This window comes from Macaca mulatta, chromosome 2, assembly GCF_049350105.2.
Source record: "Macaca mulatta isolate MMU2019108-1 chromosome 2, T2T-MMU8v2.0, whole genome shotgun sequence".
NCBI classification, from domain to species: Eukaryota; Metazoa; Chordata; class Mammalia; order Primates; family Cercopithecidae; genus Macaca; species Macaca mulatta.
In genome coordinates, this window is record NC_133407.1 from 152,318,057 (window position 1) to 152,388,013 (window position 69,957).

Here is a 69,957-nt window from a genome sequence, read left to right on the forward strand (position 1 = left end):
TAATAGCAAATTTTTAAAAACCCACAGTGATACGTCACTTCTATTAGGAAGTGAAATGTCACACCTATTAGGATAGCCACTATTAAAAAAAAAAAAAGAAAATAACAGCTTTTGGCAAGGATGTGAAGAAATCAGAACCCTTGTTCTGATGTGGGAGTGTAAAATGGTATAATCACTGTGGAAAACAGTATGATGGTTCCTCAAAAAATTAAACATAGAATTGCCATATGATCCAGCAATCCCACTTCTGGGTACATGTCCAAAAGAAGTGAAAGCAGAGACCCAAATGGATATTTGCACACACATGTTCATAACAGCATTATTCACAATAGCCAAGAGGTGGAAAGAACTTAAATGTCTATTGACAGATGAATGAATAAAGAAAATGTACTCTGTTCATATGATGGAATATTACTTAACCTTAAAAAGGAAAGGAATTCTGAGCCATGCTACGACATGGATGAACCTTGAGGACATTATACTAAGTGAATAAACCAGTCACAAAAGGAAAAATACTGCGTGATTCTACTTACATGAGGTACCCAGGGCAGTCAATTTCATAGACAGAAAGGGGAATAGGGGGTTCCAGGGGCAAAGGGGAGGGGAAAAAGAGAGTTAGTGTATAAGGAGAACAGAGTTTCAGTTTTGCAAGATGAAAAAGTTCCAGAGGGCCGGGTGTGCTGGCTCAAGCCTGTAATCTTAACACTTTGGGAGGCTGAGGCAGGTGGATCACCTGAGGTCAGAAGTTCAAGACCATCCTGACCAACATGGTGAAACCCTTCTCTACTAAAAATACAAAAATTAGCCGGGTATGGTGGTGGGTGCCTGTAATCCCAGCTACTCAGGAGGCTGAGCCTGGAGAATCGCTTGAATTTGGGAGGTGGAGGTTGCAGTAAGACAAGTTTATGCCATTAAACTCCAACCTGGGCAACAGAGTGAGACTCTGTCTCAAAAAAAAAAAAGTTCTAGAGACCTATTGCACAATGATATTTAACACTACTGAACTGTATACTTACCTATGGTTAATATGGTAAAGTTCATTTTTGTTGTTGTTGTTGTTGATAGAGTCTCGCTCTGTCACCCAGGCTGGAGTGCAGTGGCACAATATCGGCTCACTGCAAGCTCCGCCTCCCAGATTCACGCCATTCTCCTGCCTCAGCCTCCCAAGTAGCTGGGACTACAGGTGCCCGCCACCACGCCTGGCTAATTTTTTGTATTTTTAGTAGAGACAGGGTTTCACTGTGTTAGCCAGGATAATCTCGATCTCCTGACCTCGTGATCCACCCGCCTCGGCCCCCCAAAGTGCTGGGATTACAGGCGTGAGCCACCGCGCCTGGCGAGTTTCCTTCTTTTTTTGCCCAGGCTGGAGTGCACTGGTGCGATCTCGGCTCACTGTCTCCTGGTTCAAGCAATTCTCCTGCCTCAGCCTCCCCAGCAGCTGGGATTACAGGTGCCCACCACCACGCCGTGCTAATTTTGTATTTTTAGTAGAGATGAGGTTTCACCGTGTTGGCCAGGCTGGTGTTGAACTCCTGACCTCAGGTGATTGGCCAACCTCGGCCTCCCAAAGTGCTGGGATTACACGCATGAGTCATTGTGCCTGGGTTTTTTTTTTTTTTTTTTTTTTTTTTTTTTTTTTTTTGAGAGGAGTCTCACTCTTGTCCCCCACACTTGAGTGCAATGGCTCAATCTCGCCTCACTGCAACCTCTGCAACCTCCGCCTCCCAGGTTCAAACGATTCTCCTGCTTCTGCCGTGCAAGTAGCTGGGATGAAGGCTCCTGCCACCACGCCTGGCTAATTTTTGTATTTTTTAGCAGAGACAGAGTTTCACCATATTGGCCAGGCTGGTCTCGGACTCTTGACCTCAGGTGATCCACCAGCCTCGGCCTCCCAAAGTGCTGGGATTATAGACGTGAACCACCGCGCCCAGCCTGGCTGGTTTTTACTACAGTTAAAACTCAGACACTGGTGGCCAAATCTTGTTAAATTTTTGAATGCTTCCCTTACCCTCCTATGTTGCCAAATTCATTCCTACTTGTCACTGAAGCTGCAATGTCCAGTCCATGGATGGCTTATTTCACACAGCTTTTGGTGTAGGTTCCATCAGCTGGGAAAGAGTAACATGAAGGACATTTCTTTCTTTTTTTTTTTTTTTTTTGAGATGGAGTCTCGCTCTGTCACCCAGGCTGGAGCGCAGTGGCACAGTCTCAGTTCACTGCAACCTCCACTTCTTGGGTTTAAATGATTTTCCTTCCTCAGCCTCCCTAGTAGCTGGGATTACAGGTGTCTGCCACCACGCCTGACTAATTTTTGTATTTTTAGTAAAGATGGGGTTTCAGCATGTTGCTCAGGCTGGTCACAAACTCCTGACCTCAAGTGGTCCACCTGCCTTGGGCTCCCAAAGTGCTGGGATTACAGGTGTGCGCCACTGCACCTGGCCGAAGCCCATTTCTTGAGGTTTCAGCACAGGGGTTTGTTTTCTTCATGCAACTGCAGGTGGGCAGCTGTGGGTCAGCTTTTCCTGTCTTAGAATGTTGCTTTCCTTAGTGTCTGCAGACTTCTGCTTAGGCCTTTTTGGGCAAAATTGTGTGCAGTTGAGGCTGGGAACACGGGGGTGTCCCCTAGGCAAGTCTCAGTGCTGGCCTGAACAAAGCTGGGGTGCCATCAGCAAGGGGCAGGGAGAAGGGATGTCGGGCAGACCACTGCCGGGTCTGCCTCTGGGGACCAGAGGCATCTCAGAGAAATAAGAGAAGAAGAAAGTCACCACGTTTCGGTCCCTTACTAGTGGGAAACAACTATTTTTGATTATAGAAATGGATTTGCAAGGTTCAGCCACATTTGCCCAAGACAACTTGCTACTCTTTTTAGACCAGGCTGGAGGATGGGAGTTCATTCACTTATAAACATTTATTGAGGATTAACTATTCTCAAACCCAAAGTCTTTTTTTTTTTCTTTCTCTTTTTTTTTTTTTTTGAGACAGAGTCTCACTTTGTCGCCCAGGCTGGAGTGCAGTGGCACGATCTCAGCTCGCTGCAACCTCCACCTCCCGGGTTCAAGCGATTCTCCTGCCTTAGCCTCCTGAGTAGCTGGGATTATAAACATGTGCCATCACGCCTGTCTAATTTTTTAATTTTTAGTAGAGATGGGGTTTCATCACGTTGGCCAGGCTGGTCTCGAATTCCCAACCTCAAGTGATCCACCCTCCTCAGCCTCCCAAAGTGCTGGGATTATAGGCGTGAGCCACCGCACCCGGCCATCTTTAAGGTCTTGAGCTAGGTCTGGATCCATAGGCAGGTTGGATCTGGATCCTGGGCTCTGAAAGGTCACACTTAGTGGTGGAGACAGACATAAGAACAAATAATGAAGATGAAGCCCATGCAGGCTGTGTTCAACAGGCACGAGTGTTTAGTGGATGCAGATTGGTGCCAGGCACTGTGCTGGGTACATGCAGTGAACAGAGGTGTCACCTCTGCCCCCTTCGAGCTTTCAACCTAGTGGAGGAAGTGAGCTAACAGGTGAGTAAACAAATATGCCTGTGTATGGGTGGGTAATGGTACAAAGTTTGGTGAATGTTCTGAAGGGCATGAACAGGATGCAGCAATGGAGAACACCAGGCATGGAGGGGTCCTGCTTACATTTGGTGGCCAGGGAAGACCTCTCCAGTCACGTAGCACAGTTATTGGCATGCAGTCCCCACCCTTCAGCATTCACTGTTGGTGGCTTCTGACTGCATGTCCCTGTGACTCAGCCTGTGGGCTTCCTCTGGCTTCAGAGGCATGCTTGGCCAGTGTGAGGCAAATCAGAATTGTGGGGGTTTAACACCCCTGGCAGTAGCCCTCAGCCAATGATGGACAGGAGTTAAGAGGATGAATATTCCAGCCACTGGAGCCCTGCGTGCCCACAGTTGTCCTCTGCTTATTGACATCCCTTGTACTGGCTCCCTTCTGTCCCTTTCTCACCCCCTCACACTTGCTCACCAGTACTTCTGGAATCACCTTCCAAATCAACTCTTTGCATCAAATCTGTGTCTCAGGGCCTCATTGTTGGGGAGCTCACAGTAAGACAGAGGTGGCATTTACCCCAAGGCCTGAAGGATAAGAAGGAGCCGGTTAGCTACGGTGTTGCAGGGACAGCTGTGGTGGCTGGAAGAGCATATGTGAAGACCCCATTTGAATCTACCATTTCCCAGAAACTGAGAAAGCTATTAAAACCTCCCTCAAAAAGTTCCAGGGCCACATAGTTTTGTGGAGAATTCTTTCTAACTTCAAAGAGCAAAAAATGCAGATGTTATTTAAGCTTTTCCAGAACATTAAATGATTTAATTTATTTTTATAAATCCAATATTAACACTGATACCAAAATTCTACCAATATAGGATACAAATTAAAGGTAGAGACCTATCTCATACATATTGCCAAAATCCAAAATAAAATACTGGCAAATGGAATTCAGTAGTTCTTTAAGTGGCCTCATGGAGTTCACCCTGAGAATACGAGGAGAGCTCACTAGATGACATCTATTACTATAATATGTCATATTAAATAATCAAAGGGAGAAAACTATTATCTCAACAGATTAAAAAAAATTTATTTGACAAAATCCAACATCCTTTCCTTGATTAAATCAAGTCCTTAGTAGAATCAGAATAGACACATATTTCCTTAACATGAAGAAATATATGTGTATCAATATACACTTATAAACATATGCATATATCTTTTTGTCTTTTTTTTGTGGAGTGCAGGAGCTCGCTGTGTTGCCTGGCCAGGTCTTGAACTTCTGGGCTTAAGCGACCTTCACACCTCTGCCTCCATAAGCGCTGGGATTACAAGTGTGAACCACTGCGGCTGGCAAACATATTCACATTTATCTCAACCTGTGGGACTAGAAAGGTCTGTATGTGAATGAATTCCCACTCTGAGGAGTGTGTGTCCACAGGTCATAAACTGCGGGCTCTAGAGTGCTCATTATCTTAAATAGCTACATGTCATCTTTTCACAAATGTCCTCTGGTATGGAAAGAGTAGTGATTAAAGATGAATTTCAGGATAGGTTATCTGAGATATGCTCCAGAATAGGGGCCAGAGGTGGTAGTGGAAGAAGATACAGATCAAACAGGTCTGCTGCGAGTTCATCATTACTATTATTTTTTTAGATTTTTTTTTGTTTGTTTTATTGACACGGAGTCTCACTCTGTCACCAGGCTGGAGTGTAGTGGCGTGATCTCAGCTCACTGCAAGCTCCCCCTCCCAGGTTCAAGTGATTCTCCTGCCTCAGCCTCCCAAGTAGCTGGGATTACAGGTGCGTACCACCACGCCCAGCTATTTTTAATAGAGATTTTGTGTTTTTAATAGAGATGGGGCCTCACCATGTTGGCCAAGCTGGTCGCGAACTCTTGACCTCAAATGATCCACCTGCCTTGGCCTCCCAAAATGCTGGGATTACAGATGTGAGCTGAGAGCCCCACCAAGAATTAAAAATGCACATATCCTTTGACCTGGCACCTCTGCTCGTGCCTGGCCCTGTGGAAATATGTGCAGTATATTTAGGTACCTCGGGGATCTGCTGGCTCATTGTAAGAACAAAGAAACTGGAAATACGGTAAATACACACCCACGGAAGACACAATCATACAACAGAGTACAGCACAGCCGTTAGAAAGAAGGAGGCGGATTAACAGTGTGGATGTGGAAAGATCTGCCAAGATGTGTTTGAGGTGAAAAAATGGCAAGGTCCAAAATAGTGGGCAGAGTGATTTTCTTTTTATAGGTAAAAAATGCTGGCATGCCAATGTCTTCAGCAAGGAAACAAAGCAGCATCGTTTCTGGGGAGAGCGACTGTGATGGAAAAGGTTTTAGTTTTCATTTTATAATCCTTTGGTATGGTTTGAATTTTGCAAACATGGGCATTCATTAACTTTATTTTAAAAATACCACTGGGATTATCTGTGTGGCAGCATTACAGGCCATTTTCGTCTTTATGCTTTTCTGTATTAAAAAAGAAAACCTTTTAAAATATCCTGCGGTCCAGAAAAATGTGTGTTGGTTCTCGGTGTGCATGTGATGAGGTACGGCTGTCGTCCCAGAGGACTCGAATTAGAGCTCATGCCCTCCTCTCTGGGCCTCAGTTTCCCCTCCTCAGGAGAAGGCAGCAGGATGAGGTGCGGGTGTGAGTGCAGCGGGTGTTGCTGGCTCTGAGGTCCAGAGGCTGACTCCTCAATGAGTGTTGGGCAGCTGCCCCTCCTCCTGCTCATCTTGTCCTGGGGCTGGAGGTGAAGGGTGAGAAAGCTGGAGTGGGGAGCAGGGTTGGTTCCTCTGAAACAGCAAAATGCAGGGTCTCAGAGGACGCCTGTGGGTGTAGAAGCAGCTGGGGGAATCTAAGGTCTAAGCCAGGGCTGCAGGGGCCTCTCTGAAGGTTGGTGCACAGAGGCCTCCCTAGGCTGCCCTGAGAACGCCTGAGGCACGGAGAGCGTGTGCGTGTGCATGCCTGTGTCTGTGCGTGTTAGCGTGTGTGGTTTGAGGAGCCTGGGGTGCCTGTGTCTGTGCTCCCACATGTAATTGTGGGATCATCTCTCTGTTTCCTGCATGCGACAGAAGCTGATTTCTTGTTAAGCTCTGGGGCTCCTCACTTAGTTGGGCTCCTTCCAAGGTCTCTAGTTTTGTATTTGTAGTTTTTTTTTTTTTTTTTGAGACGGAGTCTCCCTCTGTCGCCCAGGCTGGAGTGCAGTGGCGCGATCTCAGCTCACTGCAACCTCTGCCTCCCAGGTTCAAGTGATTCTCCTGCTTCAGCCTCTTGAGTAGCTGGGATTACAGGCAGCTGCCACCACGCCCAGCTAAATGTTTTTTGTATTTTTAGTAGAGACAGGGTTTCACCATGTTGTCCAGGCTGGTCTTGAACTCCTGACCTCAGGTGATCCACCACCTTGGCCTCCCAAAGTGCTGGGATTATAAGCGTGAGCCACCATACCTGGCCTTTGTTTAAAAAGAACTGTCCCTCCCTCATTGTATGAACAATAGGCCTGACAAGCCCTGACTCTGTCCTTGGCATATGTATATCTAGATTCACATCTATATCTGTGCCTTCCTTTCATATCTGTGCTCCAGGAACTTCCCTTTCTGGGGAAGGGACACAGCAGTGAAGACACTCAGTGTTTTGGCGTGTCCCAGCTTTATCCTGGGACAATCAGGGAGATGGAGACTAGGAGATTGACAGGGATGGCTAGGCATGGGGCTGGGGCGTGGCAGCACTCACTGTAGGGGTGCGTCTCTATGCCTGTGTGTGTGCATCTGAATCTGGCACCATGGGTGTGTGCCTGTAGCTGTGGGCTGTGTCACCCTCCATCTGTGCAGCTGACGGAACACCCCAGAGTGTGTGTGCTGGGTTTGTCATTGGCAATGGTGTGGACTAATGAGTTCCCTTGGGGCCAGTCCCTGTAGTTGGAGCAAACCACTTGTTGCCAGGAGCCTAGAGCGGGGAGTGATGATTTCACCCACCCAGGGTGTCCAGATATCCCAGTTGGCCTTCAGAGGCCCTGCTCGACTCATCTGGTTGAGACCAAGACTGAGGCCTCTCACAGGGGCTCTAGTAGTGCAGTGATTTCTGATCCCCTTGGCCACCACCTGGTCAACAGTTTGGTATAGATGGTAGGCAGAGATAGCCAAGAGTGAGTATCAGGTTTCCATGGTGACAGGATATGTGCGTGTCCCAGGTCAACAAGACCTTTGCAGGCAGTACTGGGGACAGGAGGCAGGGTTATTTTTCAAGCCCGCTCACTCCTGTTACAGAGCTGGCTCACGAGGCTGGAGGAATCTCCAAGGTCGCTCAGAACATCAGTGGTCATTCTCTGCTTACCCCCAACATGCAGACCCACTCACCAGGGTTTTCCACCCTGCTCGGTGCTCCCCCACGAAGCGGACCCCCATGGATACCATCACAGAGGATTCCTTGATCTTGGGGTTCCAGTTCAATCCAGCCAATGGGAAGTGCCAGCAGGGCATCAGAGGCTGGGAGAAGAGTAAATTTGGGATATTTCCCCCATGTACCCCCAGTTTTGGCAGTGACTTTGTGGCCTCAAATCTCCTCTCAGGTTTCCCCATGGCCCATAGCTAGCTATTCTCACTAGTTCCAGGAAACCACTCCCTCTCCTCCCTTCAGGTTTAGGGGTGAGAGCTCCCTCCCCTCTGTTGCCAGCCCAGGTGCTGCACCATCTCCTGTTGGTCCCCTCAACCTCGCCCACAGGGACTTTTTTCAGAAATCCCTGTGGAGTGAGACCTCTTCCTTGCTGGGGCCCTCCTGGTGCATAGAGTTACATAGAAATACAACTTATATTTCCTTGAGAAAATATGTTTTCTTATATTTCCTTTTCTGTTTCTTGAATACAAGCTCCTTCTGGCCTCCAGGACTTTGAACATGCAGTATCTTCTGGTCATTTAAGAAATCATCTCTTCACCAATAAAACAAAACATGTTTTACATATTTAGCCAAGCTTGGCACTCATTAAGGGCATAACAAATAGTAGCTAGCATTACTGTTATTGTTGCTGTTGTGTTAAATGTGTATAAAATCACAGGGTCTTGGAATGGAAATAGAAATGCTCACTTGAATTGAAAGGGGCATGGTTTTAATATTGTAATAGGATGTCTCGAGCTAATATTAACTAATGTTTTGAAATATTATATCTGTGCCAATAATTCATGTTTGGTGCATTTCTGTAATATCCTTTGTGTGCCTGTATTTTTCTTTGTGTGTGTGTGACAGAGTCTTGCTCTTGCCCAGGCTGGAGTGCAGTGGCGCGATCTCAGCTTATCACAACTTCTGCCGCCTGGATTCAAGCTCCTCCTGCCTCAACCTCCTGAGTAGCTGGGATTACAGGCACCTGCCACCACACCCGGCTAATTTTTGTACTTTTTAGCAGAGATGGGGTTTTGCCATGTTGGCCAGGCTGGTCTTGACCTCCTGACCTCAGGTGATCCGCCCATCTTGGCTTCCCAAAGTGCTGGGATTACAGGCGTGAGCCACCGCGCCCAGCCGTGCCTGTATTTTTCAAAAGAAGTGTTATATTTGGGATTTTTTTATTTGTTTTAAGTTGAAATATATTTCAATATTGCACGAAAGAGGAAAAACAGTAAGTATATAATATTCAGTAAGTCAGTGTCTTGCTTCATTAAATGCCATTTAAAAATAAAATACATATGGTTAAAAAGTGAAAAAATGTATTTCTTCAAAGGGGCCTTCCCTGACCACTGTCCAAATCAGGGACCCCATTATTCTCTCTCTCACAGTCTCAGCCTATGCCTTTCACAGCAGTTACCATATTTTGTAATCACAATTTTCTTTCCTAGGTTAAGGCTTCTCTCTCCCATTAAACTATGAGCTTGACAAAGGCTTTCTGACCTCATGCAGCTGTGTCCCCAGTGCTGTGTCTTAGTGAGCAGACATGCTATGATACTGTAACAAAGAGGACCCCAAAGACAGCATCATGCATAACACTTATTTCTCCCACAGGTGATAATGCGGGCCGGTTGGCCCAGGCTGTCATGGTGGTTTGAAGGTGTTCCCAAGCTCCAAGACCTCCCCAGACCACTTAACTCCTCAGCTACCAGGACACAACTTAAAAAATCCTTGGCCAGGCATTGTGACTCATGTCTGTAATCCCAACACTTTGGGAGGCCAAGGTGGGAGGACTGCTTGAGCCCAGGACTTAGACACCAGCCTTAGCAATATAGTGAGGCTGTGTCTCTGAAAAAGTAATTTAAAAACTAAAAAAAAAAAAAAAAACCCTCTTATCCAGACCAATCCCACTCTCTTTGGCCTCAGCTTCAGGTCCAGGCTGCCCCAGATCCTTATTCTCCCAACCAGAGGATCATCTGTGAGGCTTCCCAAACTACAGAGCAAGTTCCCTGAGAGGAAGTTGGTCTCTCACGAATGCCACAGGGCCACTGAATGCACTCTGTCACTTTATAAAATAGTACTTATTCCTTCTGTGGCTATGGTTTACATCTGCCCACATCCCTGACTTTTGAGTGAGTTACCTCACCATTCTGTGCCTCAATTTCTTTATCTATAAAATGCGGATGACAATAGTTTGCCTCCTAGGACTGTTAGAAGAGTTCAATGAGCAAAAAGCATTTGCACTTGAACTTAGCACATGGCAGATGGTCTCTGAATAATAATCAACATTATTTTCTCTTAATTCTCTGGACTTGCCCATGAAATCCAGAGAATGAATTGCAATTTTCTTCCTTTTTTTTGAGACAGCGTCTCACTCTTGTGGCCTGGGCTGGATTGCAATGGCACGGCCCCACGGCAACCTCCCCTCCCGGGTTCAAGCGATTCACCTGCCCCAGCCTCCCGAGTAGCTGCGATTGTAGGCGCACTTCATCACGCCCAGCTAATTTTTTGTATTTTTAGTAGAGACAGGGTTTCGCCATGTTGGTCAGGCTGGTCTCGAACTCCTGACCTCAGGTGATCCACTGGTCTCGGCCTCCCAAAGTGCTGGGAATACAGGCGTGAGCTACCACACCCGGCCCAGTACTTCATTTTCAGATGCAGACATGAAGGACCAGAAGGCTGAAGCAAACTGCCCAAAGCCACTATGCTGACGGGTGGCCGAGTCTGGGTTTAACCCAGGCCCGAACCTCAGTTCCCTCATGATAAAGTTGGAGTGATGATGTCACCTCTATCAGGATTAGGTTGTGAGGCTCAAATGCCATCATGCAACCACGGCAGGCACACGGGGGCCACTCTTCAAACGTCTGTGCGCTTCCCTTGTGCCCCGCCCTGGCACACAGCCGCCCCTGCGGAGCCGAGGGATCCCAGCCCGGCAGTCCTTCGTCAGCTGCTTCTGTTTGGTTGGCGGGGACAGCTGGGCCGACAGAGAAGCCCATTGTCTCTGTCCTCTGGGGCTCCATTGTTGGGGCCTCCTCCTGGGTTGCAGCCCCGCGGACACCCCCAGCTGTTCCTCTGGCCTGGCTCAGCTTCTCCCGGCGGTGGGGGTGCGGGTCGGGGACGAAGACGCATGCACCCTGAAGACGGTAATTAGGCCTGCTCTACAGAGGGAAACACAGGCTCTGGGAGCCTACATGCCTTCGCCGGAAGTGCTTGTCCCGGAGCTCCTGCAGACTGGGCCGGGGGTGGGCTCGGGTCGGAGAGGTCACGGGGCTCCTTAGGTCACAGGCGGCAGGGCCAGAGAAACTCCCTCGCCCCTACGTTTAACCCGCGGAAACAAGGGCCCAGAGAGCGCGGACGCCAGCCCAAGGTCACACAGCGAAGCCCCGGCACAGCCCGCCGGGAACCTAGCGTTTCTAACCCTCAGCCTCTCGCTGTTTCTGCCCAGCTTGGGGAGCGCTGGAACAGGACCTAGGGTGATCGCGCCCCTTCCGCGACGCCGGTGTGAAACCCGCTTGGCCCTCCCGCCAGGGGGCGGAGCTTCCAAGCCAGGCGGGATTCCACCGGGTATTTGCCTGCGGAGGCGGGACTTCGGGCTTGATGGGCGTTGGGGGTGGCCTCCCGGCGGGCGGGCCCTCTGTGACGCCGATACTGGCGGGGCGGGCCAAGTCGGCCAGAGCTCCGCCCCCAGAGGACGCGACTAAGCCCGGGGGCGTGTCCTGGGCTGGTCCCACCCGCGCCCCGCCCCGCCCCGCCCGGTCGCGGAGCCGCGGCCAGCGCTGGGAGGGCCGGCCCCGGGATGTGAGTGCCGCGGGGTGAGGGCGGGGGTGGGACGCCCAGGCCAACCCCAGGGGCTCCCAGGGGTCCCGGTGGGCGGGCGCGCTAGGGCGAGGGCGGGGACGGCCGGGCGGGCGCGCCAGGTGAAGGCCTAGGTTTGCGGGTGAGGGACGCTCGGGACGGGTACTTCCAGGCCCTCTCGGCGCGCCAGACCAGCCCCGCGCCCCTGTTCGGTGGTCCAAGGGACGCGCGCCGGCCCCGGGCCCGGGCCCAGACCCGAAGCGGTCGGGCGACGTGCGCGGGTCTGACGTCTGCGCTGCCCAGCCCCCTGGCTGCGCGGACGCCCCCACGGAGGCAGCCACGGGGGCGGATTTCTGTCTCTGAGTGACGACTGCCAGGGTGTGATGGGAAGGGTCAGCCGCGCAGCGGGGCCAGGGGACCCCTGACCCCCGCCCTGGCTCCGGTTGGGTCCCGATTTGCGTTTCTGAGCGCTTGCTGTGCTCGGCTCCTCAGCTGCATTCTCTGAGTCCTCACAACAGCCACACATTTTGCAGCCGAAGCCTTGTGCCACACAGCTGTGGGGGCAGTTATTACAGTGCAGAGGTGATGCGCGGAGGCCTTGCAGCCAGGCACACCTGAGTGCACGCCCGCTTCTCCACAGACCTGCACTGTGACCTTGGGCACACCTGGTCTGCTCTCTAAGCCTCTGGTGCGATTGTGGTGCCTACCCCCAGGGCTGCTGTGAGGACCGGATTGGAATTGGGTTCAGGAAAAGACAACCAGTGTAAGCAGCTGTTGTTGAGCGGCCCTTGTCTGTGGCTGAGGGGCTAGTGGTGCTGGACAAAGGCTGGTGGGTCAGTACAGGCGGGCTCGGGAGGGAGCTGCTTTCTGCTGAGGCTGTCCCAGCTGTGCGTCTGTCCTTTTCCACACGGTAGGCTACACACAACCCAGCTGTACCAGCATGTGCCAGAGACACGCTGGCCAATCGTGTACTCGCCGCGCTACAACATCACCTTCATGGGCCTGGAGAAGCTGCATCCCTTTGATGCCGGAAAATGGGGCAAAGTGATCAATTTCCTAAAAGGTATGGAAGGCCCCCCTTGGACTATCATCTGCTTCCTCTAACCCACCTGTCCTCTCCGTCCTCATCCCCAACATAAGCCTCAGGCTCTCCCATCTTCAGTTTCAGCCCTCGGACTGCCTTCCAACCATGCTTCCGCCCAAAAGGATTTTTTTAACAGATTCCTAAGCATGATATGATGTCCCTGGCTCAGACTCTCCTTGGCTCCCCATGCTGTGGACCTAAGTCCCGCTTCTGCCCAAGAGGCCTAGTGGAAAGGCAGCTGATTACTGATGGGCACAGGGAAGGTGAAGCTTGGAGGAGTCCATTCCCTAAGATTCAGAGAGTCAGGAGGTAGAGCACCTCCACTGCACCTCCCTTGATTACAGATGGGGGAAATTGGGGCCCAGAAAGATTAGGAAACGTGCACACAGTCACACAGTGACTAAGAGGCGGAGTTGGATTTGGAATTCAGGGCTCCAGGCTCCCCACCTTTAGGGCTCATCCCCCTAAGCAAAATGATGCTTCAAAGAGCACATCATTTTAACTGTGGTTTGTAATCAAGGGGCCTGATTTAGCTGGGAAATTCACTTAAACTTGTTTTAAAAGGAAACATTATGTCATCAAAATGGGAAAAGGCAGTTTCACTTGCCATAAATAGGTCATGGTAAAAAAAATAAATGGAATGAAAACAACAGTATAATTTAATCCAGGCTGGTTACTATTGCCTGCAGGCTGTGAGACTGATTGGTGGTTTGAACGGAAGATGAGCAAAGCACAGGCAGGTGTTGCGAGGCCATGCCTCACTGAGCCTCCTGTGATATCATCAGAAGGTGGAGGGAGGCCGGGTGCAGTGGCTGATGCCTGTAATCCCAGCACTCTGGGAGGCCAAGGCTAGGGGATCACTTGAGGCCAGGAGTTTGAGACAAGCTTGGACAACATAGCAAGACCCTGTCTCTACAAAATAAAAATAAAAAAACTTGGCTGGGATAGTCCTAGCTACTTGAAATGCTGAGGCAGGAGGATCACTTGAGCCCAGAAGTTCGAGTTTGTAGTGAGCTATGGTTGTGCCACTGCACTCCAGCCTGGGCTACAGAGCAAGACCTTGTCTCACATTTATTTATTTGTTTATTTATTTATTGAGACAGGGTCTCACTCCCATCACCCAGGCTGGAGTGCAGTGGTGGAATCAAGGCTCATTGCCGCCTCAACCTCCCTGGCTTAAGTGATCCTCCTACCTCAGTTTTTGATATTTTGTAACATGAGGTCTCACTATGTTGTCTAGGCTAGTCTTGAACTCCTGGGCTTAAGCAATCCACCTACCTCAACCTCCCAAAGTGCTGGGATTACAGGCGTGAGCCCCTACACCTAGCCAAGACCCTGTCTCTTTAAAGGAATTAAAAAAAAAAGAAAAGGGAAAAAAAGGTGGAGGGAGAATTCCTAAGAAGAGTTTTTCTCACTCTGAGGGTCAACATCCCTGACCCTTGTGTCACCTGCTCCTGAAGGTTGTCTGGCACACCTGAGCCCTCCTTGTGACTATTAGTGGTTTGGGAAACATGGGGATCGCTGTGTGTACAATGTTCAATGCTCCTTGGCCAGAGGGACTGGCCACTGTCCACAATGGCTGTGGAGGCTGCCCCTTCTCAGAAGGCCCAGAAGCCAGCAGTGCCCACCTACCCCTGGGGCAGGGGCTGCCACAGGCCAAGTCTGCAGCCTGCGGGAGGGTCTGGGGCTGGCCCTGGCCTTGAGGTCAGTGGGGAAGCAGGGTGCTCCCTCTGTGGTTTCAGAAGAGAAGCTTCTGTCTGACAGCATGCTGGTGGAGGCGCGGGAGGCCTCGGAGGAGGACCTGCTGGTGGTGCACACGAGGCGCTATCTTAATGAGCTCAAGGTACAGGATGTCGGGCCTGGGGGGCTGCGGGCCTGGGGCAGGGGGCTGCTGGCCAGGAGTGTCCAGAGGCAGGAGGCGGCTCAGCCTGGGGAAGCACAGTCCCACAGGGCACCCGTTCATGTCCCTAGTGTTCGGGAAACATGGGAGTCTGTGGTCCCCAAGAGGAGAGAGGTCATAAAAAGGCAGACCTCAGTTTGGGCCAGGCCACTCTGAGGGTGGTGACCTCCCCTTCTCCAGGGCATATGAAAGCCTTCATAGGATTTTAGGCTCTACATTATGACTTTCAAGCTGTGCTCTGTCGACAGGCCTCAGAGACCCCAGCCCCTGTCCTCCTCCAACCATAGCTCTTTCACTTTGGCCTATTTTGTTTGTTTGTTCATTTATTTTTTGTTTTTGTTTTTGAAATGGAGTCTCACTGTGTTGCCCAGGCTGGAGTGCAGTGACGTGATCTCAGCTCCTCCACCTCCCGGGTTCAAGCAGTTCTCCTGCCTCACCCTCCTGAGTGAGTAGCTGGGATTACAGGCGTGTGCCACCACGCCTGGCAATTTTTTTTGTATTTTATTAGAAATATGGTTTTGCCATGTTGGCCAAGCTGGTCTTGAACTCCTGACCTCAGGTGATCTGCCCATCTTGGCTTCCCAAAGTGCCAGGATTACAGGCGTGAACCACTGCACCCACCCGATTTTTTATATTGGGCTGAAGTTTAAGACTCTGATCTAAGTACCTCTGCTAAAGATTTGTTGAAATTGTTGCTCTAAGGCCGGGCGCGGTGGCTCACGCCTGTAATCCCAGCACTTTGGGAGGCCGAGGCGGGCGGATCACAAGGTCAGGAGATCGAGACCACGGTGAAACCCCGTCTCTACTAAAAATACAAAAAATTAGCCGGGCGCGGTTGTGGGCGCCTGTAGTCCCAGCTACTCGGGAGGCTGAGGCAGGAGAATGGCGTGAACCCGGGAGGCGGAGCTTGCAGTGAGCCGAGATCGCGCCACTGCACTCCAGCCTGGGCGACAGAGCGAGACTCTGTCTCAAAAAAAAAAAAAAAAAAAAGAAATTGTTGCTCTAAAAACTAATTTGAAACCCTCAGGGCTCAGCAGAGAACAGAAACAAGTGGGAGGGCTGGTGGTAGAGTCTGGGGTGAACTGGAGAATTCCTGCCCCTTCCCAAGGGGCTGCTACTGAGCTCCACTGTGGACCCGGCATGGCCAGAGCACCTGGTCTTCAAAGAGAAGCCAGGAATCCAGATTATTAAGTGACATTTCCTGATTTTTTTTTTTTTTTTTTTTTTTTTTTGAGACAGAGTCTCACTGTTGTTGCCCAGGCTGGAGTGCAGTGGCACAATCTCAGCTCACTGTAACCTCTGCCTCCTGGGTTCAAATGATTTTCCTGCCTCAGCCTCCCGAGTAGCTGGAATTACAGGTGTGAGCCACCACACCTGGCTCTGATTTCTTAATGTGGCACTCATTATAAGATTGTAAAAGCCCACCTGTAGACTGAACTGGGCACACTGACTGCCTGCTTGTGACCTCTTTCCAGGGGAGGACACAGCTCCCATTAGTGGCTGAAGTTCTGAGGGCTGAGGCATTCAGTTCAGTGCTCTTTGTGGGAACAGAGGGGAGGTTGGGGCAGGGGCTTGCATTGGAATGTGGTGCTGCCAGCCTGCCCTGCGGTCAGGGATGCCTCAGGTTATCTGCCCCAAGAGTGTGGGAGCCCCGACCCCCAGGCTCCCTGGCTGGGCTCACCTTAGACTCAGAGCGACAGTGGATGCCTGAGGCCAGCAGGCCTCTCTGCTCCACAGGTGGAAAAGCCTAGGTCCAGAAAGAGACTGTGCTCGCTCAAGGTCACCTGGGAAGTTGGCCGGGCCTAGGGGAGACCCCTGGACGGTCATCCAGTCCAGTCTTCGAGGTTCCCAGTCAGGGCTGCTGCCTCCCTGCTTTCCAACCCCAGCCTGAGCTGTGAGAATTCTAGATAGGGCCACGACAGTGTGAACGCATGAAAGATTACCAGGAAGAGGTTGAAACCTGGCTTCTAGGAGAGAGAGGGGTGTGAGGCCTTGGCAGGAAGCCCAGTGCTTGGCTGCCCTGGTTTCCTGGGGCCCAGGCATGCGTGGTCACAGTCCGCAGCCTAGGGCTGGGCCAGGAGGACATGCCTGCCAGAGTCCCGTGGGTGAGGGGAAGGCAGGGACAGAAGGCGCTCAGCTGGGGCAGGGAGAAACCAAAACAGAATGGGGCCAGGGTATGAGTGAATCAGGCTGGGGGCGGGGGCCTAGGCTCCAGGGTCCCACCCATTTGAGGGGCCTTCAGGGGAACTGTGTAGGGCAGGCCGCATGCCTGGCCTTGGTCCCCCAAAAGCCTGAAAGCAGCTTACTATGTGATATATAATAATACAAAATAGCTGGGTGTAGTGGCATGCACTTGTAGTCCTAGCTACTTGGGAGCCTGAGGCAGGAGACCTTGAGCCCAGGAGTTTGAAGCTGTAGTGAGCTATGATTATACCACTGCACTCCAGCTGGTATGACAGAGTGAGACTGTCTCTTAAAATAAAACAATAAAAGTATTAACAGGTAGAGTCCCAAGTAGAAAACTGAGGTCGAGGGTAGGAGGAGAATTCAGATATGTCCACTGAGAAAGTTAACCAAGATGGTGATCCAGCTGCATATTTGGCTTGGAGCTCCCTGGCAGCCAGAGCAAAAGGAGAAACATAATGGTTTCTATAGCACCTATTAAGATGAAGAAGTAGGCCGGGTGCAGTGACTCACGCCTATAATCCCAGCACTTTGGGAGGCCGAGGTGGGGAGATCCACCTGAAGTCGGGAGTTGGAGATCAGTCTGACCAACATGGAGAAACCCTGTCTCTACTAAAAATACAGAATTAGCCAGGCATGGTAGCATATGCCTGTAATCCCAGCTACTCGGGAGGCTGAGGCAGGAGAAGCACTTGAATCTGGGAGGCAGAGGTTGCAGTGAGCCGAGATCGCACTACTGCACTCCAGCTTGGGCAACAAGAGCAAAACTCTGTCTCAAAAAAAAAAAAAAAAAAAAAAAAAAGATGAAGAAGTAGTCATTCAACACGTCTGTATTGAGTGCCAACTGTGTGCTGAGTACAGAGAGTATAAGACAGCAAGGCTCCCTGTCACCATGGATTTGCATTTGAGTTGTGGAAGATTAAAATTAAAGAAGTGACCACCCAAGAGCATTTCAGAGAGCACCAAGGGCTGTGAAGAAAGTGAAAAATAGAGGGTAATTGGGTGGTCAGGGAGGGTCTCCCAGAGGAGGTAATGTTTGAGTTGAGACTAAAACAAAGGAGCAGGTGATACTCATGTAGAGCCTTTTTTTTTTTTGAGACTGAATCTCACTTTGTCGCCCAGGCTGGAGAACAGTGGTGTGATCTTGGCTCACAGCAACCTCTGCCTCCTGCTTCAAGTGATTCTCCTACCTCAGCCTCCCAAGTAGCTAGGATTACAGGCACCTGCCACCACACACAGCTAATTTTTGCATTTTTAGTAGAGATGGAGTTTTACCATGTTGGCCAGGCTGGTCTTGAACTCCTGACCTCAAGCAATCCATCCGCCTCGGCCTCACCGAGTGCTGGGATTACAGGTGTAAGCCACCACTCCTGGCCCTCGTGTATAGCTTTGAAGGAAAAATGTTTCAGAATCCCAGGCCTGGAGGGTGGAGGGGACTTGATCTCCCAAAGGGGAGAAGAATGCTTGGGAGGCTGGATGGAAGGGAATAAAACATTGTACTTGTACATGGCACAGTCAGGGAGGCCAGAGCCCCAGGCCACATAAGTCTTGCAGGCCGTGGGAGGGGTGTACATTTTGTTCCAGGGACCTTGGACAGTCACAAGAGGGTTTTCAGCAGGAGGGTGATATGGTGTGACATGCCCTTGCTGCCCAGGTGGGACCCAAGCCCATTTCAGACATCATCTGGCAGCTAGGGCTGCAGCTCAGGAACATCTCCCACCTCCCCGCAGACGTCTGCAATGTTTCTTTTCTCCTTCCTCTGCTGTGGGTGTCCAGAGAGTACCCTGGAGAGTCCTGCAGGTTTCTCAGGCTGCTTTTTCCTGGTCATTCTGTGTGTACTGTGTAACATCCACCCTCTCCCCTGCCTCATCCCATTCTGCCCTCATCCCCTACCTAGGGCTCATGCCTGACTCTGTGCTGGTGTGGCCTTTGATACTTAATAAACAGGGCACTGAAGGAGAAGCAGGAGCTTGATGTTTGCAAGATGTCAATTCAGGGAAACCTATGTTTATCAAGCTCCTACTGTGTGCAAGGTCCAGGGTTGGCCCCTCTGAGGGTGGCGGTTGAGCTCCCCAACACCCCAGCACTGGGCTCTTGCCTTTGGTTGATTCTTGGGTGACAGTTTGCCATGGAGTGTGGGTTAGTGCCGGACAGCATCTGACATCTTGCCCCTGTGCACTCTGCACTGGACGGTGCTCAGGACACATGGATCCAGCAAGTGCTCAGAGGGCACCCCTCTGTGATCTAGGTGCTGCAGGGATGGGGTGGAGCAACAGACAAGATCCCTTTTCTGGTGGAGCTGGCATTTAGGTGAGAGAGTCAGATAATAAATGTAATAATTAAGTAATGAGATAATATGTTAGATGGTGCTAAGTGTCGTGAAGAAAGGAAGGGACAGCAGGAAAGAGGGTGGGGAGAGCTGGTGAGAGGGTGGCAGTTTTAAACCAGTGTCAGGAAAGGGCGTACTACCGTGATCACAGGTGACATGTAATCAGACAGGAAGGGAGTGAGGGAGTGGGTGATGTGGTCATCCGGGGAAGGGCATTCCAAGCAGAAGGAACAGCAAGTGCAAAGATCCCAGGGCAGAACTATCTCCCATGAGTTCTAGTATAGTGTGGAGAGGCAACACAGACCATAGCTCCATGGAGCACCTGGAGGGACCCTGGAGAGTCTCTACGGGAATGAGCTCCTCTTGGTCTCCAACTCTCTTTCTCTTCTTCTTCCCTGAGAGGGGCTCCTCTCTCCTTTTAAAAAAAAAAGTTTTTTTTTTAATTGTGGTAAAATTTACATAATAAAATTAGCCATTAACCACTTTAAAGTGTACAGTTCAGTGGTGTTTAGTCCATTCACAAAGTGGTGCAACCATCATCTCTAGTCCCAAACATTTTCATCACTCCAAAAGGAAATGCTGTGTCCTTTAAACAGTTGCTCCCCATTTATTCCCCCAAGTCCCCTTGGTGATCACTCACCTGCATTCTGTCTATGGATTTGCCTATCCTGGATATTTCATATAAATGGAGTCATACAGTATATGACCTTTTGTGTCTGGCTTATCTCACTAAGCACAGCGTTTTCAAGGTTCATCTGTGTTGTGTTGTAGCATGTATCAGTACTTCATTCCTTTTCACAGCTGAATGATATTCCATTGTAAAACACTACATTTTGGGCCGGGCACGGTGGCTCAAGCCTGTAATCCCAGCACTTTGGGAGGCCGAGATGGGCGGATCACGAGGTCAGGAGATCGAGACCATCCTGGCTAACACGATGAAACCCCGTCTCTACTAAAAAATACAAAAAACTAGCCGGGCGAGGTGGCGGGCACCTGTAGTCCCAGCTATTTGGGAGGCTGAGGCAGGAGAATGGCGTGAACCCGGGAGGAGCTTGCAGTGAGCTGAGATCCGGCCACTGCACTCCAGCCTGGGCGACAGAGCGAGACTCCGTCTCAAAAAAAAAAAATAAAATAAAAATAAAAAACACTACATTTTGTTCATCCCTTCATTAGTTTATAGGCCTTTTGGCTATTGTGAGTAGTGTTGCTGTGGACATGTGCATACGTGTATTTATTAGAATACCTGTTTTCAGTTATTTGGGGTATACACCTAGGAGTAGAATTACTGGGTCACATGGTAATTCTGTTTAATTTTCTGAAGAACCGCCAAGGTGATCTCCACAGGGGCTGCACCATTTCCATCAGTAATGTGCCAGGGTCCCAGTCTTCTGGTGTTTTTTTTTTGTTTGTTTGTTCTGTTTTGTTTTTTTTCCCCAGTGTGGCCATCTTACTGGATGTGTAGTGGTATCTCATGGTTTTAATTTGTATTTCCCTAATGGCTAATTAACACTGAGGATCTTTTCTTTTTTTTTTTTTTTTTTTTTTTTTTGAGACGGAGTCTCGCTCTGTAGCCCAGCCTGGAGTGCAGTGGCCGGATCTCGGCTCACTGCAAGCTCCGCCTCCCGGGTTTACGCCATTCTCCTGCCTCAGCCTCCCGAGTAGCTGGGACTACAGACGCTCGCCACCTCGCCCGGCTATTTTTTTGTATTTTTTTACTAGAGACGGGGTTTCACCGGGTTAGCCAGGATGGTCTCGATCTCCTGACCTCGTGATCCGCCCGTCTCGGCCTCCCAAAGTGCTGGGATTACAGGCTTGAGCCACCGCGCCCGGCCCACTGAGGATCTTTTCATGTGCTGGTTGGCTATTTGTATATCTCATTTGGAGAAATGTTTATTCAAGTCCTTTGCCCATTTTTAAAATTGGCTTGCCTTTTCGTTGAGTTGTAGGGTTCTTTATATATTCTGGATATTATATAATTTGTTAATAACTCCTCCCATTCTGTGGGTTGTCTTTTTTTGATAATGTCATTTGATGCACAAAAAATTTTAATTTTGCTGAAGTCCAATTTATCTTTTTTTTTTCTTTTATTCCTTTTCTTTTGGTGTCATATCTAAGAATCCATTGCCAAACCCAAGGTCATGAAGGTTTACCCCATGTGTTTTCTTCTAAGAGTTTTATAGTTTTCACTTATATTTAGGCCTTGATAAATTTTGAGTTAATTTTTGTGTATGTGTGAGGCCAGTCCAACTTCATTGTTTTGTACTCAGATATCTAGTTCTCCCAGCACCATTTGTTAGGCTGCTTTTCCCCCATTGAATGGTCTTGGTACCTTTGTAGAAAGTCAACTGGCCATAGATGTATGGATTTATTTCTGGACGACTCTCAATTCTATTCATTTTTTTGGTTTGTTTGTTTAAGAAAGGGTTGCACTCTCTCGACAGCCCAGGCTGGAGTGCAGTGGCTCCACCTCGGCTCACTGCAACCTCCATCTCCTGGATTCAAGCGATTCTCCCATCTCAGCCTCCCAGGTAGCTGGGACTACAGGCGTGTGCCACCATGCCTGGCTAATTTTGTGTTTCTTGGTAGAGATGGAGTTTCACCATGTTGGCTAGGCTGGTCCTGAATTCCTGACCTCAAGTGATCTGCTCACCTCAGCCTCTCAGAGTACTGGGATTACAGGCATGTGTGAGCCACTGTGCCCAGCCAATTCTATTCATTTGATCTATATGTCTGTTCAATACCACACTATTTTGGTATTCTTACTGTGGCTTACTGTGGTTATTGTGGCTTTGGAGCAAATTTTGAAATTTGTAATTGTGAGGCCTCCAACTTTGTTCTTTTCTCTCTCTCTTTCTCTCTTTCTTTCTCTCTCTCTTTCTTTCTCTCTCTCTCTCTCTCTCTTTCTTTCTTTCTTTCTTTCTTTCTTTCTTTCTTTCTTTCTTTCTTTCTTTCTTTCTTTCTTTCTTTCTTATTTTTGAGATGGAGTCTCACTTTGTCACCTATGCTGGAGTGCAGTGGTGCAATCTCGGCTCACTGCAACCTCCACCTTCTGGTTTCAAGTGATTCTCCTGCCTCAGACTCCTGAGTAGTGGGATTACAGGCACCCGGCACCACGCCCAGCTAATTTTTCTATTTTTAGTAGAGATGAGGTTTCACCACGTTGGTCAGGCTGGTCTCGAACTCCTAACCTCGTGATCTGTCCACCTCTGCCTCTGCCTCCCAAAGTGCTGGGATTACAGGCGTGAGCCACTGTGCCTGGCCAACTTTGTTCTTTTTCAAGATGGTTTTGGCTATTTGAGGTCCTTTGAGATTCCATGTGAATTATAGCATCAACTTCCATTTTTTGCAAAAAAGGCCATTGGGGTTTTGATAGGAATTGCATTGAGTAAATTGCTTTGGGGAGTTTTGCCATCTTGACAGTAATCAGTCTTTCAATCCGTGAACATGGGATGTCTTTCCATTTATGTATGTCTTTAATTTTTTTCAGCAATGTTTTGTAGCTTTCAATGGACAAATCTTGCACCTCTTGGTTAAATCTATTCCCATGCATTTTATTCTTTTTGATGTTATTATAAATGAAATTGTTTCAATTTCCTTTTAAGATTGTTCATTGCTAGGATATACAACTGATTTTTGTGTGTTGATCTTGTATTCTACAACTTTGCTGAATTTGTTTCTTAGCTTTTTTTTTTAGATGGAGTCTCACTGTGTCACCAGGCTGGAGTGCAGTGGCATGATCTCGGCTCACTGTAACCTCCGCCTTCCCAGTTCAAGCGATTCTCCTGCCTCAGCCTCCCGAGTAGCTGGGACTGCAGGTGCACGCCACCACGCCCAGCTAATTTTTGTATTTTTAGTAGAGACAGGGTTTCACCATGTTGGCCAGGATGGTCTTGATCTCTTGACCTCATGATCCACCCACCTCAGCCTCCCACCTCCCAAAGTGCTGGTATTACAGGCATGAGCCACTGTGCCTGGCCTGTTTCTCAGCTTTAATAGTTGTGTGTGTGTGTGTGTGTGTGTGTGTGTGTGTATTCTTTAGGATCTTCTATATGTAACATCATACTGTCCATGAAGAGAGGTAGCTTTCTTTCCAATTTGGATGACTTTTATTACTTTTTCTTGCCTAATTCCTCTGATCGGAACTTCCAGTGCTATGTTAAATAGCAGTAATGGAGCAGGCATCCTTGTCTTATTCCTGATCTTAGACAGAGGGCTTTCCATCTTTTACGGTTGAATATAATGTCAGCTGCGGGGTTAAATTTTTTAATGCCTTTTTTCATGTTGAGGGAGTTTCCTTCTGTTCCTAGTTTCTTGAGTGATTTTATCACAAAAGGCTGTTGAATTTTGTCAAAGGCTTTTTGTGCATCAACTGAGAGATCGTGTTTTCCCCTTCTCTGCTTTTGCTCCCCTTCTACTGGTAGAAAGGACCCACCTAAAGCAAACAGTGGGGGCCCTAGGAGGGTTGCAGCCTAGCTCTTCTCTGAGAGCGGTTCTTGATTTGAACCTCTGAGGGTAGGGGGTCCGCCTGAGGAAACCACGTGTCTGGAAGGTGGAGGCTTGTGGAGCTGAGTGGATGGGGCAGCAGGTACCAGAGGTGTGGCCAGCCCCAGTCATGTCCTGCTCTCTGTGGGGTCCCTCAGAGGCTGACGTGTTACGGGGGCCCTGATAGCTGGCCACATGCAGGCCATGCCCTTTGGCGGGTGGTGGCATCAGTCTGGGGCAGACCTCTCATGCTCACATAGTGTGCTCATTCACCCAGCACTGCCTTAGGTCGGATTCCCTAGGATGGTGGCTCTCAAACCCAAGCAAGTATCCGAAACACCTGGAGGGCTTGTTCCAGAAGACGGCTGGACCCCTCCCAGAGTTTTTGATCCAGGTTGTCTTGGGTAGAGACTGGGAATCTGCATTTCTAACACATTCTCAAGTGCTATGATGCTGCTGGTCTGAGAACCACATCCCTGGAAGCAGAGTCTGAGATGGTGCAGGCGATTTCAGATGAAATCTGCAAGAGGCATAGGCAGTGTGGAGCGGGCAGAGTGAGCAGCTAGGTACAGATGTGGGTTTGGAGATGTGGCCTCAGCTTGATTCCACGGAGAGCTCTGGGGTGTGACTGTCACCACAGGGTTGCCCTGCCCAGAAGCATGTGGCCTGGCTGTTACAGGCCCTTGTCAGTCATGGCTCTCCCGGGATGGTGCAGGTGAGGTGGCCTCCATCAGGAGAAGGGCTCTGGTGCACCAGCCAGAAAAGAGAATCAATGGCATGCATGGCCAGCACCTACTGTGTGCCAGGCGTGGCCTCCGCACTGTCTGCACAGCAGTAAGCAGACGCATGCTGTCCTCTTGGAGCTGGCATCCTTTTGAGGGAGATAGATACTAATCAGGACAGTCTGTAGCCTCAGGGAGAAAAGTGCTATCTGGGAAGACGAAGCCAAGGTGTGGGCTCCAGGGGTCCCTGGGTGGGGGTATGTTATGTTATGTTATGTTATGTTATGTTATGTTATGTTATGTTATGTTATGTTATGTTATGGAGACAGAGTTTCACTCTGTCACCCAGGCTGGAGTGCAGTGGCGCGATCTCGTCTCACTGCAACCTCCGCCCCCCAGTTCAAGCGATTCTCCTGCCTGAGCCTCCTGAGTAGTTGGGACTACAGGAAACCACCACCATGCCTGGCTAATTTTTGTGTTTTTAATGGAGTCCAGATTTCACCATGTTGGCCAGGCTGGTCACGAACTCTGGACCTCAATTGATCCACCTGCCTCAGCCTCCCAAAGTGCTGGGATTATAGGCGTAAGCCACCAAGCCTGGCTGGGTGGGGGCATTTTAGATTAAATGGCGAGGATAGGCCTCTCTGACTGGTTTCCACCTCTAAGTCCTCATCCAAAGCCTTATTTTATAGATGAGACAGAGGCACAGAGAAGTGAAGTCTAAATTCACATACCCAGTGGCAGAACCCAGCCTTGGACCGGTTTGACTCTGGGGAACTTCTGGGCCTGTCCACACCAGTCCTAGCCTCACCCACAGTGCCCTTGCCCAGGGCGAGACTATCAGGGAGCCCGACCTGCTGGCAGATCTGGGCAGTCCCACCGCAGCCTGCTGCACGTCCCAGATAAGGTATCTGTCAGCAGCGCTGCACCCCCCACCCGCCCCATCCACAGCTCCCTCCAGGGCTATTCCTGGAAGTGTTGGTCAGAAAGTGAATCTCCAGATGTCACCTGGTGGTGCCCTGAGCTCCTCCTACCTGCCACCTCCTCTGACCATACAGACCCTGCTCTAGCCCAGGCCCTCTTCCCTCTCCTCCCCTCACCCAGGGCCCCGCCACTAGTCCACCCCATCCGCTCTGTTTATTTCTCACCTTGGCCACTGATGGGTGGTTTTTCCTAGAGCAGTGCTGCCCTGTGGAACCTTCTGCAATGATAGAAATGCTCAGACCTGCTCTGTGCAGTCCAGTCGCCACTGGCCACACATGGCTCTTGAAATATGGAGAGTGTAACTGAGGAACAAAACTTGAATTTTAAAAATTTCGATGAATTTACAATCATTCGTAAGTAGCCACCTGTGGTTGGCAGCCAGTGGATTGGATGGTGCTCAGGTCTAGGGTGTTGGTAACCACATCACTGCCTTGTGCAGAAACCACTGCTGCACCAGGAGAAGGCCCAAGTGCCAGCCTCCTCTTCACTGCCGGAAACCTGCTGCTCCGCCGAGGGGCTCATCTCCCAGGAACGTTGGCACAGCAAACACACATGCTTTCTCCTGTGGGGGCTGGTCCCGCTGGCCAAGTCCCACGCATGCTCCTGGGTGGCTGCACCTGGTCCCTGGACCAGGTCAGGCCCAGTCTGTGGAGGATACCAAGGAACCTCTTTGAGGTTCTCAAGTGTGTCCCATACCACTGCAGTTTTGCAGAAGGTTAGTGTGTGTGACTTAAAAAGCAAAGAGGGCAGGCAGACTTCCTGACATCTCGGGGGAGCAAAGTTAGAATGGATTATTTGCCGCAGAACTTCTCAGAGCCTTTAGCATGCTAGGGTGCGCTGCGAATCTCCAGGAGGCAGGTGGCATAAGCTGGTGCTTCCCAAAAGACTTGCCAGTGGGTGCTTCCCAAACGACTTGCCGGTGGAAGCCTTCTTGAGGAGCGCTGTGCAAGACCCGTGGCTGTGGAGCACATGAGAGAATGCCTTTCTCGTGGTTGGTGTCCATGCTGGGCTCTTGGCTGCATTGTCTTCCAGTCTCTGTCCGCTGCTGGCTTCCCAGGGAGGGAGGGAGGCTGTGACTCCATGTGCTCCTTCAGCAGCTCGTTTGTTTGCTCACTCATTCATGGAAAACCGTGATTCCATGTCGGCCACATGTGGGACCTGTGCTGGGCAGTGGGATGAGTGTGGTGAACAAGAGGAGCTGATGACCTCGGGCAGGGACCTTCCTTCTCTGGGTCTGTCCCGCATCACACATGCATGCACACACACACGGACATACCTGTGCACACATGTATACACAACACACATGCACACACACACACTCATGGGTGTGTCCTGCAACTGTTCAGCTGTGCTGGTCCCAGCTCTTACACTCTCACCCCTTCCCAGGCCCTGCGATGCCTCCATGTTACAGCCAGAGGGCCTGGGCTTGTGGAAGTGGTGCCCCATGGGCACCTCTCCTTCCCGATCATGAGTGGGACCCTGCTCACTGGCTTCTCTACCAGAGTAAGGGAGTGATGCCAGCTTCCCCTGCCTTCAGCTGCCCTTACAGGCCTAGGCCGGTGGCCACGGGCATTTCCCAGCAGCCTGGTGCCTGGCACCCCTAGGACCATGACAGGAGGCCTCCCCTGGTGGCCAGGGCCTAAGCCATGAGGCCCCTCCTGGGGCCTGACCTAGGGTGTGTCCTGCCTCTTGTCCGGCCCCAAGCGGCCTGGCTACAGCACCTCCTGGCCCTCTGAGGTTTGTCCCCACTCTGCCATCACACCATCCCTAGCCACCCTCTCCCTCCCTGCTGCCTGCTCTCTGTCATTGAACATGCTCATGTTTCTCTCATCCTAAAACTCCTCCTCCTGGTTGGTGAACGCAATGGCCACACTTCCCACTTTCCTCTCATGGAATGTCTCCCCAGCTTTGGTGCCTCCCTCTACCCGCTCCTCCCAGCCACCCTCTCTCCACCTGGCCTCCTGAGCACTGCGCCTCAGGTCTTTCCACGCCTCACCCTGTCCCAGGGAAGCCCTTGATTTTCCCCGGGGGTTCTCTGTCTGGGCCTTGCCCTTCAGCGTGGGAATCCTGCAGTCCCAATCCAGCCCTTCACCTCCCACTCTCCCACCGCTGTTCTGAGCTCCAGCCTCACTTAAACCTCAGCTGTCTCACCTGGCTGCCCCAGGGGCTGACTTGGCCCATGGAGAGCAGAACCTAGTGCCATCTCTACCCTGCTTCAGGTTCACCTCTGAGTGCCATTACCCTCACAGGCCCCAGACTCGACACCTGAGCCCTCCACCCCTTGTCCCCACATGCTGCCGGCTAACACCTGCCCCTGTTACCACCCCAGACCCTTCTTATCTCACACTTCCTTCCTGGGGCTGCTGCTTCTCTATCCTTGTTCCCCTAATTGGTTCTCCTTGCTGCAGCTAGAGCAGCTTGAGATAGCACCATCTATGGCTCCCTACTGCTCTGACGACAATGTGTGAGCCTGTGCTAGCAGACCAGGCCCTGTGTGATAAGCTCAGCCTGCCCTGTTCCAGCTGCACTCACCTTCTCTGGATCATGGACTCACTTCTCTGCCCAGTTACCTTTTTCCCTTGACCTCCGCACCTGGATAACTCCTATTCGCTCTTCACCTCCTGCAGATGCCACCGCCTCCAGAAAGCCTCTCTAATAACCCCCACCCAGTTCTCCTCCTCATCACCACACTCATCACACTGCAAATAAGTGCCTGCAAGTGTCCTGGCACGAGAATGGGCCCACCAGTGCCCACCTGGGGCACCTAGCAGACACTTAGTAAATATTTACAAAGTGAGTGGCTCTGCCTTGCGTGGGTGGGGAGCAGGGATGCATTTTCAGCCAGGAGATGGCTTGGGGTTTGGGTGCAGCTGGGCAGCCAGTGCTATGGATATTTACCTGGTAGACTTGGAGGTCACAGGGCACATTCTGTCCTGATCTTAGTGCTGATACCTTTCAGGTACCCTAGACCCCCCAGCCCCAGCAGCTGGAGATGAGGGTAGTGCATCCCTTTTGCCAGGAAGGTCTGATTCCCAATGGACGAAGAGGCAATGCAGTGTGAGGGAGCAAGAGGCCAGGGCTCCCGTCCCAGCTCTGTCAGTGACTCATTGTGTGGCCTTGGGAAGATTCTCACTGCCTGGGCCTCAGTGTCCCCTTCTGTACAGTGGATGGTCTAGACCAATTATCCCAAAGCAGCAGCCTGCGCTGCTGACTTGGAGCCCTCTGCAGCTCCTGTTCTGGGCACAAGAGGGCAGCCAAGGGCCTCAGAACGCTGAGGAACCCTGGCCCACTAGCTTTAAGAAACGCATTGTAGGCCGGGCGCGGTGGCTCAAGCCTGTGGTCCCAGCACTTTGGGAGGCCGAGACGGGCGGATCACGAGGTCAGGAGTTCGAGACCATCCTGGCTAACACGGTGAAACCCCGTCTCTACTAAAAAATACAGGAAACTAGCCGGGCGAGGTGGTGGGTGCCTGTGGTCCCGGCTACTCGGGAGGCTGAGGCAGGAGAATGGCGTAAAAACCCGGGAGGCGGAGCTTGCAGTGAGCTGAGATCCGGCCACTGCACTCCAGCCTGGGCGACATAGCGAGACTCCGTCTCAAAAAAAAAAAAAAAAAAAAGAAACGCATTGTGCAAACTGCTCTTTACTGAGCCCAGAGCTTGTCAGGAGCCTGGTAGGGTTGTGGCTCTGGCTCTCATTTCTACCAAAGGAAGTGTGCTTGACCAGGGAGTTCATCCAAGGGTACCTGGAAACTGTCCTCAAGGCATTTCCTGGGGATCTGATTTCTCACGGGTTGCCCCGGGGTGGGGCAGCGGAGGCCAACAGCCCCTGTCTTTTTCCGCAGTGGTCCTTTGCTGTTGCTACCATCACAGAAATCCCCCCTGTTATCTTCCTCCCCAACTTCCTTGTGCAGAGGAAGGTGCTGAGGCCCCTTCGGACCCAGACAGGAGGAACCATAATGGTAGGTGGGGTGGGGGGGGCGCGGCCGGGCTGGGGGCTCCCATACCGCATGGTCCTTCTCACTTCCTTTGCCCTGGAATGCCCTCCTCCCACTTAGTAGTTGAACAGAATCCTAAATATTCCTCAAGGCTCGGCAACAATGACCCTTTCTCCAAAAGCCTTTTTTCCACATCTTGGGACATTAGCATTCTCATCGTTCTTTCTCCTATGACCTCCTATTGGTTACCGTAATTGCTAGTATATAATATCTCTCTCCACCCACCAAATCGGATACCCTAGCACTATGGCTCTAATGCACACCCCCTCCCCCTGCTAATTTTTTATTTTTTTTGAGTAGAGTCTCGCTCTGTTGCCCAGGCTGGAGTGCAGTGGCGTGATCTCGGCTCACTGCAACCCCTGCCTCCTAGGTTCAAGCGATTCTCTTGCCTCAGGCTCCTGAGTAGCTGGGACTACAGGTGTGCACCACCATGCCCAGCTAATTTTTGTATTTTTAGTAGAGATAGGGTTTCACCATGTTGGCCAGGCTGGTCTCGAACTCCTGACCTCAAATGATCCACTGGGATTACAGGCTTTGAGCCACCACGCCCAGCCCTAATACACCCAAAATTAAGATGGAGAACTGATCCTCCATGACTTCAGTGATGAATAAGGCTCCACCTCTCCCCCACCGTGGGTGTGGCAACAAAAAATCCCTGCAGCAAAATTAGGTTTCACATTGTGTGTGTGTTTTTTTTAAAAAAATGTGCCGCAGACTGCCTAGTTATTTGCAGATAGAGGAATGTTTCACATGCAAATGTATGAGGATCTAACCCAGCCCTGGATCACTACCTACTGATCCCCTACTGTTCTGTTATCTTTGTAAATTTGTACTTTTTTTTAGCTTAGTAGAATATTACTGCCTGTCCCCAAAACTATGATTTCCTAGAAGATTTCAGTATTCAGTCTACTCTATTTCTTCTTTTGCTTGTTTGTTTTTTGAGACAGAGTCCTGCTCTGTCCCCCAGGCTGGAGTGCAGTGGTGTCATCTTGGCTCACTGCAACCTCTGCCTCCCGAGTTCAAGTGATTCTCCTGCTTCAGCCTCCCAAGTAGCTGGGATTACAGGCACACACCAACCTGCCTGGCTAATTTTTGTATTTTTAGTGGAGACAGGGTTTCACCATGTTGGCCAGGCTGGTCTTGAACTCCTGACCTCAAGTGATTCACCTGCCTCAGCCTGCCAAAGTGCTGGGATTACAAGCGTGAGCCACTGTGCCTGGCCCAGTCTACTATATTTCTATGAGCAAAACTTTGCCTATTTTCCCTTTGAAAGCCACGTCAAAATTATTGTCAGCTCATATGTGATGGATGATAAGTACTGTTATGTTTTCCAGTTTCCTTGCACAATTGCAAAGGTGCTTATGCACTGTACATCTCATATGCCAGCCAACCTGGCACTTACTTCCTAGACTGTTGCTTGGGGTAGGGAGTTCCTTCTATACCCCTACCTTGTAGCTCAGCTCATCCTTCCCCCAGAGCTGGCTAGAAGCAGTGTTTATGGAATGAGTGCATGAATCAGTGAATGAATGAGTGGAAGATGGGCTGCCTGTGCCCACTCACCCTCTGCTTGTCTCCAAAGGCGGGGAAGCTGGCCGTGGAGCGAGGCTGGGCCATCAACGTGGGTGAGTGCTGGGAATGTCCTCAGAAATGTCCAGCCATTGGTAGAACTGGCCTGAAAGGGGGCTGGAGGAGGGCAGGAGGATCCTGGAGGTGGCAGCTGTGAATTCAGAAGCTCTGGTGTCCCCTAGTCAAGTGGCCTGGAGGTTGATATGTAGCCTCCTAGTACCTGGGAGAGACTGACCAGTGCCTCCATCTGACGTGGGATCCTTGTCTAAAGAGGTCCCTGGGTGGCTCCCCAGCCCTGCGTTTGCACACTTCCAGTGGCAGGGAGCTTCCTCCCTTCCAGAGAGCCTGTGCCATCCCTGGGCAGCTCAGCATGGTCTGAAGCCTGCCTTGTGTCTTCCCTGAAGGACTCCACCTGTGTCCTGGGGCCCAGGACAGCCCACAGAGGCTTGGTCATGTTGGGTTGGGTGGGTATACCCAGGATCAATACCACCACCTTCTCAAGGGTCTGGAGGGCCCATGCTCCCTAGCCCCCTTGACTCTCCCACAAGATTGTCTCATGGGAGGGCTGCACGCGAGTCTCCCTTGTCCCTGTCATTGTCCCTCCTGTAGGCACAGCACTTGACGTTTGGAAAGCTCTTTTTCACCAGACTCTTTTTTTTTTTTTTTTGAGATGGAATTTTGCTCTTGTTGTCCAGATTGGAGAGCAATGGCATGATCTCAGCTCACTGCAACCTCTGCCTCCCAGGTTCAAGCAATTCTTCTGCCTCAGCCTCCTGAGTAGCTGAGATTACAGGCATACACCACCACGCCTGGCTAATTTTGTATTTTTAGTAGAGATGGGATTTCTCCATGTTGGTCAGGCTGGGTCTTGAACTCCTGACCTCGGGTAATATGCCTGCCTTGGCCTTCCAAAGTGCTGAGATTACAGGCATGAGCCAACATGCCCGGCCTTCACCCAGATTCTTATTTGAGCTGGGCATAATTGTCAGGCCTGTCTCACTGATGAGGAAATGGACATGGAGAGATGCCTACTGGCTTGTGTAGAGCCCTAAAGCAGGGTCCCCCATCCTTTGGCTGTGAACTCTGCAAGGGAGAGGCCACCCTGGGCCACTGCACAGTTAGGGGGAGCCCCACTCTCTAGGAGCTTGGTTAGCATTAGGTCTGGCATAGTGGTGATGTAATGGTACTCTGCTGCACCCAACCCAACATGACCAAGCCTCTGTGGGCTGTCCTGGGCCCCAGGACACAGGTGGAGTCCTTCAGGGAAGACACAAGGCAGGCTTCAGACCATGCTGAGCTGCCCAGGGATGGCACAGGCTCTCTGGAAGGGAGGAAGCTCCCTGCCACTGGAAGTGTGCAAAGGCGGGGCTGGGGAGCCAGCCGGGGACCTCCTTAGACAAGGATCCCACGTCAGATATGGGAGTGATTTGTGCCCTGCGTGTCTACAGCAGGGTTCCCAGGAGGGCCCGGATGGCCCTCCCCATGGCAGGTGTTACTGCCTGGTAGAGGTTAAGAGCCTGGATCCCGATACACCCTGGGTTTGATCCTGGTTCTGCCATTACCTGGCTGTGTGACCCTGGGCAAGTTGCTGAGCTCCTCTGTGGCTCAGTCTCCTCATCTGTAAAATGGGGGTGGTGATACTAATGCCCCTTGTAGGGCTGGAGGGAATCTTCAGCAAGCTCAGTGCTCAGTCAGGTGTTCACTGTGGCTGTCGTCTCATCATTATGAGCCAACAATAGCCTCCTGGGGGGTGGGAGAGGCAAGTTCCTGGTATCCATGGGGCCAGCTGCCCACTCTCTGATGGATCAGTTGTTGGGTTCAACTGCAGAGGGCCCCTGCAATTCAGGCTATCCCAGGGGCTGCAGGGGAAGGGGTCTCTGTGGGCCCTGGGACTCTGAGGCTATGTCTCAGGGTGGAGGGGTGATGGATCCCGGGCTCTAGGGCCCTCCTCGTGGTTGTAGGCAGTCATGACCAGCAGAGGGTGCCCTTTCTGACCATCCGCTTTGGCCACTAGCAGAATCCGCGTGGCCCCCATGCCACCACTCCTTCCTGGTTTCGGGAGCCACATGGAGGCAGGCCCAGCTTGGTGGGGACAAGAAGCAGCTTTCTGCCTCAGGAATGATGAGCTCTCTGTTGCTTGGGGGTGTGAGTGGCACTGGGGACTTGCTGGGGACACCCTGAAGACGTGGCTGCCTTCTGGCCTGGGGATGGTGACTTGCCCCGGCACTCAGCTCGGTTTGCCAACCCAGAGTCCGAGGTGCCGGTCCCTGAGAGCTGAGCAGGGAGGATGCTGGGGGAGGTGAAGGGATGGAGGAGCTCCTGGACTGAGCCTGGGAGCCTGGCTCTGAGCAGCACCGCTCTCTGCCCTTCTGCAGGGGGTGGCTTCCACCACTGCTCCAGCGACCGTGGCGGGGGCTTCTGTGCCTATGCGGACATCACACTCGCCATCAAGGTGTGTCTATGAGCATGTGGGGTCTCACCTCCAAGAGCCCTCCTGGAATCCTCCCCACAGCTCCAAATGAACTGTGCTCACCCTGAATTATAGACAAGGGGCCTATGCTGGAGCAGGGAGGGGGCTTGTCTGGATTGCTCAGCCAGGCTGGAACCAAATCCAGATCTGACACTTGCTCTTCTTCCATGTTGCTTAGAAGGGTTGCCTGTGGTGGAATGGAGTTATTCCAGCCTCCCACAGCCAGGGGATGAGACAGGGCCAGGATCTGCTGTATAGCCACATATTAAGTTGTAGGAAGAAGGGCATGGCTGGCAAAGGGAGTAGGGAGTGGAAAGAATGATGGTGCTGATAGCAGCTGGCACTTCTGCATGCTCCAACCCGCGCTGTGCTCCAGGACTTACTCCCTGAATCCTCGCAGGCAGACGGGGCCCACAGAGGTGAGGGCATGCAGCTAGCAGGGGCAGAACTGGTGCTGGCCTCTGATCTGTGGGGCCCCACAACTCCCCTGCCACTCTGTGCCTGGCCTCGTGCTGGGCATCAGGAACAGGCTGACCTGTTCCAATGTGTCCCTGCTTTCACGGGGCACATAGACTGATGGGGGAGGCAGGCCATTAGAAGAAGGAGGAAGCACAGGAGACCTTCCTGGGGAGGAGGGAATGAAGGCTTCCTGGAAGAGGGGGCAGTTAGGACTTGGCCTTGTAGGATGAGGCAGAGGTTGGGGAATGAAGTCCCAGGGCTGTGGGGATTCTCTCCTTAACCCCTACACATTTCCTAGGGAATCTGGGAAAATGCAGGGCCTGAGTGACCCATTTACCTCCTGACCTATGACCCTTCAGGGTACAGGACATGCTCCCTCCTCCAGGGAGCCTTCCCTGACCACCACCTGCATGCACACATGGAGCCCCACAGCTGGCGCTGCACAGCTCTCCCTGGCAAGTGACATCTTTGCTGGGTGGCCTGATACCCACAAGCATTAGGCCCCCACCCCCGCCGTCAGGGAGTTGCTCTAGGGCTGGGTCCTCTGGCCTCCCAAGGTCCTCACATCTACCCTCTCCTCCCTGGCAGTTTCTGTTTGAGCGTGTGGAGGGCATCTCCAGGGCTACCATCATTGATCTTGATGCCCATCAGGTGAGTGCTCTGCAGGGGCTAGACTCTTGGGGGACCTGCCACCCCCAGTTCCAGAATCTCCCTGGGCCAGGAGAGTCTCCTCCTCACGTCCCCACGGCTCTCACGGCTTCTGTCTTCTGTCTCTCGGGCTACAAATGCAGGGTCTGTCTTTCTCGCTCTATCCAGGACAGTAGGTCCTCCTCATTGCTCCCGAGGGGCCTCCCTCCCTCCTCCCAACTGCCTCCACATGAGGCTCTTCCTGAAGCCCACTCTGATGGGACTGCTCTCGTGTGCAGAGCTCTGCTATGGGTCCCCATTGCTTACGAATAATTTGGGGCACTGCCCCCTGCCCAGAGCTGCTGAGCACTGGCGACCTGCCCCTCGGGTGGATGCCCACACACATGGCTTGGCTCGGGCACCTGGGGTCGCCATTTAAGAACTCGGCGCCTACGGAGTAAAGCATCAAACAAAGCAGAGGGTTACCCCCTCCTCAGGACCGCTAATGAGGCCAGTGCCTCTGGTCAGACAGGAAGGGTACCCGGTGGGCTCCGGAAGGCACCCCCCACACTGCTACTGCTATGGCTTTGTGCTAGTTGGGGAGCTGCCTTGGGTTCTTGTGACCCTGAACTCCTAAGCCAGGTTACATGTAGACAGTCCTTTATAGTTTGCTTTTCACATCCCTGATCCCAACCAGTCCCACCACAGACTTGAGAGGGCAGCAGAGCCGAATTTCTTCCTCTGTTAGGGAACCTAAGAGGCCTGGGCTTGCTCAAGTCCATGCTAGAAGGTGCCGGGGCCTGGTTTTAAGGTTGAATCCCAGCTCTGCTCCTTAACAGCCGTGAGACCTGCTGTCCCCGAGAGCAGGCCGTGCTGCCCTGGCAAATGAGTTTCCTGAGGCATGGCGGCGGGGTGGCGGAGCCCCAGCCTTGCCTAGGGCACCTGCCTGAGAGCGGCTACTGTGACCTCCCCACAGGGCAATGGGCATGAGCGAGACTTCATGGACGACAAGCGTGTGTACATCATGGATGTCTACAACCGCCACATCTACCCCGGGGACCGCTTTGCCAAGCGTAAGCTGCTGCCCCTACCCTCGTCTTGAGGGTGTCCTTGTGGGTGAGGCTCTCTCCTGAGTGTCTCCTGCCTGCCAGGCCCTGCAGAAGCCACTGCGGTGGTTCACAGCATCCCTATGAGGTGATCCTTTCCATTTTACAGATGAGGAAACCGAGACCTGGAGAAGTCACTCGACCCACCCAAGATCACATAACCCTGTCCAATAAACATGCATCTGCCTGGCAAAAAAAACAGAAAGGATGAAAGAAAAAAAAGAATAGGATAAATTTGAAAATATGAAATAAGAAATAAATTCACATAGGCCGGGCGTGGTGGCTCATGCCTGTAATCCCAGCGCTTTGGGAGGCTGAGACAGGCAGATTACCTGAGGTCAGGAGTTTGAGACCAACCTGACCAACATGGAGAAACCCCATCTCTACTAAAAATACAAAATTAGCCGGGCGTGGTGGCACATGCCTGTAATTCCAGCTACTCAGGAGGCTGAGACAGGAGAATCGCTTGAACCTGGGAGGCGGAGGTTGTGGTGAGCCAAGTTGCGCCATTGCACTCCAGCCTGGGCAACAAGAGCGAAACTCCATCTCAAAAAGAAAAGAAAGAAATTCACATATAACTGTTAAAATGAAAATGCATTAAACTCATCAATGAAAAGGCAGAGACTCTCAGATGAGATTTGAAGACAGGGCTGCCACCTCCACAGGTAGGGGACATTTTTGCACCAGCTGCGGTGAGTCTGGTGTGGATAAGTCAGCAGCTAGTATGGCCCAAGGAACCAGTTTCTCAACAGAAGCTCACATGTGCTGAGCCTGGGCTTAAGGGCAGGGCAGGGCAGGGCAGGGCGTCCACATGTGTAGCGAAGGCCTGGAGGAGGCAGTGAAATCTTACATTGCCTACACAGATCTCCACACCCCCAGGGCAGTGTCTCAGCTTCAATGCCCCTTCTCTCCTTTGAGTCCCCCTTTTTGCAGCTCTTGGTGCTCTTTTCAGCTTAGTTTTGGGTGGAATGAGACCGAGCAGTGCTGAATCCAACAGACCAGTTTCCAGTCTTGCCTGGTGTCCACAGTCTTGTCCTGAGCCTCAGTTTCCCTTCTCTATAAATTGAGGCCATCCATGTCTCCCTCCCAGAGGCCATCAGGCGGAAGGTGGAGCTGGAGTGGGGCACAGAGGATGATGAATACCTGGATAAGGTGGAGAGGAACATCGAGAAGTCCCTCCAGGAGCACCTGCCCGACGTGGTGGTGTACAATGCAGGCACCGACATCCTCGAGGGGGACCGACTTGGGGGGCTGTCCATCAGCCCAGCGGTACGTCCTGACTCTGGGGACTGTGGGAGGGTCTGCTCTGTGGACTCAGCGGCAGCAGGAAAGGTGGTCGGCCTCATGTCAGGGAGGAGATGGGCTGAAGCAACAGCAGTTTGGAGCAGGGCTGGCCCTGCAGAAGGACTTCCTGACACCATGGGGGTCTGGCCTGCCTGAGTCACCCTCCTCTTCCCCCAACAGGGCATTGTGAAGCGGGATGAGCTTGTGTTCCGGATGGTCCGTGGCCGCCACGTGCCCATCCTTATGGTGACCTCAGGCGGGTACCAGAAGCGCACAGCCCGCATCATTGCTGACTCCATCCTTAATCTGTTTGGCCTGGGGCTCATTGGGCCTGAGTCACCCAGCATCTCAGCACAGAACTCAGACACACCGCTGCTTCCCCCTGCAGTGCCCTGACCCTCGCTGCCCTGCCTGTCACTTGGCCCCGCCTATCCGCCCCTTAGTGCTTTTTGTTTTCTAACCTCATGGGGTGGTGGAGGCAGCCTTCAGTGAGCATGGAGGGGCAGGGCCATCCCTGGCTGAGGCCTAGAGCTGGCCCTTCCTCCACTTTTCCCTGCTGGAAGCCAGAGGGGCTCGAGGCCTCTATGGGTGGGGGCAGAAGGCAGAGCCTGTGTCCCAGGGGGACCCACACGGAGTCACGGGTCCATGGGTCGAGGGAGGCAGGCAGTTCACTGAGAATCGGAGAGGACAGGCTAGGTCCCAGGCACAGCAAGGGCCCTGGGCTTGGGGTGTTCTGGTTTTGAGAATGGCAGACCCAGGTCAGAGTGAGGAAGCTTCCACCTCCATCCTGACTGGCCTCCCTCCCTCCCCTTGGTCGTGGGATTTGCTGCCCTCTTTGCCCCAGAGCTGAAGAGCTACGGGTGCTGGTGTGGATGGCCCAGGAGGTGCTGCAGCTAGACCTCCAGGTGGACCTGGTTCCCAGGCAGCAGGTGGAAACCCTGGGCCTGGAGGTGAGGGGCGGTCAGGAAGGGGTACAGGTGGGTTCCCTCATCTGCAGTTCTCCCTCAGTAAAGCAGGGTCTGGACCTGCCTTCCCAGGCCCTTCTTTGGGGCTGAAGGTGGGAAGGCCTGCAGCCCCGGATCACTGCCTTAGCAGTAGTCTTGCCTGTTCAGTGCAAGGGGCAGGTTTTAGGGGAGGACTTCTTAGGTCAGGGACAGGCCTCAGCCCTGTTGTCTCCAGGGGGCTGCTGACCCAGGTGGGGAGGGGGCAGAAGAAGGGTGGGAGACAGCAGGCCAGGCTCACAGGTGGAAATCAGAGATGCAGGCTGGTGGCCAAGCCAGGTCCTGTAGGAACCCAGGCCCAGGGAGGGACCCAGGTACTGGTGAGGTGGGGCAGGGTTTCCCGGAGAGAGGGCAGTGAGGATCTCTATCCGGCCTGGGGGTTGTGAGCATAGGTAGCCGGGGCAGGGCCCTGGGTGGGACTGTGGCCTCCACTGGCCTCACCAAAGTGCCTGGGCCCCGATCCCTGTCCGTGCCCAGGGCCCCCAGGTGGGCTGGGTCTCTGGCCTTTTCCTCAGCCCTACTCATGGGGACATTCAGGGGCCTCCAGGAAGTGGGCGGGGGAACATCCACCCCTGCTAGCCAGCAGCTGTGGCCCTGACCAAATCAGGGGCTGGGGAGGGAAAGTGGGTCCGCTGAGATGTCCCTGCTCCATCAGCCCCCTACAGGACTTATGTTCATCACAGTGAGGGGGGCTCCCACTGTCTCCCACCCTCCCTCATGCTCCCTCTGCTGCAGGGAAAGGGTTCCAAGATCACAAATTGTCAACAACGCTGGCCTCCTGGACCAGACCCCGAGGCTCTAACAATGCACTCTGAGATCCCTACCCTTGCTGTTGGTCTCTGTCGCTGACTCGAGGCACCTAACATCCGTTCACACCCAACTCAGGCCAGCGAATTCTGGGGCTCAGCCACAGACATGATTTGTCACTGTTGAGCTTCTGTTCCTAGAGAACCCTAGAGGCTTGATTGGCCCAGGCTGCTGTGTGTGCTGGAGGTGAAGAATCCCGACCTTCTGGGGGTGGAAGGAAATGAAAATGGAAAGTTCTTGTGGTGCAAGGCCTGACGTGGGTAGCTGCTCAATAAATGCTAGTGTGTTATTCCATCCTCTGAGTCCCGTGGAGTTGGTAATGATTCCGATTTCACAGATGAGGAAACTGAGGCTTGGCAGGGGTGAGAAATTTGCCCCAGGCCACACCTCTCAGCAGATCTCAACAGTGGTAGAGCCAGGCTTGAATCCAGCTCTGCCAGATTCCAAAGTAAAAGTTCTCAGCTGCCTCACACTTGGCAGTGGGGTGGGGTGGGGGGAGTTACTCTCTGGACAGAGACGGGTCTAGGGTCCCTGGGGGATAAGGTCACAGGGTCTGGGACAGCCTGGGAACAGGTGGGCAGGCACAGCTGGGCTGTGATGGTGGCTCTGCACAGCAGGAGGGCCCTGGCAGGGCAGTGGGTGGCAGGGGCGTCTTCTAGGCCTGGGGTGCTTTTGGAGCACTTACAGGGATGGGCTGCCCCGAGATGAGGGTGGGCTGGGGTGGAGGGTGGGGTATCCAGGCAGGGGGAAAGGCAGAGCCTTGGCTGGGCAGAGTGACCAGAGCATCCCCAGTATGAGTGGCACAGCCTGGGTGGGGGGCAGGGTGGCCCCTTGAGGGTCAGGGTGCCAGGGACAAGGACGTGGGGTGGCAGGCCGGGGTCCCACCTGGCCCTGTGCTGGGTGTGAGGAGACTGATAAAGGCTGATGCTGACCAGGTGGTACTAAGGGCCAGGCCCTATCCAGACTCTGGCTGGGAATTGCATATGGAACTTTATGGTGCTCTGAGGTGAGAACTGTTTTCATGCCTACCTCACAGATGCAGAAGCGGAGGCAGGAAAGGGGTTAGTTACTTGCTGAGCACCCGCAGCCCCTAATTGGAGGAGTGAGGACTGGAGCCCAGGCCCCAGCTCCAGAACCTGTGAGCTGTTTCTTCCTTAAAGATGCTGGTGGAAGGGCTTGTCCTGGGAATAAGAGCCTCAGTACCTGGAAGGCACTCAGGATGCTGGGTGGCTTTCTGCTGCTCCCAGTAACTGTCAGGGTGACGGGGAGGAATATCCTGTATGTAGGTCAGGCGGAAGAATTGAGGCCAGGTGAAGTGTTTGGACCTGTTTGCAGGATCCGTGCATTTTGCTGTATGTAAATTACACCACAAGTTACATCAATCCCAGTGGAGCAGGTCAGCTTCATGAAGTGGCTGAGAGGTAGCACAGCAGCCCTGGGTAAGAGCAGGGACGGGCTGAGGACGACTGGCCATCAGACTCATGGTCTGGGGAGACCTTGGGAGGCATGACCTTGCACCATGCCTGGCCAGTGAGCCGGCTGAGGCTTGGGGAGAGGGATTTCATCTTGGGAGATTTCATCTTGGGCTCTGTTCTCTACGGAGTAGACGCAGGGAAGTTCCAGCAGGAAGCAGCAGTGCCCGGCTGTAACCTGGCCCCTGCCCGGGACCCACCCCTCCAGGCTAGGCTAATAGGGCCCCAGCGGGGGCAGAGGCAGGCATGACCATCCCTACCCTGCTGCCTCAGGCATAAACAAAGGCGGGTGCTGGCACGGGGCCCCTCCCTGCCTAGTGGGACTCCCAGGCAGACCTAAAGGAAGACTTTTATGATGCCTCCCTGGCTGCTCAGCCAAACGTTTGGGGTTTAGGGCCAGGAACTCCTCCAGGGCAGCCTGTCCTTGAGTTGGTTTCATTCAGCTCAGCCAGCACTGGCTGGGGGCACCCTGCTCAGGCCCAGGGCCGACACGTGAGGTTCTGCACCACTCGGAGTGATGCTGTCACGTGATTGCTAGAGAGGCCCAGGGAGCGGACGTGTGGGCTCCAGTCTCTCCATCCTGGCTCTGAGTTCTGCCTCCTCCCCTCGATAGCTGTGTCTTGGTTTACTCATCTGCAAAATGGGAATGATATCATCTGCAAAATGGGGATTATATCATCTGCAAAATGCGGATGATAGCACCTACCTCCTAAGTGTTAGAGAATTAAATGAGTGAATGTTTGTGAAGGGCTTAAAGCAAGAGTAAGCACTCAAGCATGCTTGATTGTGGCTGTCGGCACTCATTATCACCATCATCACCACTACCATGTTACTGATGGGAAACAAACTCAGGTGAAATGGCTTGCCCAAGACTGCACAGTCGGGCAATGGCAAAGCCAGGGAATGCACCCACATCCATCTGACTCCAACACTGATGCCCTCTTCCCATGGCCAGGCCCTCTGGCAAATAGTGTCTTGGTGAGCATGGCATCTTGCACGCTGCCTGGACTTCCACGCCCTTCCCCAGCTCATACCCTTACCAGCAACCCTGGGAGAGGCAGACCTCAGCACCCTTGTCCAGATGAGACAGGGGCCCGGAGGGGAAAGGCAGTCCCACGGCCTCTCAGCGGTGGTGGCAGGGCCTGGTGGAGGGAAGTGTGGCACCTGTGGTTACATGGCTGTCTACTCAGGCTGGGGCCCGCAGAGACGGGCGCTCCCACGTCCTGCCCTGGAAATGCTCTTCAGCTGGAAAACATACACTGGGCTTTCTAAAGGGCCATTGGCTTTCAGCTTGAACTTTCAAAGTACAAAGTGAATTAAAAATAGTTATAAAACAGAGCAGGCAGCTGAGAAATGCATCATGGATTGGCGCATGCAGCTGGGGCTGGGGCCCTGGAGAGTACCTGTTCCACCTGCCTGTTCCACCTGCAGAGGCCCAGCCTGGGCGCTGCAGCTGGACAAGGTGTGCGGGGGTGGATGAGAAGGGAGGTGTCCTTTGAGGAGGCCTGCTCACCCTGGCCCAGTGCTGGCTGTCGGCGTTGTCGATTTGTGGATGGGGAAGGTAAGGCCCAGGGAGGGCTTGAGGGAGCCTGGCACCCCCTGGCAAGCAAACCAGAACCCTGGCCTCCTCCCCTCCTCCCCTGGCAGCCTCCTTGCAGGGGAGTGCCTGTGGTGAGCGTGTGCCGTGTTCCAGGCCATGTGTGTGAGAGGATTACAGAGGCCCGTGCCACTCTCTGCATGCCTGGTCCTTGTTCATCCTCACAGCAGCCTCCCTGTGCAGGGTTCTGGAGCTCCATTGTCCGGGCTGGTACACCGAGGCTCAGAGTGGCCTGCAGGCCCTTGCCCATGGCCACGCACGGTGGAGTGGCAGAGTGGTCAGTTTTCACCACTACCCCGGGTGTTGACTTCTGAACTCCCTAATTTTATCAGGGCTGAGGCACAGTGGACAGGGCAGGTAAAAGCCAGGACCTTGGCTCAGGGTGACCTCAGCTCCGGGGAGAGTGGTCTCTGGAGAAAGAACGCAGCTCTGTAGTTGTCCAGCCAGGGTTTCAGTCCGGCCTCTGCTGTATACCTGCGGTGTGGCCCCAGCCTGAACCTCATTGCCTCCTCTATAGAGGACTCTGGTAAATAGTGGGAATGAGGTTGGCATACAGCAGGTGCATAATACATGTGACATGTGACATGTGACGGGCTTCTTTACCCTCTTCTGTTCTCATCACCTCTTTGACTCAGAAACAGGCCAAAGTCCTGTTTCCATTTCTGGTTTAGGGCCTCCCGTGGGCTGTGGGGCCTGCCCTTTTAGGCAGGGCCCCAGGCCAAGGCTTGCTCAGCCCTCGAATGCACCCGCCTAGGGTTGGGCCTGAGGCCCCCAAACCCTCCCGTGGCTCCAGGCTCCTGGCTGGAGAGTTCGCAGGGTCTGTTCAGCTAAAAGGACCTGGGAACACATATCATCAGGTCTGGCCCCTGGGATGCTGGGGAGCCTCCCTGAAGCCTGCTGCACCTCCCCGCCCTCGGCCATGGGGATGGGGCTGGGCAGGTCACTACCTCTAACCTGTGGGAAGACAGCCATCTTCCCCCGGGGAGGGTGGTCCCATACAGGGAAAATTCAGGCCTGGACTTGGATCTGTGTTTGAATCTAGGCTCTTGGTGGCTGTGGGCAAATCACTTCACGCTTTGTGCCTCAGTTTCCTCCTCTGTAAATGGGGATGATAATCCCTTCCTTCCCTAGGGTAGCTTGAGGGTCAAGGAGCCTAGGCAGGTAAAGTACCAGTCTGGGTCCCCCTCACATCCAGAATTTGCAGGTCACCCCTGCTGGTCCTGAGACAGTGACGTTCTTTATTTTTTGAGACGGAGTCTCACTCTGTCATCCAGGATGAAGTTCAGTACAGTGGCGTGATCTCGGTTCACTGCAGTCTTCACCTTCAAGGTTCGAGTGATCTCCTGCCTCAGTCTGCCCGAGTAGCTGGAATTACAGGCACCTGCCACCATGCCAGGCTACTTTTGTATTTTTAGTAGAGACGGGATTTCACCATGTTGGCCAAGCTGGTCTGGAACTTCTGCTTTCAGGTGATCTGCCTGCCTCGGCCTCCCAAAGTGCTGGGATTATAGGTGTGAGCCACCATACCTGGCTGACAGTGACCTTCTGAAAGAAGCAGGTAGTGTGACCAGTGCATGCACACTCTGGGAGCCAGGGCAGCAGATTCAAGTCCCACTGCTGCCCCTACCCTCCATGTGACCTTGGACAGGTGACAGCTCCTCATGCCTCAGTTTTCCCATCTGTCAAATGGGATTCACACTAGCACCGGCCTCACAGAGTGGTTGTGAGAAGGAATGAAACCATTTAAGCATCAGAACTGCACCTAATCAGTCTCAGCTCTTGTATCACTGAGGGACAGGGGTTGCCAACATTACTGTAATCACCACTCCCACCTTTCTTTACCCTGCAAAGCAGTAGAGTAAGTCCATATTTAAGTCTTTAATAGGTTCTTGGAAACTAACTTTAAGTGAAACCACATGAAGTCATTTGGATCAGGCCAGGTCAGTGGCTCACACCTGTAATCCCAGCACTTTGGGAGGCTGAAGTGGGTGGATCACCTGAGGTCAGGAGTTCGAGACCAGCCTGGCCAACATGGTGAAATCCTGTCTCCACTAAAAATACAAAAATTAGCCAGGCATGGTGGTGTGTGCCTGTAATCCTAGCTACTGGGGAGGTGGATGCAGGAGAATCACCTGAACCGGGGAGGTGGAGGTTTTAGGGAGCTGAGATTGTGCCATTGCACTCTAGCCTGGGCAAAAGATTGATTGGGATTCCGTCTCAAAAAAAAAAAAAAAAAAGTTTGGATCTGTGTCCCCTTCCACATCTCATGTTGAAAAGTGATTTCATGTAATCCCCAGTGTTGGAGGTGAGGCCTGGTGGGAGGTGATTGGATCATGGGGGTGGTTTTCTTATGAATGGTTTAGTAGCATCATCTTGGTACTGTCCTCACGATAATGAGTGAGTTCTCATGAGATAAAGTGTGTGGTACCTCCCTCCTCTCTCCCTGGCTCCTGCTCTGGCCATGTGACCTGCCTGCTCCCTCTTTGCCTTCTGCCATGATTGTAAGTTTCCTGAGGCCTCCTCAGAAGTTGAGCAGATATAAGCACTATGCTTCCTGTAGAGCCCATGGAACCATAAGCCAATTAACCCTCCTTCCTTTATAAGTTAACCAGTCTCAGGTATTTCTTTATAGCAATTGGAGAATGGACTAACACACCAGCTGTAACAAAACCAATTTTACCATCGGCTAATTGATACAAACAAGAGTTAAGTTCCTACAGCATATTTTTGGTCACAAAAACAACACTAAACTTCCCTAATACCAAGCACCTCTAATATTAAACATTGAAATAAATATGAGCTCTACATACCTTTAAGAAAGACTAGTAAAAACAGGACAATTACCCACTTATTCCAGTTTCGGGTCTGGGCTGGCTGGAGCCTGTCCCAAGAGCACAAGATGGGAACCAGCCCTGGGCAGGATATCACGCCATTATCACTGTAGGGCACACTCACAGACACACCCACACTCAGACTGGGGCCATGTAGACACACTGATTCACGTTAACATCCACATCTGCAGGATGTGGGAAAAGCCATAGTACGTGGAGAGAACCCATGCAGACACTGGGGGAATGTTGCAAACTCCACACTGACAGCAGGCATGGCCAGAAATCGATATTTTTTTCTTTTTTTTTTTTTTTTTTGAGACGGAGTCTTGCTCTGTCACCCAGGCTGGAGTGCAGTGGCCGGATCTCAGCTCACTGCAAGCTCCGCCTCCCGGGTTTACGCCGTTCTCCTGCCTCAGCCTCCCGAGTAGCTGGGACTACAGGCGCCCGCCACCTCGCCCGGCTAGTTTTTTTGTATTTTTTAGTAGAGACGGGGTTTCACCGTGTTAGCCGGGATCGTCTCTCGATCTCCTGGCCTCGTGATCCGCCCGTCTCGGCCTCCCAAAGTGCTGGGATTACAGGCTTGAGCCACCGCGCCCGGCCGATATTTTTTTCTTATCAACAAGACGATGTTGAACAAAATGATGTTATTTGAGGACCTGCTGTATTCAGTGACCTCTCTGACCTCTCTGCTATTTTCTGGGTGCCCGGCCCTGTGTTGGGTGCCAGGACACAGACCATGTCTTCCCTCCTACTGGTCTCCAAGTTTCTCCAGACCTGTTGCATCTCTGGGTCATTTGAGGACAGGGTGAGGGTCTAGAGGGCCAGTGTGGGAAGGAAAGGCCACTCTCATGGCACATGCAGTCCAACTTCTCCTTGCACAGACAGGGAAACTGAGACCCAGAGAGAGCAGGAGCCTTAGGCCGCACGCACAGGGAGGCGAGTTCAGCAGGGCGGTGTCCACAGTGAGTAGAGCCTGGGTCTAGCTGTGCTGCCCTGGGTAAGGCAACCACCATCTTGAGCCTCAGCCATTTCCCCCATCAGATGCTCTGGCATGTGGCAAATGCTCAGTTAATATTACTTAATAATATTACCTAAGTCAGAGTAAGGAAGGACTTTCTTGTAGCCAGAACTGTGCACAGAGCACCATGATAGTGGCCAGTGCAGAAGGAGCGCTTGCTAGTTTTGGCACACTCTAGGCGCCATGCTTGTATCAAATGGCTTTGTCCTCACATAACTGTGTTTTGCAGATGAGGAAAGGGGACTGTGGGAGGTTTGATGGCCCGCCAAGGCTCTCCCAGCCAGGGTGATAGAGCCCGGCGCTGACACCTAGCTGGCCATAGTCATCCCCAGTCTGGGTGCCCTGTGAGGTATGACCTCTCACACCCCTCAAAGGGGTGCAAGTGGAGGCTTGAGGCTGTGGGAGCCACCTGGGACTTTACAGTTTTGGGGACTTTTCTAGCTCCTGCCAACCCTGAGAGGCTGAGTTTCTCAGGGTGTGCCCTGGACTTGGAACCAGAGGGAAGAGATCAAGTGTGAGGGGGGCTCCTGCTGCGGCAGTGGGGAGTGTGCAGGGGCCTTGCCAGAGGCCCGCTCCCTTGTGGGACCCTCCAGCCAGTGTGCGCAGACCGCCGGTTGTCTCGGTAACCGATACCAGGCGGCCAGACAAAGTTACGGTGTGTGTCTGGGAGGCTATTTTGTCTAATATGCTAAAAGGCTTTTGGAAATTCCTGGAGCCCATCTGGTCCTAGTTACCCCACAATATTGCTGCCTCTTCAGCTCGCAGACAAGGGAACAGTTTTATTTCTCCTTTTGGAGCTCAGGAATGTGCCTTAAACACGAGCCGGCAGACGCCCGCTTGGTGCACGAGTTCCTTGGTCACGTGTCGCACTCATCGTCCTTTAAAAAAGGACTGCTGCTCTTTCCCCTCGGCTCCCCAACCCCAAAGGGTCCCTCCCAACCCCATTACCTAGAGAGTGATGTGGGGAGGGCAGATGCTTCGGGGGTGGGCCCGCCTGACTGCGATGTGCCCGGCCTCTGTGCTTTCTCACCTGTGTCCTGGGGATGGGAACTCCTGAGAATGGAACGAAGCCTGGTGCGTGGTAGGTGCTTGGTACATGCAGGTTTCTGAGCTGGTTCTGTGAACTTAAGTAGCGCACTTGACCCATCCAAGCCCCAGTAGCCTGCTCTGTAAAATCCAGTTGGAAAGTGTGGTACAGGAGTTTAGGAAGGCCTCAGCCACACCAGGGGATGTGGATGATTGTTCCTTACTCACCTGCGCTTCTGCCCGCCCGTGGCCGCCTCCAGACCCAGAGGGTGAGAACACATCCAGGGCTGCACATCTGAAGCCTGTCTTGTGGGGAGGAGCTGTCTTCAGGCCCAGCCACTCCCATGCTTTTTGTGGGGCTGGAGTGTGTGTGTTTCTTCCCTGGAGTTCTTGTCCCTTTGAGTTCTTCGGGTTCCTCTGGCTGCAGTGCCCAGAGGCTGGGTGTGGCTGCTCCAGGCTGGCTGAGTCTTAGCAACTGCCTTGCATGGTTGCTTGGGGCCAGGTGACATCCTTCTTACTTCCTTGAAGAGCTCCCTCTCCCCAGTCCCAGGCTGGAACAGGTGCTCTGCCCACCTGGCCCAGCCCCCGCTAGGCTGTGATTCCAGGGGCTGTGTGAGCGTGTGATTCAAGCTCAGATAACCCTAGACCAGGCTTCTCCCAGGCCGGGCAGGCCTGTACCTCCATCCCCTGCACGGTTAGGCGTGGCATGTACCTGTTTTATGAATCCTGAGCTCAGTGGTTTGTGTGCCCTCCAAGTGGAAGCTTTAAGAGCCAGCGTGGCCGGGCGTGGTGGCTCAAGCCTGTAATCCCAGCACTTTGGGAGGCCGAGACAGGCGGATCACGAGGTCAGGAGATCGAGACCATCCTGGCTAACCCAGTGAAACCCCGTCTCTACTAAAAAATACAAAAAACTAGCCGGGTGAGGTGGCGGGCGCCTGTAGTCCCAGCTACTCGGGAGGCTGAGGCAGGAGAATGGCGTAAACCCGGGAGGCAGAGCTTGCAGTGAGCTGAGATCCGGCCACTACACTCCAGCCTGGGTGACAGAGCGAGACTCCGTCTCAAAAAAAAAAAAAAGAGCCAGCGTGCGATTCTCCACACCCCTTTGCCACAGCAATGGAGGGAGCACATTTCAAGCTGTAGCCCCCGAGAGTCTGGGTCCCTGAAATCCCAGATGACTCAGGTATCCCAGTCAAACCAGGGCTGATATCCAGTATGAGCAATAAATAAACCTTCATTGTTTAAGCTCCTGATGCTTAAGGGTGGTTTGTTTCTGCAGCATAACCTTACTGATATCAGCCTGGCTGATACACTTTCCATTTCCCTGATCATAGGGATGGTTTAGAGATATCATGTGACTAAAGAGTCCTTACATTACTTTTACATTTTGAGTGGAAGAGGAAGGACTTTATCTTCTGAGTTACCAAGTTTTAGAAAAGCCATATTTCCCACCACAAAGAGAGAGCCTGTCTTAGGTATGAAGTAGTAAAATGAAGGGAGAAAAAGAAAAAAACATGATGGAAAAGAGGGAATTCTGGAGATGTCAAGATAGGGCTGCCATGAGCATCTGCACAGGTTGTGCACTGCACAACTCTCGAGGCTGCTGTTACATAGTAATCACAGTAGATTTGTGTATTGATTAAAATAGTTTTCTAGCAGACACTAGTAAAGTATTTTGAGGAAGTGGCGTCTTTCTCTAATTTGCAAACAATTGATGTAAAGGCTGGTGACTATGCCATATCAAGACCCTGATTTTAATTCTTGAGTCCTCAGAGCTTCCCCAGCTCGATAAGTACTTGGTATAATTTATTATTTTGGTGAATTCCCTTTGTTGTTAAGTTCTGCTCACAGCAGAACCACTGATAATTCAGTCACCCACAAGATGCATCAAGCTGATTTTCTACTTTCCAGAGCAAACCCTTAGTGCTTTCAGAAATAACAGCTCAACAATAAGAGAGAGACGGAACAACCATTAAATGCAGACATAAGAACAAGAATGACAACAAAACATCAGTTTGGGGCCATTTGTGTAGGTACAAGTAACCTTTCCTATCTTACTGAGCACCAAGACCTTTACTGTACTGGTCTGTGGCCTGACAATGGTTCACCATGGTAATTAACACAGAGAAGACATTGTGTAGACTCCATTTCCTCTTAAAATAGTTAAATTATAACTGTGTTGTTGTCTAAAAGGAAAGACCAAAATTATCTAGAGAGTTCTCATCTGTGGGGCTTAAGCTAGATGAATAACGTATCATTGTAAAAGGATGGTGTCAGCCAAGGTCCAGCCCCCAGCTGTCCCCATTGTAGGAGGTGGCCCCCCTGGCAGCATCCCTGACACCACTCTGACCTGCTCAGGACAGCTCTTTCTCACTCCCCTAAATGCCAGGAGTTTCCAGAAAAAGTTTGGGGGAGGCTGTGGGCTCTGGGGTCAGACACTCTGGGGTGGGGTCCCTTTCCAGCAAGGACTTTCAGCAAGTGGTTCCCCCACTCGGAGCCTCTGCTACCACTTCTCTAAAATGACAGTGGCCACCTCCACCTGGGGGGCCGTTGTGGGGGTCGGGTGGGCCTGGGAATGACCCAGCACACAGTAGGTGCTCAATGAGAAGCAGCTGGCACCCGGGTGGGACCTGGGTGAGTTCAGAGCCCAGGCACGAGGGCTCAGAATCTCAGCCCGGCCTTACTGAGAGCTTGGGCGATTCACTTTGTCTCCCGTTTCCTCAGCGCAAACTGAGATCCCCAGGGAGTTGAAACAAGCAAGCATTCCTGAGACTGCGTTTCCTTGTCTGTTCTTCCTGCCGGGCAGTAAAGGGGCAGGATTGGGTCTGTCCCTGACTCGACCCCCAGAACAGGGCCTGCAGCACGTAGTAGGCGCTTGGTAAAGACTCAGTCATTTGCTCCAGTTGGGAGGGAAGTTGGCTGGTCCCTGTTGGGGGGCTGCCCCTTCCCTCCTGACTGTGGGCAGCAGGCCCAGAGCCGACTTTGGCCAGGCCTGGGTAGAGGCCTGCTTCTTCCATCCCTGGTGGGCTCCGGCGTCTCCTCTGAACCCCCACCCTGCTCCTGAGCAAGTGCTCCCATCCCCCACCCCGCTCCGGTGGCTTGGCATCGGTGGGACACCAAGCACGGAGCTCCCGGCTGCTCCAGCCACCCGAGCCAGCCCCACAATTGTTTTTCCACCTGGAGCGTCCAAGGAGTTGCTGGCAGCCAGGCCAGGCCGGCGGGGCGGAGGGGGTGGTGTTGGAGGAGACACCAGTGGGCGTGGGAGGAACAGGCTTCACCCTTTCCATCCACAGGGGTGTCGGTACTGGGATAAACTCGACGGCACTGGTCAGGGCCCACTTTCCTTTGACCTTAGGTGAGTGACTTAACCACCCCGGTCTCGTTTAGTTCATCCATAAAACGGGGATAACATTAGTAGCTGCCACTTGGGGTTGCTGTGAGGAATAAATGCATCAGCTCATGTAAAGCACTTAGAACCATGCCCAGAAGCGAGTGGTCCTGATGGCAACCCTTGCTATAGGCACTCTGGGCTGGATGCGAGGGTTCTGCTGCACACAGCTGCCTGGTGCAGACCAGCCACGTCTACTGCCTCTGTGTACCATGTGCACCCACAGCAAGCCTCCGGAGGTGACAGCCCCTCACAGAGGCTGCAGGAAGGAGAAGCGGAGTAGGTGGCAGCACCCTCCCTTGCTTCCTCGGCTTTCCCTCCCTTCTTTCTTCCACCAGCCTGGCAGGTGCCCCAGAGGCAGGGGATGGGTCCCCTGACCTTGGGGAGGACCCCCAGCCTCATCAGCTGTGGAAATGGTGGACCCGTGGGCCCTGGGCTACTGCCATGCTGCAGCCCTCGGAAGAACTGAGCAGGGACAGGGCCAGCCTGGGTCACTCGCTGCAGCTGCACAGGCCCGGCATAGCCGAGGTGTGGTCAGGCCAGGTTCCCCTGGGCCCCGCTGTGGGAACAGGCTGTCCCGACAGCCTGGCTGTCATCCCTTGCTGCTGTTGTTTGGAAGATAGAGCAGTCATCAGCCCCAGCCCCCGGCAGCCCCACCCTCCCCTCGGCTCCTGCAGCTCCCGGGCCTGGGACAGTCCCTGGCTGACCCAGTTTGTGCACTGGGTGGCCTGGGGCAGGACTTGACCCTCTGTTGGCCTCCATCTTTTACCTCTACTGAGAAACCAGGGGCAGAGCCCTCTGTCCCCGCTGCCCTTCCAACTCAAGGCCTAGGAAAAAGGACAGGAGGCACATGGTGGGATCTGGGGCTAGGGTGCTGACATGTGCTTAGTGAGCACCAGGAGCCACCTTAGAAGGAAGGCAGGGAATCTGTAACCTTGGCCAGGAGAGCCACGCAGGAACTGTCTCCTGAACCAGGAGGAGCAGCAGGATCCAGCCTTCTAGGCAGCAAGGGAAACCGAGGCAGGAGGCCAGTTATAGGGCCTAATAAACTTGATCCAGGAGGAGGCAGCTACTGCGTGGAGACTTGGGCTCCAAGGTCATTGTGAATCCAGGGCCCAAGACCATCAACCTCCAGCCCTACCCACTGATGGGAAGGAGGCTGCCATCTCTCCCACACCCACTCAAGTAAGGCCCAGGCCCTGAGCATGGGAGGCTGGTTTCAGCCATTGAAGATGGGTCCTGGGTTCAATCCTGCCTGTACCACTTCCTGGCTGTGTGACCTCGGGCAGGTCCTTTCTCTCTTTTTCTCCATTTCGTCTATAAAGCAGGAGAGTAATGCCACCAACACAGTGCAGTGGAGGTAAAGCTTGGCTGTCATGTACACCAGAGGCCTGGTCTGCAGTGTGAGCTCTGTGCCTCTGTCTTCCTCCGCCTCCCCTTATCCATTCAGAGGGCCCGAGGAAGCAGGCACGGGTGGGGTTTGCTCTGGCACTGGCTTCGGAGTCCTTGGATACCTCCAGGTGAGTCCTTGATGCTTTTCCCAAATGATGCCAGCCCAGGGATGGACCCTCTGCCTATGGGAACTTGGGTCCATCCCAGGAATGTAGGCCAGATGGTGGGGAGGAGAAAGCGCAGGGTGGAGGCTTGGGCAGGTTCTACCAAGGTCTCTTGGGCACGAGGTGAAGAGTGGGCACCGCCTGCAGAGGCAGTGTCAGGGACTGTTGGCCAGGGCTCAGCACACATGTTGGGGCTGCCCCCCGAGGGTTGGCAGCAGGAGGCCTGGGGAAGCCTGCAGGCGGCAGCGGATATGTTCTGCTTCGAAGGATGCTTGGGACAAAGCCAGCTCTGGGAGCTCCTCGTGTGGCTGGACACATGGGGCAATTCCCGGGCTAGGGGAGGAAGGCGGCGTCTGCTGAGGGGAGAGGAGGGCATCTTGCCAGGGTTGGCAGAGTCTAGGGCCTGGGAGCTGGGACCAGGCATCATGGCCTGGGGCCAAGGCCTTGGGAGGACTGGCGAGAGTCGTCCTCAGGGCTGGTCCTTCCCTTCCCCGAGGCTGACCCTGGAGGGGCAGCTTCCTGGGTTCGGGGAAGCTTGGTGACAGTGCTTCAGCTGACTTTGTCTCCAGAGTCCCCTCTTCTCTCCCCAGTGACTCCAGGCCTCTGGGGGTGGGCGAGACCAGGTGACCTTCCCTCTTCTGATACCCTGGCCCCAGTGTTACTGGAAGTCTTGCCCCCAGGTCCTATGACACACAGGGCTTGACTGTTTGGAAAATATTCTAATGAGGACAAGAGGGAAATAAACACGGAGAGTCTGGGGAGTGGGACAGTGGTGTGTGTGTGTCTGTTGGGAAGGCCCTCCTGCAGTGGTACTGATGCAGGATTAGGCTGAGGCTGCACTGCCCCTACCCCGAAACCGCATCTTTGCCCCTCCTGCCTCCCTGGCTGCCTGGCAGGCCTCTCCCAGCACTGTGGGAGTTCTGTCCCCGTTCTCCCACATCTCCTCTCCCACCAGGCAGCCAGGCTGAGATTGGGGGCCCTTTCCCCTTTGGTCCCCCGTCAGGAAGTGGGCTGAGGTCCCAAGGAGTGCCCACCCCTTTGCAGCCTGAGCATTGGAGAGGCTGCTGGGGAGGGCTGGGGCAGGGCCGGAGCTGGGCACCCACAGTGACCCCAATGGACCTCAGAGCGCCACAGCCCCTGTCTCAGCTGCAGGAACATGGAGAGTGTGGGTGGAACTCCATGCTAACTTGCAAGTCGTCTAGCTCTGACAAGAATCAAGCCATCAGCTTCCCTTCCTCCTAGAGAGGTCCACTGGCTGCAGACCCTCTGGGTGTCTGGCCCCAGAGCCTCTAGCCCACCCTTGAGCAGCCCAGCAAACTCAGTGCTCTGAAAGCTCAGGGGCTTTCGGCCCAAGGAGCTATTCCAGCCCAAGAGGGCTTCCTGAAGGAAGAGACTTTTGAGCTAAGCTTTGGGAAGGGCATTCTAAGCAGAAGGAACAGCATGTACAAAAGCCCAGGGGCACGAGAGAGCATGGTCCCTTCCAGAGGTGGAAGGTGGCCGTGGCTAGAAGCCTGGGAGACTGAGGACAGGGCGGAGCTCTGGTATTTTGGATACCTTCTCCCCACTTCAGGCCTCTTCTTGTTTTGGTCTTTCCCTGACCCCGACCTGGGTCCCTCCCTGGTTCTGCCACTTGCTTGCTGTTAGTCTTCAGCCAGTTACCTTTTCTCTCTGAGTCTCAGTGTCCCGATCTATAAAACGGGGTGGATCCTTCCTCCTCCCACAGCTGTTGTGAGGAAAACACCAGCATGAACTTGGCTAAACCCTCTCCCAAGGTCTGGCACAGAGTAGGGCTAACAAGGGAAAAGTGAAAGAACAAAACAGCAACGTCACCATAGTGTTTTCCCCTCCTTGCCTTCCGTTGGAACTTCTGTCCTCAGGAAACCTCAGTCCTATCTCCAAGGAAGAACAGAGATACTGGACCTGAGGGCTTTTCTGTTTTGGCCTCCCTGTGTGATGCCAAATGAAACCCACCTCCTTCCCGACCCTCAGTTTCCTCATCTGTGAAATAGGAGGGAGGAACCAAGAGGAGGCTTGCAAAGGACCGCCAGCCCCTCCGCAGGATGTCCTCTTTTCTGTCATGAAGAAGACCACCCAGATCGCCTACACCGGGACACTGAGGCCCACGGAGAAGGACGGAGTCCCTGCCCTGCACATGCTGTGTGGCCCTGACAAGTCCTGATACTCCCTGGGCCTCTGTCTCCCTGCTCCTGCTCCTTCCAGGCTATTCTTGGAACTTGCTGGATAGAAGGGACTCCAAGGCGGGGGACAGAGAAGGCTGAGGGGAGGAAGGGCGCTTGCCCTGGGTGCCCAACTGCTGCTAGGGTGAGACAGTGCTGTGCCACCTCAGGGGGTCCCCACCCCACCTGCACGTCCCTGCCTGCAAAGGCCTTTCCACCCCTCCAGCCCCACAAGCCAGGTATCAATCCAGAGATGACAGTGCTAGGCCCAGGGGGAGGCTGGCAGTGTGGCCAGGAACTCTGGGTGACAGCTTGGTGCCAGCACCCCTTCCTGACAGCTCCTCAGGACACTGGACTCTCAGGCCAGAAGCCCCACTCCCAGACGGGCCACTGCGAGAGCTGCCGAGAAGAGCAGCTGTGCCGGGCAGGGAACCTGGGGGGTTCCTGAGTGGGGAGGTCATTTTCCCATGCTCTCTACTTCTGCCAGAAACTTTCTGAAATAAAAATGTACAGCGCAGACCCTGGAGTGCAGCACACACCTGCCCACTGTGGCATGAACCCTTCTACTCAGGACTTGGTTCCTGACTGTTTTCTCTATGAATACATTAATTATAAGGAAGTGATCTGCCCGTATGGGTGTAGATGTGGCAATCTAGTTTACAATTTTATGTCACATAAATGTGAGCCAAGAAGCGGAAACAACCTAAATGTGCATCAGCTGATGAATGGATGAGTAAAATGTGGTATCTGCACACAATGGAATATTATTCAGCCATAAAAAGGAGCGAAGGACTGATGAGCCCTACCTCGTGGATGAACCCTGAAAACATCATGCTGAGTCAAAGCAGCCAGACACAAAAGCCCACAGAGTGTATGCTTCCATTTGTCTCCAATGTCCAGAACAGGAAATCCATAGAGACAGAAGCTAGATCAGCAGTTGCCAGGGTGGGGAGCGGTGAATGGGCAGTGAGTGCTATTGGACATGGGATTTTTTTGTTGGGGTGATGGAAGTGTCCTAAAATTGATTGTGATGATGATTGTATAATCCTTCAAATATTCTAAAAACTACTGAGTTGTACACTGTATTTGTCTGTTCTCATGCTGCTAATAAAGACATACCCAAGACTGGGTAATTTATACAGGGAAGAGGTTTAATGGACTCACAGTTCTGCATGGCTGGGAAGACCTCACAATAATGGTGGAAGGCAAAGGAGGAGCAAAGTCACATCTTACATGGCGGCAGGCAAGAGAGAGCTTGTGCAGGGGAACTCTTCTTTATAAAACCATCAGATCAGCCGGGCGTGGTGGCTCAAGCCTGTAATCCCAGCACTTTGGGAGGCCGAGAGGGGCAGATCACGAGGTCAGGAGATGGAGACCATCCCAACATGGGCTAACATGGTGAAACCCCGTCTCCACTAAAAAATACAAAAAACTAGCCGGGCGAGGTGGCGGGCACCCGTAGTTCCAGCTACTCGGGAGGCTGAGGCAGGAGAATGGCATAAACCCAGGAGGCGGAGCTTGCAGTGAGCTGAGATCTGGCCACTGCACTCCAGCCTGGGCGACAGAGCGAGACTCCGTCTCAAAAAAAAAAAAAAAATAAAAAATAAAACCATCAGATCTTGTGAGACTCGTTCACTATCGAGAGAACAGCATGGGAAAGCCCACCCTTCATTATTCAATTACCTCCCACCAGATCCCTCCTACCACATATGGGAATTATGGGAGCTACAATTCAAGATGAGATTTGGGTGGGTACACAGCCAAACCATATCATACACTTTAAATGGGTGAATTATCTGATATGTGAGTTATATATGCATAAAGAGATCTTTAAAAATATGTGTACTTTATGTGTTAATGTGAATATGCCAGTATTCAACTATAAGGTGTTTTGTATTGGAAACTGTGAAAATAAAGGTTATGGTCTTGGAGTCAGTGTGCCTGTGGCCCTAGGTGTGAGACACCCTTCTTGAGCCTCAGTCTCCTTATCTGTAAAGTGGGGATAATACTAACACTTCTCTCACAGGGCGCTTGTGAGGATTCGGAGGGGGAAGCACTCTGGGCTGCCCCAGCTCTTACTGTTATTGTCGATGTTATCGTTGTTGGGCTGTGCAGGGAGGCCCTGTCCAGCTCTGGCAGATTTCACCCTGAGTTCGGGCCCTGCTGCCATGAGACAGCAGGTGTCTGCTGGTAGTGCCTGAGAGACTTCAGTCCTCTCCTGACTCCGTCCTGCACAGCTGTGTGCCTTTGGGTAGGCTGGAGAGCTCTGGAAGCTCAGTTTCCCTATCTGTGAAATGGGAATGAAGCCAGCAGAGCTCCCCCACCTCTTCCTTATGTCCCCTCCTCAGAGAAGCCTCCCCTGGCCCCTGTTTTAAAAACAGCCATCCTGCTGCTCCCTCTTCTTTTTCCCCATTGTATTTTTTTTTTTTTTCACTTGCCACTTCTGGACACAGCTGTGTTTGTTCCTATTTGTTTTTATTGCTTTTCTGCTCTCCCTGGAATGAGCTCCGTGAGGGTCTCCGGCAGCACTGGGCACATGGCCAGTGCTCGGGAATGTCTCTGGAGTGTGGAATGAATCCCAGGAGCCGTTGGCCAGGACAGGGAGCCAGCGTGTTCCTGCCTCAGGGCCTTTGCACTTGCTGTTCTTTCAGTAAGTATCCCCATGATTCGCTCTCTCATTTTATGCAGTTCTTTGCTTACCTATCACCTTCTCAGGGAGGCCTTGCCTGACTTGTCTCATATTTACCCTCCCCTCGTGCCAGCCCTGCCCAGCTTCCCCCTGCTTCCCGTGTCACCAGTTGACCTTCTGCATGTTGGCTTACTGACGGGCCTGCTGGTGGCCTCCCCACACAGAGGTCAGCCCCAGGCCAGCAGAGATCTGTGTGCCTTATTGCCTGCTGGGGCCCCTATGTGCATAGTCAGCACTCAGCAAGTATGTCTTGCATTAATGTCATTTATTTCCTGGAGGAGTAACCATGCATAGAAACCCATAGAAAAATGCCTGGAAGCATAGACACCAAAACTCATGACCGTGGGTCTCTCTGGGCAGGGAGGAGAAGACCTGATTGTCCATTCTGTGTTCCAAGGAGAGGCAGGCAACTGTTTAAGGGGCTGGGCCACAGCAGGAAATGCGGGACAAAGACCCTGACCTTTGTGGGGCCAACAGTCCAGTGGCAGAGGCACAAATAAATCCGTGCAACACAGAGCTTCTCAAAGTGTGGTCCACAGACCCCCAGGAATCCCAAGGCTCTCTTAGAAGATCCACAGGGTCAGGGCCGGGCGCGGTGGTTCACGCCTGTAATCCCAGCACTTTGGGAGGCCGAGGCGGGCGGATCACAAGGTCAGGAGATCGAGACCATCCTGGCTAACAAGGTGAAACCCCGTCTCTACTAAAAATACAAAAAACTAGCCGGGTGAGGTTGTGGGCGCCTGTAGTCCCAGCTACTCGGGAGGCTGAGCCAGGAGAATGGCGGGAACCCGGGAGGCGGAGCTTGCAGTGAGCTGAGATCACGCCACTGCACTCCAGCCTGGGCGACAGAGCGAGACTCCGTCTCAAAAAAAAAAAAAAAAAAAAAAAAAGAAGATCCACAGGGTCAAATGGTTTTCATAATGATCCTAAGATATCATTAGCCCCTTTCCCTTGCTGACATTTGCTCAAATAATGCAGAAGATGAGGAGAAAAGCACAGTCTGGGCCATGGTGCATCGGTTGGCAGCCCCTAGAGTCTTCACCAGCACACCTGGGCCACGTCCTTGCTAAGCTCACAGACTAGCAGAGGTGTTGAGCCTGACCCTTGAGTGCATATCTTCTGAATATTCTTTGTGACAAAGTGGGAAGTGCACATAAAGCAAGCCCAAGTGCGATGGTTTTCAGAAAAAAGACACACGTGAGATGTTTGAGTTGTCAGCCCAACTAGCCACGTTTTTATAGAACCCTAGGCTTCCATAAAAATTGCAAGCTATGGTTATTCAAACTTGGCAATGCGGCAGATATTTTCTTGAAAATGATCAAAGTGAGCTGTCACTTCAAGGAAAGCAATTGACAGGAATTGTTGCCAGTGAAAAGATTCCAGCTTTCAAGTGAAAATTAGAATGTTAGAAAACTGGCCAGGTATGGTGGCTCACACCTGTAATCCCAGGACTTTGGGAGGATTGCCTGAGCCCAGGAGTTCGAGACCAGACTGGGCAGCATCACAAGACCCCGTCTCTACTAAAAATATAAAAACTAGCTGGGCGTGGTGGCGTGCATGCCTGCAGCGATTGGGCCACTGCGCTCCAGCCTGGGTGACAGAGCGAGACCTTGTGTCAAAACAAAAAAACAAACAAAAACTTGTACCAGCACCAGAAGCCAATACTTACAGACTTTTCTGATGAGATTGGCAGGAATATCAGCAAACTGTGATGTTTACTTATTGAATAATAAGATATGTCAACATTTGGAAGGTGAGTGAACCAATATTCTTTAAATGATCAACACATGTTGTTACCATTTGTCAGAAGGTGGAAAAAAAAGCCATTCAAAGAACAAGATAGACAGGCTGGGCATGGTGGCGCACTCCTGTAATCCCAGCACTTTGGGAGGCCCAGGCAGGTGGATCACTTGAGGTCAGGAGTTCAAGACCAGCCTGGACAATATGGTGAAACCCCATCTTTACTAAAAATACAAAAATTAGCCAGGCATGATGGTGCGCACCTGTAGTCCCAGCTACTTGGGAGACTGAGGCACAAGAATCTCCTGCACCCAGGAGGTGGGGGCTGCAGTGAGCTGAGATTGTGCCATTGCACTCCAGCCTGGGTGACAGAGTGAGACTCCATCTTAAAAAACAAAACAAAACTCCAGGCGCAGTGGCTCACACTTGTAATCCCAGAATTTTTGGGAGGACAAGGCAGATAGATCATTTGAGGTCAGGATTTCAAGACCAGCCTGGCCAACATGGTGAAATCCCATCTCTACTAAAAATTCAAAAATTAGCTGGCGGGAGTGGCATGCGCCTGTAATCCCAGTTACTCGGGAGTCTGAGGCAGGAGAATCACTTGAGCCTGGGAGGCAGAGGTTGCAGTGAGCCGAGATTGCACCACTGCATCCCTACCTGGGTGACAGAGTGAGACCTGGTCTCAAAACAACAACAACAACAACAACAACAACAAACAAAAAAGATAGACAGATGGATTTTTGTGTAGCCAAGTATGAAAAGCTCTTCATATGGTTCCAAATTCTGCATCATGAATAAAGTTTAAGAAATTAACACTTGTTGAGTTTTGGTGTTATAGCAAAGAAAAATATTCATAATGATCTGAAAAGTCTATTAAAATGCTCCTCCCTTTTCTAACTGCATATCTGTGCAAGGCCAGATTTTGTTCACATAGTTCAATGAAAACCACATATCGCAACGAACTGAATGAAGAAACAGCTATGAAAATCCAGCTGTCTTCAATTAAGTCAGACATTAAAAGGATTTGCAAAAGTGCAAAACACCACTTTTCCCACTGATTTCTTTGTTTTGAAAAATGTAGCTTTTTCATAAAAACGCTTTATGTGAACACGTATTGTTTATTACTTTTAAAAACAGACTGATAAATATTCTAATAATTCATCTTAGTTTCGAATACAGTAAATATCAGTTTTCATAACTCACATGAACTACAGCTCTTTGAAGTCCTCAGTAATTTTTAAGAGTATGGAGAATATGCTTGCCAGATAAAATGGAAGTGTGTCCTGTGCAATAAATATTTGGGATGTAGTTGTTCTAAAAAAATTATTTGTTATTTATCTGAAATTCAAATTGAACTGGGCATTCTGTGCTTTTATTTGTGTAGTAAATCTAGCGATCCTAGTAAAGGGATCCTGACAGCAACATATTTGAGAACTGCTGGTTGGGAAGAAAAATAAATTGGGTAAGAATTCAGTGTTCCTCGTGATCAGGGCCCGTGTCATCGGGGCCAGCCGCACGGGGAGGAGGGCTCTGGCTCGGGGCTTGGTGAGGGTCAGGGCCTGGAGTCTGGATGGGGCTTGGGGAGCCGGAGACACAGCAAGGAGGGAGGGAGATGTGATCTCCTATTGCGCTCAAATCTGTTCCAGGAAGGAGGACACCTCTATGTCCAAGAAGTAGGCTTGCAGAGAGGCAGGAGCAAGCCCAGACTCGCGAAGCTAGCGCGTGGCATCGGGAGCAAACCCTCTCAGGCTTGACACAGAGCCCACGCCTGGCCTTCCTGGTTTCTTCTCAGCTGCGGACAGGGATGAGGATGGGAAGGGACGGCTGGCACCGGGCCTGGAGGTGGTGTGCTCGGCAGGGAGCTTCCTTCCTCCCTGGCTGAAGAAAAGGCAGCCATGGGGGGCAGGGAGGAAGGGCAGCAGAACAAAGGCCTTTTGTGCAAGGGAGGGTTTCGGGCTGGCCCTGTCTGCACACAGGATTAGGGTCACCAGTCTGGTGGGCAGGCACGGGCTGGCCCAGGCTGCCTGCCGGGCACGGTGTCCCTGCTGGTATGAGGCTTGGCTGCTGGGGCACATCTGTGACGGGTGGACTCACAGCCATCTGGGCTGGGAAAGTGAGAGGGACCCTGACGAATGTCCTCCTGGAGTCACAGGGCAGAGCCAGAAATGTCCTCATCCCCAGAGACTTCCTCCTCGGGCCAGCCCTGCCACTACTCAGACCAGGGGTGGTGGTTGCCCAGGCGGGACACAGTCAGGGTGAGGACCGAGGTGGTCTGGTGTCTCCAGGTGGGGGCCAGCGTATATGAAACAGTCTTCAGCCACAGGATCTGTGGGTTAGGTCAGAGGGTTAGGCCTGGGGGCGTCGGGCAGGACCCTTCCTCACAGCTAATGAAGTGCCAGGGGTGTGGCAGACTAAGGCGAGAAGTGGGAACTGTCTGTCCTGCGACGGCCAGTAAGGGGTGCATTGACTGCTCATGATTTGAATCAGTAATGAACCCGGCCAAAAGCCAGGTTGCTTTTTATTATCACCATACTCTAAAAAATCTAAAACAAGGTGAGTGATAGAATATTGCTCCTTGTGCTAAACGATTGCTGTAGATACTGTTAAGTTTTACTACCATATGTGCATGCTCACATTAGCATATTCTGGTGACTTTTTTTTTTTTTTGAGATAGAGTTTCACTCTTGTTACCCAGGTTGGAGTGCAACGGCATGATCTCGGCTCACCGAAACCTCCGCCTCCCGGGTTCAAGCTAGTCTCCTGCCTCAGCCTCCCAAGTAGCTGGAATTACAGACATGCTCCACCACGCCCAGCTAATTTTGTAGTTTTTAGGAGAGACAGTGTTTCTCCATGTTAGTCAGGCTGGTCTCGAACTTCTGACCTCAGGTGATCCTCCCACCTCGGTCTCTCAGAGTGCTGGGATTACAGGCGTGGGCCACTGCGCCCAGCCGACTTTTGTTTTAATAAACCTGGAGAACTCGATTATGCAGTCAGTCCCGAAACATGCCCATTCAATGACAAGCATGTGTTTGGAGAGTCTGTTTGTGGTGATTTAGGATCATTTGAGCGGCTTAATGTACAACTTGTGTCTCTAGTTCCTGGTGGTGCTACCTACTCTTGTATTTAGGCAGTGGGTTTGAAATCATCAGCGACTGTGCAGTGAATAGAAAGACAAAGAAACATGGGTGGGTGTGGTGGCTCACGCCTGTAATCCCAGCGCTTTGGGAGGCCGAGGTGGGTAGATCACCTGAGGTTGGGAGTTTGAGACCAGCCTGACCAACATGGGGAAACCCCATCTCTACTAAAAATACAAAATTAGCCTGGTGTGGTGGCGCATGCCTGCAACTAGTCGGGAGTCTGAGGCAGGAGAATTGCTTGAACCTGGGAGGCAGAGGTTGCGGTGAGCCAAGATCAAGCCACTGCATTCCAGCCTGAGCAAAAAGAGCAAAACTCCGTCTCAAAAAAAAAAAAAAAAAAAAAAAAAAAAAAAAAGAAAGACGAAGAAACAAAAGTTGAGTTATTTCAGTTCTTTCTCTGTGCCCACATGAAGTTTTTATTTGGGTTTAACATTTAAAACACTGAAACAAATGCAGAGTGAAATGGTTTTGCTTGGTTAGTGCACATTTTAGTTCATCCATACGGTATTTTCATTTTGTGATTATTACCAAGAGCAACTTTGTAAAAGTGACCTGCTCTGAGTGTCCAATATGCTATGTCTGCCACTGGGTCAGAGTAATCACAGAGAGAACCCGGATGGGGTGCAAGACCCTGAGGTGTGCCACGCAGAAGGTGACTCTGAATCCCAGGTCTGGGCAGGGAGGCAAGGCAGGGCTGGGGAGGGGGTGCTGAAGGTGGAGCTGAAGCAGGGGTGGGAAAGAGGGCCAAACAGAGGCTGGGGTGCCACAACAGGCTGGGGTGGAGGAGTCTGCCAGTAGCCACCCCTCTCCCACTTTCTGCACGTTGCATCTCTGTTAACAGGACCCTTGGCTGCTTCTGCTGGCAGACAGCCCTACTGCCCTGGAGCTGCAAATAACAACTATTTTGCCCATGCCTCACCTCCTTCATCCTTTCTCTGCAATCATTTGTTTGACCCCAAGGGCAGAACAGGATGGAAGAGGAGGCCTAAGGGAAGCGAAGGAACTCTGACTGAATGCCCTCTCTGCAGCCCCTTGTGGCCTGGGCTCCTCCTGGGCTTCCCCACCCCTTTCCCCCCTCCCCACCCCTTTACTCCATCCCCACCCCTTTCTCTTGGCTTCCTTCCTGGCTGGCTTCACTTTCCTGTCCCCAAGGTTTTGCCTTATCCTCTGGCTTTTTCCACTGGTATCTGGACATTTCTCTCAATCCCACATGCTCCCTTCCCCTCTGTCTGTTAGAACCCCCAAGCACAGCTCCAGTCCCCATGACCCCCATCTTTTCATTCTTGATGGCTGGCCACTCCTCCCTGGACCCCAGCCCCTGCCTTAGGCTAGTCACCACTATCACTCAGTCCGCTCTCCACTCCCAGTGACACTTCCAGCGCACCCCTGCTCCAGCTACCCCTCACTCCACGCAGCTCCTGCTGTGTACCCACCTCTGTGCTAGGCTTCAAGGAGGACCCCTGGGTCAGATGAAGACTTAATTGCCTCCCCAAAGGCCTCACCACACACTGGGGTAAGGAAATCCCTCTTATCCCATCCCTCCATCTATCTCTCCCTCTCTCTGTTTCCACATCCATCCATCCTTCTATATCTCCCTCTGTGCCCGCCTTCCTTCCTCTCTTCATCTCTTTCTCCCTCCCTCCCTGTATCCATCCATCCATCCATCCCCTTTTCCCTCCATCCCTCCCGCCCTCCTTCCATCAAGTCATCCTTCCTTCTTTCAACCCATCATCTATCCATTTCTCCCTCTCTCCCTTCATCCAGCTATTCTTCTCTCCCTCCTTCCATTCCTGCATCCATTCTTCCTTCTATCCCTCTCTCTATCCAGCCCTTCCTCCCTGTATCCATCCATTCCTGCCTTCTTCCACCCACCCATCTCTTCTCATCCTTCCCTTCCTCCATCCCTCCCTTTATCCATTTATTGATTCAATTTGTCCCACTTTGTGCCAGGCTCTGGGTTGGGCATGGGGGCTCAGGCCTGATTCAGACATGGTCCTTGCCCTTGCAGAGCTCAGTCTCATAGGAGAAGGGGAGTAGGAATACATCTAATGGAGGAAGCTTAGGGCAGAGGGCAAGGCCTAAACTGGGCTCTGGAGGGTGAGTAGGAGTTTACCAGGAGAAAGAGTGAGTGCAGGGCACCAAGGCAGAGGGAAGAGTATTTGCAAAGGCAGAGGTATGGATGGTGTGGTCTGGCTGGAGGGGCAGATGTTGGGAAATGGGGAGGCAGAGCAGCTGAGCCTGCTCACAGGGACCTTAAAGGCCAGGCTGATGCATTCAGACTCCATCCAGAAGGTGGGTGGGCGGGGGGCCCAGGAAGGCTTCTGGGCAGGGGAATAATGTAGGCAGGTGCATGCCTCCAGAAGACCCTTCCTGGCTACAGTCTGGGATGCAAACTAGAGAGCAGTTTGGGATGCAGGTGAGGGCCTGAGGATGAGTCAGTACATTTGTCTCTGAGCATCCAGTCCCAGCTTCCACAGCCAGGTTTTCATTTGGTGTCTGCTTGTAGCCTGAGAGTCCTGGGTTCAAGTCCTGACTCAGCCACTTCCTTAACCTCTCTGCCTCAGTTTCCTCAGCTGTAAAAATGGAAAGACGATGGCCTCCACTCCCCTAGCCTCAGCTAAAGGCTCAAGAGCTCCATTGCTCACAGGGTCTCCAAGAGAGGGAGAATGAGTCCAGGATGGCCAGCAGTATCTGGCCCTCTGCTTAGCATGGAGGAGTCCAAGGAAGGGCAGGGAGTGGCAGGCCAGGCCCTGGCTAAGGGGCCACCATGTGGCTCCAGCTGTGGGAATGCAGGCCAAACCAGACCCACTGGCTTTTCAATACAGAAAGCAAAAAATACAGAGTCTTGAACTGTCCTGAGTTTTAAAGTATCCTGGGCAAGCAAAATGCTTCTGTGGCCCAGATCAGGGTTGCTGTGAAGATAAGCTGAGGCTGCACGTGTGGATGATGCCAACAAATGCAGCCCCTGACTCTGCTGCCCACCCACATCCCTCCCCTTCTTAAAAACAAGCCTCAGAAGGACTGAAAGCAGTCCTTCTGCAGCAAATCTCCCCAATCCCAGTGTCTGAGCTAGTGAGAGGAGCCAGTGTTCCTATGGTTTGAAATAATTGCAAGCAGGAACTTGAATAGATATTGGTTCCCCTATGTTCACAGCAGCATTACAACAGCAAAAAACGGAAGCAACTCAAGTGCCCATCGACAGATGAATGGATAAAGAAAATATATGGTCTATTCATCCAATGGAATATTATTCAGCCTTAAAAAGGAAGGAAATTCTGACCCATGCTGCAACATGGATGAGCTTTGAGGACATTATGCTCAGTGGAATAATCCAAGTCACAAAAGAACAAGTACTGTAGAATTCCACTTAGGTGAGATCCCTAGAGGAGTCAAACTCATGGAGTCAGAAAGTAGAATGGTGAGTGTGAGTGCCAGGGGCTGGGGAAGGGGCAACGGGAGTCAGTGTTTAATGGGGACAGAGTTTCAGTCTGAGAAGGGGAAAATGTTCTGGAGCCTGATGGTGGTGATGGTTGCATGGCCATGTGAATGTACTTCATGCCACTGAAATGTACATTTAAAAATGGTTATGATGCTAAATTTTATGTTATGTGTATTTTACCACAGCTTTTAAAGAAAAGTGGCAGATGTTCACTGAGGAAGGGAAAGGCAGGCCGGGAAGCTGGCTTGTGGCACTGAGTCAGCTCTACCTTGCTCCCCAACCCCAGGGGCGGCCATCTTTGTAACAAGACAAGGCCTTGTTGAGGCAGGACAGGTACATTTCGTTCCACCAGGGCGGACTCCTTGCTATTTCTGTGTGATGGGCCTGGCATGAGAGGTGTTGAGGGACACTTGCCTGCAAGAGCAAACTGATCTTGAAATAGGACCTGCACACTCATCTGGCCCTATCTTTAATTTTCTGTAGAAAATGAAATATTTAAATATACTTTATGATATTAAGGCAGTTCTTTCCACTCCTAGCTTGTAAGGTGTTGCCTTCTGTTTTTTTTTTTTTTTTTTTTTTGAGATGGGGTTTCACTCTGTCACCCAGGCTGGAGTGTAGTGGCACAATCGCAGCTCACTACAGCCTCCACCTCCCAGGCTCAAGCGATTCTCCTGGCTCAGCCTCCTAAGTAGCTGGGATTACAGACGCCTGCCACCTCACCCAGCTAATCTTTGTATTTTTAGTAGAGACGGGTTTTGCCATGTTGGCCAGGTTGGTCTCGAACTCCTGACCTCAGGTGATCCGTTTGCCTTGGCCTCCCAAAGTGCTGGGATTACAACACCGCGCCCGGCCTGGTGTTGCTTTTATTATACCCATTTCCCTGTCTCTACTGAGGTGATCATATCACTTTCCTCCTTTACCTTGGTAAACCAAATGCCTTGCTCTTCTAGGGTTAAGCCAAACTTGCCTTCCTGGATACCTCCTGCTGGCGGGTGATGAATTGCCTTCAGAAGTGGCTGCCCTGGGTTTGTTAGTGTTTGTACCCTAGGGTGCTGCGTCTGTGTCTCTGCACGAGGCTGGCCTGTGCTTTCCTTTTCTCAAACTTACGACCTCCTATTGCTCAACCACCTCCACCCTGCTCCCCACCCAGCCCTTGGCCATGCTCACCAGCTCAGCCATCTGACTAGGCACCAAGACCAAGAGCTTGGCCAGGACTGTGGGGTGAAGCTTCCTGGGCCCTGGTGGGGATGAGCTGGGGGTCCTCTGGGGAGGGGAGTTAATGATCCTGGGCATGAGGCCAGCGGCCACTTGGACATAGTCACTGAGGGTGATGGAGACTACCCTTAGTCTGGAGAGCGGCCATCCTGGTGGGTGGGTAAGTGGGGGGCTCCTGTGGCTGTGCCTTAGCCAGACTCCCCTTCCCCATAACCCCACATTCCTGGCTCCCCTCTCATTCCTTCTTCATGCAGGGCAGCTTCCCAATCCAAGCAGCACCAGTTTTGGGGGCAGCCTGAACTCTCTGGGAGGACAAAGGGAAATAATTCTCTTTTCCCTCTATCGGTGCTGTCCCCCGGGCTCTATGGACTCTGGTGTGCCCTAATCTCTATCTCTGGGACATCCCAGTACACTCAGATTGAAAATCCTGATCAGACTCTGTCAAATTCCATGCTCTCCACTCCCCACTGGGTTTGGATGGATGCAGACTGAGGCACCAGGGATGGGGTGGGGAGGGTGGGGCCTGTCTTTCCCTGAGGCTGGAGACAGTGGGGAGGAGGCCAAGTTTGACTCCATTGGCCAATCTCTGTCTCTGTAGCCTCCTGGCTGCACTGACCAGTCATCAACGCCAACAATGCCTTTGGTATGGCCTTTGTCCACCAGAGCTTTTGTGATTCTTCCAGAAGTGCTATTGGGAGAGGCCCCCTCTGCATTTGGCTCCGGCTAGACCCCATCCCACCAGCTCAGTTCCTACTCCCATCAGGGTCCCCTCCTACTGTGGTCCCCCCATGGCGGGGTATACTTTTATGGTGCAGAACCAGGGAGACAGCCCATGCCAGACTCCCTATTGTGGTGACATTTAACTTGCAGAAACTCATGGGACCAACCCTGCCACCCCTCCTTTTCCTGCGGCTCTCTCCAATTCCCCTCTCCCTGTGCCGATGGGCCCAGGACAGCACTGCTGGTCTGCTGCATGAGATGACACCCAGGCTGAGATGGGGTGCCCATCTCCCTGCCTTGCAGGTGCCCTCATTCTCCTGGAGATTGGGCTTTGGGCTTTACTTTGGCTTTTTTTGGAACAGGAAGGGAAGTGCCGCTCCTGCCCCATAGCAACAGTTCTCAAGCCTGGTGATTTCTGAGCTCCCCTTCTCTTCCTGGATGTCTGCATATTTAAGCTGATAGGGCTGGCTGAGGAGAGGATCTTGGGGTGCTGGCAAGGGCTGCTATCTCTCTTTAGAATGTGGGCATCTGGTTGCTTCTTTGTCCTGAACTTTGGGTCCTGGCCACTAATTCCTGCAAAAGGAAAGGGCTCCCTCAACACCTCATTCTCCTGCAAGAGGCTCAGGCAAGGCTGGTGACCTGTCCAAGGCCCTGTGGTATGTTCTGATTCCTTCGGAGACTGGCATTCCCACCTCCTGATTCCCAGATATGAACAATCCCTCTTGTCTTAACATCTGGGGACATGAAAGAAGACCTGGGGCAAGGATTTGGGTGCAAGTAGATTATTTGGGAGCTTATTCCAGAGAACACAGTGAGGGTGTGAGGCAGGGAAAGCCCACAAAGGGTGTGTTAGGCCTGGCACAGTGGCCATGCCTGTGATCCCAGCACTTTGGGAGGCCAAAGCAGGAAGATCGCTTGAGGCCAGGAATTTGAGGTGGCAGTGAGCTATGATTGCGCCACTGCACTCCAGCCTAGGGGCAGAGTGAGATCCTGTCTCTAAATAAGAAAAGGCATGTTAATGAATGTCATCACTGGGAGCCGCTGGAGCTCAGTCCAGCCAGGATCAAAAGGGACAGTGCAGAGCACAGCTCAGAATTGTCCCAGCAAGAGACCTCCCGCCCCGCTCCCCACTGCTTGAGAAGGGCTCCTGGAGGCACTAACTCAGGACATGCCTGGGCTGCCCTGTCAACGTGGGCCAGATGAGCTCTTGCAACCAGTGGTGTAGGTGAGAAGTCATCTGTGTGTGCAGGAGCCAACCATGAGGCTGCAGGTGACCTTCAGCACCAGCTGAAGGACGATGGGCAGGATGTCGTCGGCACTGAACTACCCTAGCCATGCCTTTAGAGACCAAGAACAAAACAAACATACCCGGGGGAACAGTGCACCACAACCCTATCTTTCATTAGCTACTGATGCCTGTATCATAAGTGTGTGCACACTGGCTTTTCACAAACTGAACATACTTGTGGAACTGACACACAGATCAAGAAACAGAACCTGACCAGTGCCCCCCAGTCCCCTTTGTGCCCCCCTTCCAGGCACAACCACCGCAAGGGTACCTGCTCATAACTTTTTTTCCTTTCTGTTTTGAGATGGAGTCTCGCTCTGTCACCCAGGCTGGAGTGCAGTGGTGCCATCTCGGTTCACTACAACCTCTGCCTCCCAGGCTCAGTGATTCTCCTGCCTCAGCCTCCTGAGTAGCTGGGATTACAGGCAGCCGCCACCAAGTCCAGCTAAATTTTTTTTGTATTTTTAGTAGAGACAGTGTTTCAGCATCTTGGCCAGGCTGGTCTTGATCTCCTGACCTCGTGATCCACCTGCCTTGGCCTCCCAAAGTGCTGAGATTACAGGCGTGAGCCACAATGCCAGGCCCCTGCTTCTGACTTTTAACAGCATAGATGAGGGTTGCCTGTTCTGGAACTTCACACAAAATGAACAAAGTGTGTATGCCATACATGTATGTTCCTTTGTGTCTAATTTCTTTGGCTCTGAGCTGTGTCTGTGAGCTACATCTACCTTGCTGTGAGTAGTTGTGAATTGCGGGTATTCAATTGTGTGGCAGCCCCATGACGCACCTGCCCATCTCCACTGTCAGTGGGTGGGGAGTGGCTTCCGGTTTGGGGAGCTGTGGCCAGTCCTGCTGGGGATCTTCTTGTTTGCACCTCCTGCCTGGAGGACACACGCTCTCCTGAGTGGAAACTGAGAAGGGAGATTTCTGGGTCACAGCATGCACATATGCTCTGTTTTGGTCGCTGCCGCCAAACGGTTTCCTACAATGGTCGCATCATCCGAAACTCCCACTGGCGGATAAACATTCCGGTGGTTTCCCTTCTTTGTCCACAGTTGTTATTTTCTGTATTTCTTGCCTCTTCTGCAGTTCCAGTGGGGTGGAGCCTCAGCTTGTCCATCCTCCCGCCACCCTTGTTCGTATTTCACAGGTGACAACACAAAGGTGAGGGGAAGGAGTTCCTTGCTCCACGTCACACACCCCGTGAGTGGCAGGATGGAGACTGAAGTCTCTGCAAAGGGATGCAGGTGGTAGCGGGAGCCTGGAGGAGCATGCAGCTGATTTCGGCTGCGTGAAGTTGGCCGTGGGGTTGAGAGCCGCTCCTTCCTTGAAGTCGTCTGGCAGGCCGTATGGTGACATCTCTCCCTGCCCATTCTTGAGCTTGCTGCAGAGAGGTTGCGCTGTGCCCAGTCTTCTAGAGGGAGGTCAGTATGGGATTTGGCACTTGCTGTGAGCTTTGGAGGACACTGTGGTCTCAGGCAGGAGCCTTGGGGGTGGCCGTGCCATGGGGTCAGGCTGCCTTTGCCCCTCCTGGCTGAGCCCAAGGGCTTACACCACCACTTGCAAGCATCCTTCATTTCTCATCTGTAAAACGGACCTGAAAGCAGGGCCTGCCTGGCGGATTGGCATGAGCCGTGCGTGAGACAGGAAGCGGGTATGCTTTGCCTGGCTCCTGCAGCCCTACGAGGGGCTCAGATGAGGGCCTGGTGCAGCCGGGGTTGGGGCAGGAGTGGAAGGGAGTTCTCCTCAAAGTCCGTGGCATCTGGCATTCTGGGCAGGAGCCCAGACATTGAGAAGGGTGCTGGGATGCTGGGATGCCGGCCGCCCACCTGCCCCTCCTCCCACATGTTGGCATATGGTTTTGTTCAGCAGGAGCCAAGCTGTGAGGGGAAGTTTCCTCCAGAGAGCCCGGCGAACAAGGCCCCTTTGTCTGGTCTGGGGTCTGCCTGCTCCCTAGGCCTGGGATTATGGGGGAA

At 52.5% G+C, this 69,957-nt stretch overlaps 2 protein-coding genes across 37 annotated transcripts in view; both read left to right on the plus strand.

Moving 5' to 3' along the window:
* Window positions 1-10,718: 10,718 nt before the first annotated feature.
* HDAC11 (histone deacetylase 11) lies at window positions 10,719-38,979 on the plus strand. 27 transcript variants are annotated; one of them, XM_015130114.3, is made up of 11 exons: window positions 11,646-11,765; window positions 11,882-12,449; window positions 12,601-12,749; window positions 14,513-14,613; window positions 29,213-29,329; window positions 30,945-30,987; window positions 33,307-33,383; window positions 34,449-34,511; window positions 35,464-35,560; window positions 36,684-36,862; window positions 37,058-38,979. In XM_015130114.3, the coding sequence occupies exons 3-11, from the start codon at window positions 12,683-12,685 to the stop codon at window positions 37,271-37,273; spliced, it is 960 nt and encodes a 319-aa protein (XP_014985600.1). In that variant the 5' UTR covers window positions 11,646-11,765; window positions 11,882-12,449; window positions 12,601-12,682; the 3' UTR covers window positions 37,274-38,979.
* Window positions 38,980-62,478: 23,499 nt separating this feature from the next.
* Window positions 62,479-69,957, plus strand: part of FBLN2 (fibulin 2) — a 111,173-nt gene continuing 103,694 nt past the window's right edge. For 2 of the 10 annotated variants that reach the window (XM_077993492.1, XM_077993502.1), the window contains exon 1: window positions 62,479-62,829. The gene's annotated coding sequence lies outside the window, so the exon portion shown is untranslated. Of the gene's footprint in view, window positions 62,830-69,066; window positions 69,410-69,957 lie in introns of those variants that run through there. The other 8 variants (XM_077993495.1, XM_077993504.1, XM_077993496.1 and 5 more) reach the window with 8 other exon arrangements.

Bases quoted from the DNA above. Each gene is read 5' to 3' on its own strand.
- HDAC11 (XM_077989903.1), top strand. The intron at 12,750-14,512 runs GTATGGAAGGCC...CTGTGGTTTCAG, and splicing joins AGTGATCAATTTCCTAAAAG to AAGAGAAGCTTCTGTCTGAC. The intron at 14,614-29,212 runs GTACAGGATGTC...CTTTTTCCGCAG, and splicing joins GCTATCTTAATGAGCTCAAG to TGGTCCTTTGCTGTTGCTAC.